General features: G+C 43.2%; 1 protein-coding gene and 1 non-coding gene across 4 annotated transcripts; both read left to right on the top strand.

Annotated features, from left to right (window-relative positions):
• Positions 1 to 13,689: 13,689 nt before the first annotated feature.
• On the top strand, positions 13,690 to 46,572 carry LOC147879927 (GDT1-like protein 4). Of its 3 annotated transcripts, none has more exons than XM_087371663.1 (9): positions 13,690 to 13,874; positions 14,148 to 14,219; positions 14,355 to 14,465; positions 14,782 to 14,880; positions 19,098 to 19,170; positions 19,287 to 19,372; positions 37,887 to 37,973; positions 42,675 to 42,734; positions 46,075 to 46,572. In XM_087371663.1, exons 1-9 carry the CDS (start codon positions 13,761 to 13,763, stop codon positions 46,261 to 46,263), a joined length of 891 nt encoding a protein of 296 aa, XP_087227789.1. In that variant the 5' UTR covers positions 13,690 to 13,760; the 3' UTR covers positions 46,264 to 46,572. The 3 variants fall into 3 exon arrangements, with proteins under 3 accessions (XP_087227789.1, XP_087227788.1, XP_087227787.1); XM_087371662.1 differs by having other exon boundaries at positions 14,352 to 14,465; XM_087371661.1 differs by having other exon boundaries at positions 13,691 to 13,874; positions 14,316 to 14,465.
• A 9,143-nt stretch (positions 46,573 to 55,715) lies between these two features.
• Positions 55,716 to 55,789, top strand: TRNAR-UCG (transfer RNA arginine (anticodon UCG)). Its single transcript has one exon. It is a non-coding gene; the product is annotated as a tRNA-Arg (tRNA).
• The last annotated feature ends 16,300 nt before the right edge of the window (positions 55,790 to 72,089 follow it).

Raw genomic sequence — 72,089 nt, 5'->3', positions numbered from 1 at the left:
GCTACTCCACTTTTAATAATGAAGCTCCTCCACTCTAAATGAAGTTGGTCTCTTGGAACACATCCAATTGAATATCATTTTTTGACATCTGAGGCCTACCTAGTAGACCTCATGGATGACACCCAACTGGCTACCATCCATAGGAAAAGGGTCACAGTGATCGTTGCAGACATGTAATTTATTGTATGTCTTAGGCTTTCCAATGCAAGTCTTTCTGGTGGTTTTTTGTTTAAGGCAATGAAGACTGCAATGCATGTGATCAATAGATCACCGAGTAAGAGTTTGGATGGCCATATTCCTGAAGAGGCATGGAGTGGCAAGAAGCCCTCTTACTCTCATTTGCATATATTTGGGTGTGAGGCATATGCACATGTGCCGAAAGAGCTTCGAAACAAGCTAGATCCTAAGTCTAGGAAATGCATCTTTCTGGGTTATGGTGAAAGTGGAGAGATGGGCTATCGTCTCTGGGATCCAGAAGCAAAGAAGATCATGCGCAGCCATGATGTAGTCTTCAATGAAAAGAAGATGCATAAGACACCCATGAGGGATGTGGAAATGAGGAGAATCACTTTCCAGGATGTGAATCCACCTGCATATGTTGATAGAGAGCAAGCTGTCCATGCACCAAATGTGGAAGAAATGGTACCACCAAGTACTCCCACAGGTATACAATCAAGGCTAGATGATGGATCATCTATTGGTGGAAATGATGAGCCAAATGTAACTTGTATGCAGGTGGGACAACAATCTGAAATGCCCTTGAGAAGATCATCTAGAGTGTCTAGACTGCCTGATAGGTTTGTTCCAGGGGTAGACTATGTGATGCTTACTGATTGTAGGGAGGCTTCTTGCTATAGAGAGGCTATGATGCACGAGGATCAATGCAAGTGGGAGTATGCTGTGTAATCAGAGATGAGTTCACTTATGAAGAATAAGACTTGGGACTTGGTTTCTTTGCCACATGGAAAGAAAGCATTGCCATGTAAATGGGTCTACAAGATGAAGGTCACAGGTGATGATGTGCCTAGGTACAAGGCCCGTTTGGTTGCTAAAGGGTTCAAGCAAGAGAAGGGTGTGGACTTTGATGAGATATTCTCTCTAGTTGTGAAGATGACCACACTTAGATGCATGCTTGGACTAGTGGCAGCAAAAGATATGGAGCTTATGTAGATGGATGTCAAGACAGCTTTCTTGCATATGGGGATTTTGCATGAGGAAATTTACATGGTGCAGCCGGAAGGCTTTGAAGAAAAGGGCACAGAGCATTTAGTTTACAAGCTGAAGAAGAGTCTCTATGGTCTTAAGCAAGCACCTAGAGAATGGTATCAGAAGTTTGATGCTTTCATTCGGTCCCAAGGTTTTAGAAGGAGTGAAATTGATCACTGCCTCTACAACTAAAGGGCTAAGGATAATAGTTTGATAATCCTGGCACTATATGTGGATGATATGCTATTGGCTAGCAAGAATAGTTATGAGCTAGATGCATTAAAGGCCAAGTTGCACGAGGCCTTTGATATGAAGGATTTGGGACTTGCAGGTCATATTCTTGGTATGCGCATCACGCGTGATCGGAGTAGGAAACTCCTTTGGCTTTCACAAAAGGAGTATGTTACAAAAGTATTCCAGCGTTTCAATATGGAGGGGGGGAAGGCAGTGAGTACTCCATTGCATCCATATGTGAAACTGAGTCATACAGATAGTCCCAAATTAGATGAGAAAAGGGCCATGATGGCCAAGGTTCCTCATGCATCAGCAGTTGGGAGTCTTATGTATGCTATGATAGCTACTAGACCAGACATTGCATTTGCAGTGGGAGTTGTTAGCCGGTATATGGCTAATCTGAGAAAGAGGCATTGGGAGGCAGTTAAGTGCATCATGAGGTACATGAAGGGTACCAAGGAGATGTGCATCTGCTTTGGTAGAGGAGACATGCGTGTACTTGGATACACAGATTCAGATTATGTAGGGCATGTGGATAGTAGGAGATCCACTTCTGGTTATGTGTTCACCTTTGTAGGTGGTGTAGTGTCGTAGATGTCTCACGCACAGAAGTGCGTTGCTTTGTCTACCACAGAGGCTGAGTATGTTGCAACCATAGAGGGTTGCAAGGAGGCTATATGGCTTGATTGGCTAGTGGGAGATTTGGGGATTCATACAGGTGTACCGACATTGCATAGTGATTCCATGAGTGCTATTTAGCTAGCACGGAATCCGGTCTTTAATGCAAAGACCAAACACATTGAGGTCAGGTACCATTTGATCAGGGAGGTACTTGAGGACAAGCGCATAGAGCTTGTCAAGGTTCATACAAATGATAACCCTGCAGATATGCTGACGAAGAGTTTGCCTAGTCAGCGGTTTGAGTATTGTCGTGTATTGATGGGCATTGGATAGTATTCTCACTGGTTGTTCTCCCTTAAAGGCACGTTATCCTTTAAGTGGGAGGTTATGAGGGTTAAAGGTCACTGTGCCTTTACCCCGGTTATGTACAATACTCAAACACATATAGAAATGAATGAAAAACAAGATTAGGGTGTTTTGCACCCACTAAAACTTGTGTGGCTCTCTGTTTCTCTCTCTCCCTCTTCCGTTCTTGCTTCCTTGAGAGCACTCTCGCATAGGCATTGGTGAACTTTAGGAAGCACATGGATTCAACTAAGAATTGCATGGGAATGGGCCCTTCTATGTCATAGTGAACTAATTGGTGTGGTTCATGGCCAACATCAAGAACGTATTCTAATTCTCCTTCACCAACTATTGTCTCTATCTCTCGCAAGTCCAGGTTCTAAGGGTGTTGGTCACATACAGCCGTGTCATTGCTCATTGTAGCATAGGTATTCACAATCATAGCATAGGTCCTCAGGTTGTATTTTGGTGAGAGGTGTAGGCTAAAGTGTGGAAAGCAGATCTCATGTGTGCATGAGAAAGAAAGCTTGATCACCACGAGAGTTCAAGGGTTTAGAAGAGGGATGCAAGGTCCAGAAGGGGGATAGGGTTGAGAGAGCTAACTGGGAGTTCCAGGGTTCAGAGAGAGTTGGAGGGTTTAGGAGGAGTCTAGGATTGAAAAGTGGAGAGCTTGTCTCCCTCGTGATTTCAAGGGGTAAGGGTTGAGGACGAGGAACAAGGGAGGAGGAAGGAGGAGGGGGAGGAGGAGGAGGAAGGGGATGGGAGCAAGGAGTACAAGGGTAGGGAGGGCAAGGGTAACGGCATGCTAGAACACAATAGTATAAGGGAGCATGGATGTAATGGAGATCAATCACATGAACAAAATAGTGAGCTTGAACATTTAACCCTAAAGAGTAGGAGCTTCATTCCATTGAGAGAGATTTAGACATGTTGGTCTTTACACAATTCATAGGTACCTCCACGGTGGGATCTCTTTTGTAGGGGACGCCTTGGACAAGAGTCACTCCACTTTTTAGGGAGCACTCTTGGGTCTCTATACAAATTGGGGAAGCCTCTTGAGTCCCCCCACAAAGTGGGGGGACTTCTTGAGTCTCTACACAAAGTGGGGGACCTCTTGAGTCTCTACACAAAGTGGGGGAACCTCTTGAGTCCCCCCACTTTGTGGAGCGACCTCTTGAGTCCCTCCAATTTTTGGGTGGACCTCAAAAAGTGCAAGCTTTTAGTATTTCTCTCTCTAGTTTTAGTTTCTCTCTCTAAATCTTGATTTTGCAAGTATAATTGGATCTTTTCTAAAGAGGATTTTGGCTATTCTCATCCTTTATTTTCATCAGACCCTCTTTTAGGCTCAAGATATTACAAGCAAAGCTTTGCTGCTACCACATAATGATCTTATATTTGTTGCTCTAGACTGCACTTCTGGCCCGTGTTACCACAGGGTTAATAAATCCCTCGAACTGATTTGATTACCCATCCTCGAGTTATAGTTGAGTCTCCAAACAATGTTGTGATGTGGTATTTCTTCAAAAATGAGTATGATAAAGATCGTGTTAGTGATAGATGGGATAGAACTTGTCGATCTTTTTCAATCCACGAATAATATAGATTGTTTGCTCAGTTTTTAAGAAGCTAATATCAACCATTTCTTCACACAAACACACATACTATCCTTGATATTACTCTTTGAAAGAGATTACTGGTTGTTTGAGCATCTATTTGTTGATTCGCATCGAAACTGAGCATGGGTAGGTCACCAATCGTGAGGGACACCGCATGGATTACTAAGCTTCATTGTATTTGGTGCTCTCCTGGATTGTTTTATCATAGCTACCTCGCATCTATGATGTGGGGGGTTAAAGGCTAACTCTGGGTATGTACAATACTCAAAAACATATATATATATGTGTGTGTGTGTGTGTGTGTGTGTGTGTGTGGATGACATAAAAGGTTCTAGAAGCACCCACCAAAACTTGTGTGGCTGTCTTTTGGCTCTTCCTCTCTCTCTCTCTCTCTCTCTCTCTCTCAACCTCTTCTGATCTGCTTCCATTCAGAGCACTCTCAAGTAATATCAAATCCTGGGCTGTCTATCTGATGCTCGTTGGTGGTCTAGTTGTGCCTGTGTGCATGCACGGAGCCCAAAGATTGCTATTGCAGATCTGTGGGAAGTTTTGTGGGTGACTTTACTTGCATCCTGGTGTGCAGAGACCTAGAAGGAACCTTTGGAAAAGTCATTTTGGTTTTTTTGAGTGGTTTTGGAGCAAAAGATGTTTTTTTACTATTCCCCTATTCCTTTCAGCGAGACTGAGAGTCCAAAATGACTTGCAAAGGCAACCACTTCTTGCTTTTGGTGTCCATTGCACTTTGGGAGTTCAAAAACCCCTTCATTCGTAAATTTGGGATCATTTCATTGGAATTTTTCCTCACTGTCTCTGCTTTAATGTTTTTTTGCCAGTGTGTTGAGGCTCAAGTTTGAAGCAACCATTCATAGATCTGTCAGTTTCCGGTGGACTCATGAGGTCCTAAAGTTTATGTATTGCGCATCATTCACACTCCGGTGGTGTTTACAAACTGATTGGTTTGCTAAAAACTTTTTTAATCTGTCTGTTAGACCTAGTGATTAGGACCACGGTTTCTAAAACCGTCTGTTCCACTGCATTCCAGAGGCCTAAAAACCCCGATCTGTCAGCTCTTGCATGATTCTATGGAGATTTGGGGAAGTTTTGTCTCTCTAAGACATCGAATTGTCCGTTTCTCTATCAAAAATCCATTCAAAGGTTCAAACCTTTGATTTTTTAATACATGGCATTTTTAAAATTGAAGCTTAGGTTTCTAAGGTTTCATTTATAGGTCAATTGCAAGGGTTGACTCCCTATTTTCGATTCTTCAAAAATATTTGTAGATTGTCTTATTGAGTTCGATTATGCAGTGATGCCCATGTTTTGAGGCATCTTAGGTCCTATTTTTAATAGCGGTCATTGCCATGGCATCGTGATTTTCGGGACATACCTTTTGGATATCACTCTAGTTACAACTTGAGCCACGTGCACTCATTTGTGGTATTGGGTTGCAGTGGACGCTTTACAAGCCATTTGGATACATTGCGATCCTTGTCAAATGCATTGATATGCCTATATTGCCTTGTGGGATGCTTTATTGATGGATGTTTAGCATATAGATGCTATTTTATGCTGAGTGGCAGCTTTGACACATTGCAGTTGATGCACTAATAGTGCTATACTCTCTTGGATGAGACATTATTGATGCTTATGCCCATGGACAATGTTTATGCTTGAGGCATTTGGCTCTTATTGGCATTGGGTTTGCCATTGTTTTGTGCAGGTTGACATTTTCTTTTGGACCAGATTTGCTCATATGGATGCATAGTATATGCACGAGTCAGATGCATGTTGATGAGCTTTGAGTTTTTTGGTGATATTACCCTCCATTATGACAGACATATTTGAGTGCACCTAGTATTTGGTGTGATTCTTTCTTGCAGGCACTAGCAATTTGCATCATGGCATCCTCTTCCATGTCTAAAAATGAGTTTTCCAGCATTTAAAAGTTTGATGGGGCAAACTTTTCTTTGTGGGAAGAACAAATAAGGGATGTGCTTATCCAAAAGAAGCAGATTAAACCCTTGGAAGGGACTGCAGCTAAGCCTACAACTATGTCTATGGATGATTGGAATGAGTTGGATGCATTAGTAAGTCTATTGTTAGACTTCATCTTGTAGAGTTAGTTTATTTCATAATAGTAAATGAGCAGACTATGAAATATTTTTGGAAGAAATTATGTGCCACTTATGAGAAGGAAACTACCTCTAATAAAGTTTACCTCATGAAGAGGTTGTTTGAGTTGCAGATGAAGGAAGGGGTCTCCATTGCTTCTCACTTGAATGAATTCAATATTATTTTCAGCTAGCTTTAAGCTCAAAAGCTGAATTTTGATGCGGAGACTAAGGCAATATTCCTCTTGTGTTCATTGCCATCCTCATGGGATACAAGTAGGATGTAGCCTTAAATGTGCAAAGGGAAAGATCATAGTTCAGGAGGAAGTCTCAAGAAAGCGGGAAGTTTTGTAGCAAATTTAAGGCATGGAACAATGAGTGTTACAATTATGGCAACAAGGGCCACATGAAAAAGGATTCCTACAAGCTGAAAAGAGAGAAAAAGGATAAGAAAAAGAATGCGAATTGGGGTGCAAATGAAAAAGGATTCCTACAAGCTGAAAAGAGAGCAAAAGGATAAGAAAAAGAATGCGAATTGGGGTGCAAATGAAGGAAGAGAGTTTAAGGGAGGACAAAGGAAAAGTGAAGATTGGGGAGATCAATGCAGTCGATGATAGTGACAATGACATTATCCTCGTGTCTAGTCTACCTGCAAAGTTGCTTACCACTTTAGATTATGCATATTCCCAGGATTGGATTTTGGATTCTAGTGCTTCATTCCATGTTACTCCCCATAGCGAATGGTTTTCCACTTATGATAGTGGAAAGACGGGTTGTGTGCATCTTGGAAATAACTATGCATGTGACATAGTGGGAGTAGGTGACATAAAGTTTTCTTTTGCAAATGGGTCTCCATTTGTTTTAAAAAAAGTGACATGTGCCTAAGCTCACCAAGGTTCTCATTTCAGCACAAGTTGGCTATATGATGCTGGTTTTAAGATTCTTTGATTTTGGAAGTTGGAAAATTCAAAAGAGCTCTATGCTTTTGGCTAGGGATGCCAAGTGTGGGACTTTGTATCCCTTACATGTATCAGGGGTGTTTGATCATGTTGTTCCAATAACTGAGCAGCCAAGTACTTCTTTATGGCATTGCTTGTTGGGCCATATGAGCTAAAATGGAATGAAACTCAAACCATTTGGATTATTTACTGCATTTGAGTTTTTATGACTTTTAATTTTGTGAGATTGTCTATATGGGAAGCTGACTAAATCAGCCCATATAAAAGAAGGGGAAAGAAAGAGCTTGAAAATCTTGATTTGGAGCATTCAGACATATGTAGTCTGATCCCTACATGGTCATTAGGCGGGGCTGAATACCATGTGACATTCATTGATGATGCAACTAGGAATGTGTGGGCTTATACTATAGCTCAGAAGAGTGACGTGTTCCAAGTATTTCAGAAATGGTTGGCTTTGGAACTGGGGGATCAAGAGGGAGCTCACATCCCCTCATACTCCAGAGTAAAATCTAGCTACAGAACAGATGAACCATACAAGTTAGGAAAGGTGGCAATGTATGCTTTCAAATGCAAGTCTTTTTTATGGTTTTTGGGTTGAGGCAATGAAGATTGCAATGCATGTGATCAATAGATCACCTAGTAAGAGTTTGGATGGTGGTATTCCTGAAGGGGCATGGAGTGGCAAGAAGCCCTCTTACTCTCATTATCATAAATTTGGGTGAGGCATATGCACATGTGCCAAAAGAGCTTCAGAAGAAGCTAGACCCTAAGTCTAGGAAATGCACCTTTCTGGGTTATGGTGAAAGTGGAGAGATGGGCTATTGTCTCTGAGATCCAGAAGCATAGAAGATCATACAAAACCATGATGTGGTCTTCAATGAGAAGAAAATGCATGACACCCATGAGGGATGTTGAAATGAGGAGAGTCACTTTCCAAGATGTGAATCCACCTTCATATCTAGATAGGCAGCAAGCTGTCCATGCACCAGATGCGCACGAAATGGTGCCACCAAGTACTCCCACAGGTACACAATTAAGGGCAAATGATGGATCATCTATTGGTGGAAATGATGAGCCAAATATGGCTGATATGCAAGCGGGATAGCAAGTTGAAATACCCTTGATAAGATCAGCTAGAGTGTCTAGACTGCTTGATGCCAAATAATTTATCATTCTCACTGGAAGGTTCTTGTGTGACTTCCATTGTGTTTGGCATGGTTGGTGTGACATGTGTAGTTGTCACGAAGCTTGATGCCAAATTTTGTACTAAGGAAAGTTCTTGTGTAGTTCCCAAAGTAGATTCTCTTCTTTTCATGGTAGGTTCTTGTGTTACTGTCTCTTTTTTGGAGACAGGTTCTTATGTAACTGCCGTTTGCCTTGAAGATGATGCAATGAATTGAAAGGCATTTTGGTAGACTGGTGGTCGAGTAGGTTCTTGTGTTACTATCTCTTTCTTTGAGAGACTGGTTCTTGTGTAATTGCCCGATAGGAGGTAGAGGATGATATTTGTGTGTGATCCTCTTGTAGTAGTGCTTTTCCCTTGTCCTTGTGAGTAGGTGCTTGTGGTTCTACCCTCTAATTTTTGCCTTGATTTTTCATAATCGATAGGCCATAAGTTGTTGTTTGCCTCTTATTTGTTATTAAGAATGAAGATTTTAGAGGCTTGGGCCTCCATTCCTTCATTTGCTCTTTATTGAGAACATTGTCATTGCTGCTGGAAGATGATGGAGGTGCTCTTGTTACACCTAGTCCCTTGGGTATCCAAATATAAGTGTTTCCAAGGTAATATCCCTGGACCTCTAGTAATCTTGTGGAAACCCAATAGTATTGTACCTTCCTTGCTGGATGGCATCATTTTGTTCTTTGATATTGGGGGTTGTTGTTTGCATGATGGGGTGGCTTTTGATGTCAAGGTATTCTAGAACCCAAATATATGATTCACCTTCAAAGTACCCTTGCGCTTGTAGTAGATCCTTTTAGACCCACACTTGCTTGGTTGCTCTTCTTCTTCATTTTATTTGTTGTTGAGGTGCATGCTGAGGTTAAGAAGTGGAAGTGGTTGTTGATGCTTGAATGCTGGGCCAGTTGGTAATTATTAGCACATCTTGTTGGTTGACTCATCACCAAATAACCCTTTGTGAGTGTCTTGCATCCAACTTTTACCAAGAATTGCGGTTGTGTCAAGTGCCTACAGGAACTACAAAAAACTTGCAAGGCACAATGTAATTGTCCAAGGAAATATTCAACCTTAAACAATCAATAACTTCAATAAGGTACCCTCTATGAATTGAATTTAAGAATCACATACTTGAGACGTACTTGGCTGAGATGTTTTAATGTTTCCCAAGAGATGAGGTTATTGCTTGCTCACCAATCTACCACGGCCTGTATTCGTCATGTTGCATCATCTGCTCATATTACTCTTGAGATGGAGTCATATCTATCTTGTTAGGATCAATAACATTATCAATTGTAGGTTCAACTTGATTAGGTAGTACCACTCTTATGGTGTAAAAAGGTGTCATGGTAGTAGGTTTATCATTGTCAAGGTGCATAAATTGAGTTTCCTTTATACTTGACAGATCTATTGTGGCCATTGTATGCATCCAATTTAGTGAGTCTTCTAGTTTTCGTAAAGGAGCACACCAAGGTTCATCAAGACTCTTCTCATTGTCCTCTTTCTCATATTTTTTAACCATCTTTACCGGCACAGACCTCTTGGTAGTTTGTTGATTGGCACTCTCGGAAGACCATGTGCTTGATTGGGAGATTCAACTTCTTAGGATCAGAGGGCTGGGGTGTCGCTATTTGCTCATTCATCCAATCACAAGGGTCTCTCCAAAGGGTTGGGTCACCTCGGAGTAGTGTCACAATGGGCATCTTCACCTCTATGGATAGAAATGAAGCCAATCTAGCAAAGTCTTGCAGCCCCGTGGTTGGCTCCAATTGATTCTAGCTCCTCAAAACCATAAAATGACCCACTATCATCATCCTCTTTTAAGTGTTGTAGGGCAGGGTCTTCTTCAAACGTCCATTACCTTAGGGTGGATCCCTGTGTTGATGGGCATGACAACCTTCTTCATCTACCCTTTCCGGTATTTGCAAGGTTTTTGATGCTCGAGTGGTTATTCCATGTCTTGGATGAAATGTATCAGCACTCTTGCTTGCCTTGATCCTCTACTCACATTCCTCTTGGCACTTGCATACCAGTTCCTGTGCCTTAATTAGATGTTTCTCCACCCATGGGTTGGGATATTCACCATGACCCTTAGGTGTTGTGGCTTGGACATGGGATGAGGACCTTATTGCTCCCTCATTTGCCTCATGCAAGTGCTTGTTGTTGCTACTGCCATTTGAAAAAGTACCACTAGAGGAAGATGATGTTGTGTGTCTTCATCTGACCCATCTTGGATGATGACCTTATTATGTCCCTTCCCAATCTTTGTTGCAACCTTGGTGCTTACTCGTGAGGCAGGGCGTGTTGCTTTTATGGGATGTGGGGGGTTTAAGGGTTACTTTTTTTGTGATTAGTGCATTAATGTAAGTCAACTTTGTTTAAGGGTTATTTTTTTGTGATTAGTGTATGAAGTGCTTATGTAAGTCAACATTGTTTAGGATGTAAATCTCATCCTTTTGCACCAATTAGAAGCATTTTTGCAATCCTTTGCCTTGAGGGATGTGTCTTGAATGATTTTCCAAAGGGGGATCTTTTTCACATGTGCCAACACGTGCTTGGCTTTTGCTTTAGGCCCTAACTACCTCGGCAACGATGCCAAAATGTTGTCTCTGTCTCTCTCAAGTTTAGGTTTTGAGGGTGTTGGTGGTCACCTATAGTCTTGCCGATGCTCGTTCTAGCATAGGTGTTCACAAGTGTAGCATAGGACCCCAAGTCATATTTTGTTGAGAGGTGTAGGCTAGAGCATAGAAAGTAGATCTCATGCACGTGTGGGTGAGAAAGAAGGCGGCTTGATCACGACGATGGATGGAGGCTCTTGCCTCTTTGGGAGTTCAAGGGTTTATAAGGGGATTGCAAGGTTTAGAAGGGGGATAGGGTTGAGAGAGCTAACTAGGAGTTCTAGGGTTTAGAAGTAGTCCAGGGTGGAGGAGTGGAGGGCTAGTCTCCATCGTGATTTGCCCTTGGTTCAATGTAGATATTAAAAAGGCACACATGACTTGGGTGACCCCTCCCTCTGCCTCCCATCTATCCTGCAAACCTTCCCTTGGGTTAGGATTGGTTCAGCCACTACCTCCTTGCATGTGGGCACTTCTTTAGGGGCTTTCTTTCTTTCTCTTTCCCTCCAACTTGATTCAAGCCACCCTCCTAGTTTCCCTTGAAGGTTGTTTATTCTCTTCCAAAGTTTGAAGGATGATGTTTCATTGGGTTTTCGAGTGATGCACTTAGACTACCAAGTTGATACATTTCTCTCTTTGAAGGGCCTTATGATTTCCTAAACTTCCCAAAGAGCGGCTTGGGTCATTTTGTTTGCCGGATTGCTTTACCACTCAAAAAGTGTTGTTTAATTGAGATGTTGTCATTCATTATCATGATGAACAAGAGTTAGGCCAACGTTGGAGGGTGAGTCCATTCTACTACTTGTTAGGTTTTGGTTCTTCTTCCATGACTTGCACCTTTGCTACCTTGAGCCTGGTAAGTGATTTATTATTATGTAATATATAGGGAAGATGCTTCAATGTGGCTCTAAGAAGATATGGTTTCCTATCCTATTTAGGTCTCCAGCTGAGCCTAAAAAGGGCCTCCTTAATAGGCTCTCAGGGCCACGCTATGTGATCCTCGTATGGAATGGTGCCTCTTAGTAACCCCTCATTAATCAAGTAGCCAACTGACCTTCTCTCCTCTCGAGGTCAGTTTCTCATGCCCTTGGAATATCAACTAGCATTTTTCCTCAAATATGGGGCTTTCTTTTCTTATTACTATGCTACATCGCCTCTTGGAGCCTTATCAAATTATGGGCTTCTCGAAGTTGAGGATTGCTTAGCTCGTTCTTGAAAAAAAGATAGACATGCATAGTTTGAAGGCTTTATATGTTGCCCTCCCTCTCCAAGAACCCATTGACAAACTCATATTCTACATTGTAGAGCTTGTATCCATGATTAAGAAGCTGTATGCGTCCACTACAAATTGCTAGTTTGTAATTTGTTTTACCACCTCACTTTGCTGCATTTCAAGAAAAGGATCCTTATCTCGTTTAATGCCTCTTCAATGTATTGTTATTGGCTTTGAAAAAAATCGCACTATAGGCATTCTGTTTTTTGAAACTCTATGGGTTGTTTGATTGTCTTATTACTTCTAGATGTGACTTCTTTATAGGTAACGGTAGGAACTTTTATTCTCTTTTAAACTAAACCCTTTGTCATAAAGAGCTAAGAATGGCTTTTCCCTTAATAATTTCATGTAAGTCTTGGTTGCTGGTGGATTTGGGTTCTAGGTATGTGCCTCATTCGATTTACTTATTAGAAATTTATTGCCAATCTGCCTCTTTCTTTTCGACAATAGAGTTCCTAAAACTCGTACATGTTTTTTCACTAACTTTTAATTTCAATAATCACAAAAGAAGTCCTTGAGCTTTTTTGACATAGCTCTTGTAAGTTAGTAGTAGTTTACTTAGAAGGATTCTTCATTTCCATTCCCAATAATGGATTTGGGCTTAAAGCTTACTAAGAATTTATATACAAATTCATCTCCATTAGCGTAAGATGTTTCAAGGATTGATAGGGATGATAACTGTGCCCAGGTAGTAAAGCCTGCGGTTACAATTACTGAAGCTCTAACTTATATTTTGTTTCGATTAATGCGGGTGATTTTGGATGCCTTTCTCAAACGCCTTGAATTTTGATGATAAGGTTGGAAAATTTGCTATCCTAGAGCCCACATGAGAATACTACAATTTTTATAAGCAGCATGGGTTATGTTTGTTGAGGGATTTCAAGCCCAACCCTTATGTACTAAGTGTTTGATACTCTTTTGAACTTCAAATTGATCGGATGGCCTTAGAGCCCTACTTAACATATGTAAGTTTCAAGTATTTATATGAGTTTTGAAGATGATCTAAGACATGGACTTTTGAGAATCATAGTCATAATTATGGTTGTATTATGGAAATGAATTTTTGAGATACCAACAATTATAATTGGGATCTTTCTTAGCTTAAACATTTGAGGTTTTTAATTTAACTCCTTGGTTGCAAATCATTTTCTAGTAATGCCATCAATTTATGCAAAGCAATTATGTATTTTTGGGGAAAATGGGATGCATTGACATTACATTATTATGCAATAATGGCACTCTTGGAATTATTTTGACATCCCCATGGCTCCAAAATGCTATGCCCAGCATTTTCCCAGCTTTGTGGATCTTGCCAATTCGAGCCCAGCATGCCGATTAGCCGAAACAACTTGCAACAAAGTTGTGAGATCCTCATTACTCAGAGGTGGAATCACAAAGCGTTTATGGGGAAGTGCTATTCGAAATGCTCGCTTAGCATCGCCGTGGTATAGTTCCTCAACCGATAAGGAAATAATAATAGCAATTGTGGGCAATTATACAAAACAAATGAAATGAAAAGGTTTTGTTATACAAAAAGAGCTCAGCTCTGTGTCTATTCCTTTCTCTTGCAAAACGCTGTGTCTGTGCGACCGGAGCAACCATCATGGCACCATCGCGTGCCCGGCAGGGCTACCTCTGTAGCTCAATTCAGGCCTTGCTCCTCCTCCTCCTCCTCCTCCTCCTCATCTTCGCCTCGCTTCTTCTCGCCTCCGCACAGGTTCTTCTTGCATCTTTGATTGCCTTCCCATTGATTAGATCTGGGCTTATTTAGTACAGGTTAGCTTGTGCATTTGCTTCGTGGGTCTTTTTGGGATTTTGATATCGCCTCGCCCTGATCTCGTTTGGGATCTGATATGCCTACTCTCGGATCGTGAAATTGGACGGGGTGTCTGCGCTAGAGTACGTGTCGTTGTGAGGATTGTGTCTAATTTGCAGGCTGAAAGACTGAGGCTCCAGCGACATGAAATGTTTGGATGGCTGAATGCCGCAGTTGACGGAAGAGGCCGAAGAAGGCGTTGAGCGTGTTACCGGTCACACAGACAACGCATCTCTGCGCACTAAGGTGTCTTGCATGCTCGTTCATTGTCTCTTTGTCATCTTTCTGCGCGTATTTAACGAAGGGTGGCGTAATATATTCTTGCGGATGGTTTATTAACAGCTCTTCCATGACACTAACACTCAAATTTATCGAAAGGAGGATGGGAGTGCCAGTAATGGCTGGGTGCTTAACCTGAACGGCGACGAGTCAAGTGGAGGAGGGCTATTTGACGCACTCTTCACAAGCTTGTCTATGATCATAGTCAGCGAGGTAATGGCTTTTACCATTTGTAAGATACTATTTGCCGAGCTTCTTGCCGACTGTCCTTCGCATGTGTTTGATGAGTTGCTCCCAAACCAAGAGCCCCTATCACACAGTGAGCTAAACTTTCAATAATTTCAAATCCTGTACGGTCGGCTTGGGGAGTAAGAGGAAACGAATTGTGAAAGGCCCAAGTCTGATGGACGTTCCCAGATTTCCAAATAGCATCTGTAAGCTGGATAGAAGTTCTAGTAAAGAATGCTTATGGTTTCATGAAAATTCAATCCATTTTCTTACATTTACAGTCACTTTTGCTCTGGTGCAGATCGGTGATGAAACGTTTATTATTGCAGCCCTTCTGGCAATGCGGCACCCTCGTTCAATAGTTCTTTCTGGTGCCCTGAGCGCTCTTGTCATCATGACCGTAAGTTTTTGAAGTGTATGGATGCATAGTTTTGAACAGTGTATCATGCTTACCTATAAATTGGGAGTGTGGATATATGTGCATAAACGTCTCATGAACAGATTTTTTATCTACAGCAGCCGGTAGCAGAGTTAAAAATGCACTGGCAGATGCAGTAGCTATAATTCAGGTTCTTGAAAGACCTGGCAAGCAGGAAGTAATTGATGAGGCTGTAAGTCTTGCAAGGCTTCCCCCCCTACCCCCCGGTTAGTCTCTACAGGCAAAGATCTAGTTCACACTAAAGTACAGACTGCTAAGAAGGAAGTTGTTATGGAGTCTGATACCAAAGTAAATAAAGCTGATATTCAGGAAGACATTAAAGAACATGCAGCTAGATGTGATAATATAAGAATAGGGGGACTTCCTGAAGGATGGTAGAAAGCAGCCATGCCTAACATTAATTGGACAGTTGACAAGGGTGATGATGTCGATGATGATGATGAAGCCAGACCAACTCAAATCTCAGTCTAAAGGTCATCTATCATTACACTCAACTCAACAAAATCTACGTGTCAAGCTTCCCCGACAATCTTACAAGTTGAAAGGGACTAAGATATGGATGGCTAAGGAGCTTACACGAGCTCAATTGAAAAATAAGGCAATGAAATTAGCTAAGGTCAAGGCTGCTAGGGAGGATGGAAAATGGGCAGTATATCGTGGAGGCATAGCAATCATTAAGGAGTTTAAATCTAAGCCAAAAGACTCTCAGTCTTAAACTTATGTATGGCTGATTATGTTTTTCCAAGCTATAACGTAGGTACTCTAACTAATTGGAGCTGCTCTTTGCACTCCCTAGGAGCTGCCATGTGCCCTCCCTAAGCAAGAGGTACTAGAGGTTTTTTGCTGTCCCATAGACCTGTTGGTCTTCTGTGGACGTTAATTCTCTCTCTCTCTCTCTCTCTCTCTCTCTCTCTCTCTCTCTATTATATGTGTGTGTGTGTCTGTGTGCGCACATGCTCGTGCACCTGCCCCACTCTTTACAAAAGTCACTTCCTTTTGCAAGGCTAAGCTAGGCAGCAAGGTAGGCCCAGTTATTGCAAGCCAGCACATCATTTCATGTTCTCTGTTGCTTATTTGTTATACATTTCAACCACGTTGCCTTCAAAGAAAGTATAACCACCACTTGACCTTACCATAGTTACCAAACAACATGTTGTCGAAAACAAGATGGTTAAAGCAGAAGTCCGAAATGTCATATAAACATTTTGAGATGTCCAAGCAATCAAGTTGCTAGGTTTTAAGTTTGAACTTCTCTATCTCAAATTTATTTCTTTTTTGCATGTGCTTTCCTTGGGCCTACTCGACATAAGGTCCAAGTCAAGCGCCTTTTTCCTATACTTGAAAGAAACTTGGGTTTTCAAAACTACTGCCCAATGTTTGAGACATTTTAAAATGTTTCAAAACCCTAATCTATTCCAAAGTTTTAGTTCCCAATTATGGGTCGGTCCAGACCTCCTCGTAGGTATGTGTCTTGGCGGTGGCATATCGGGCCTGAGAGGGTGTCATCACTGCAACTGCGACAAATTGGGCCTTGCTGGCTGAGTCTGTAACACGTCTGTCACAAGGACGTGAAAAGTGATGTAAAGTATCTTCGTAACTCAACCTACGCTTAACTCGGGGTTAACCATGGTTAAGTGTTGTAATGGTTTGGCCGTGAGGGACTGGCTAGAGGAAGTGCACACTTCCTAGAAGTTCCTAAGGGCAAAGTCTAGGTGCACCACTAGGTCCTAGGGGCAAGGCAAAGGCTTTAAAAGAGGGGTCTAAAAGTTGGGCCCAAGGACAACCAACGTTGTCCTTGGTATGGGGGTTAGGACTTTAATGAAGGGGCAAATGGCAAGGAGGAGGTGCCATTTGTCAAGCATGTGTATGCATGCCCTTCCCCCACCTTCCATCTCTCTCCCCTCACTCTCCCAGAGGTGTAGGACGTTTTCAGTTGTTCTTGTGCAGTTTTTGAGCTGTTTGAGCTGTTTTAAGCCTGTTTTCAGTCGTTTTAACACTGTTTTGATTGTTCCAAGGCTAGTACACACTTCTAGGAAGTGCTAGGACTCATTTTTGAACTTTTGGAAAATTTTCGTACGTTTCAATTGCCTCCAGCAGGTGCTTGGGGTTGTCTTTTGCTGTGTTGGACCTTTGTGCACATGTTTTTGGCTGCGTGGCGGCTTCTGGAGCTGTTCTGGACCAGTGCAGGCTGCAGGAGGAACCTTCCCTGTTGTTTTTGGCACCTTCTCTTAGGAGGACTCAAGCACAGATCCCGAGGCAATCATTTCGGGGCAGATCTGTGAACCATCTTTCCTCTACAGCTCTTTCTTGTTCACCCTCCGCTCTCTACCTTCATTTCTCTCTTCTCCTGATTGCTGGAAGACACGTGCACCCTGCGGGGAGCTTGGACAGAGAATAGGTGCGAGGAAGGAGCTCGCCCCTTTGCCACAGTTAGCAGGAGTTGGTTCCAGGTTCGGTTTTTCCTCGTTCTTTCTTGCTTTGCAGCTTTTTGCAGTGCATGCGTGTTGTGTGCAGTCCTTGCTGGACTCCAACAGGTTCTAGGAAGCACCCAAAGGCAAGGGTGATTCTGTGGAAGGCCTAAGGATAGTGTGGATGCATGTGATAGCCTTGAGGCTGCCTTGAGCTCAGTTTGCCAATGGTTTGGATGCTTGAATGCCTCTAAGTTGTGTCAGATCAGAAGTGAATGCCTGAGTATGCCTTGCCAGTGGGAATTCTAGTGGTGCACTGGGATTAGATGCCTTGAAGACAAGTTGAGGATTTGCAGAGAGGAACAATGCAAGGTTGAACCTTTGTTGTGAAGCATTTCCATTCAGAAGCATTAAATAAATACCGTAAGGGGCGCCAAGGCATTTGGGGCCAGTGGGTGCACTGTGTACTATTTTCATTGAGCAGGGGCAATCTAGCCTCCATCCAGTTATTTCTCCAGTTGTTTCTAAGTGGTATTGTTTAAAGTTAAGTGGTTGGAAATGATGCAATGTGGCTGTGAGTAATGAAAATGCAATGCAAGTTATAGTCTACTGCCCTTTAGGAAACTGAAGGCCGGTTTCACGTGTCTGTGCTCGATCGATCTCGGTGACCTATGGCATCACCTCTTGCTGCTCTCTGGTCTATCGCATCAATATATCTCTGTGTCGTCGCATCTCAATCAGATAGAGCCCAATACAAACTTGGTTAGGAAAATGGATCAGCCGTGTAAGTGGACCAAAGCCATGTCCCTCCCAAAACATGCAGTGATATCGCCCTCGGATCTCATAGTAGACCGGGCAGACACATAGAAAGTGCTCCTCTACCTCGACCTCCCCCATCGGACATAGTCTATAGATCCTCCGCTCTCTAAGTATATTGTAGCTCTCCCTCAATCCTCAGCTGATGTGATGAGACTCACAACTGTTCGATGGCGATCCTCAGTGCATGTGAGGCTCTCCTATCCTTGTGATACTGAGGTCTGATGATGAGACCATATTTCAAGACCCTCAGGAAGTGGTCGTGGTAGAACTGGATCTTGGTGGGGAACTCCTCTCCCTCCCAAGCCCTAGATGTATGAAGTTGGAGGAGGTCCAACCATATGATATGGTTGATCTCATCTCGTGGAATCATCTCGGTGCATCCATGTTGTGCTGAAAGGGGGGAAGTTTGTCCATCTGAATGTCGTGACTACCAAAACATGTGGATACTCGTGCGTACTACCATGCTGTATCAACACCGCTCTCAGCTAGTCGCTTAGAAGACTCCAACGTCATCCTCGGTAATCTCCACTGGGGTAAGGCCCAGACTTTGTGGAGGAATGTCACTGACTGAAAGATGGCATTAACCTAGAGAGGGATCGTGGCGAACTCTACGTGTATAATCTGATGGGGGGCTGAGGGCTTACTCCGAGTCATCCTAGATCCCATAGTCACCTATAGCCTTTCAAAACTTTTCCACTGTGTTGCTGAAATGTCACTCCCCTAGAAAGGTGCTGCATACGGGGAGAGAAGGAAGCAGAAGGGGTAGGTAGGGGGGGGGGGAGAGAGAGAGAGAGAGAGAGAGAGAGAGAGAGAGAGTTTCAGACTTCATTGTAAGCCGATTTCATTTTGTTTGGAGACCTTATGCACAACGATCATTGTATTTTAGCATAAAGAGCTGCGTGTGCTTAACCTTTAAGACCAGTGCAATAAAGCTTTACTGGGTTTGCACAGGTTCTTTCTACAGGTCTTGGAAGGATAGTACCTAACTTGATATCGAGAAAGCATACGAATAATGCAGCCACTGGTGGGTGTATTCTGTGTGTCACACTTCTTTTTGTGAATGGGACCTTATGCATGTGAACGTTGTGATGTGAAATGTCTCTTCACTCTTGTGTCACTAATGTACAAAGTTGATTGTAGTCTTGTACACTTTTTTTGGGTTACGACTACTATACATAGCATGGAGATCAGATTCAAAGCAAACACAGCAGAAGGAATTCGAAGAGGTATGTTTTATTTGAGATCATATTGGAAATCATTCTTTCCGTTTCTGGAGCTGATGTTGTGATATTGTTAAAAAATAAGAAATTGTTCTTAAGAAGAGGGTAAATAGTGGGAGAGAGAAATAAAGTTTATTAATGCTTTTGAAAGACTGAAGGGTCTATGAGACTTGAAAAAAAACCAGATACAATGAAAGCTAAGGGGTGGAACCACTAAAAACAGGCACCCACGCCCAAGGCTTATTGCGAGAGAATACCCAGATGCAAAGGACAAAAGGGAGGAGGTCGCGGATGAGGATAGACGAGATGGGCTCAGCCGTCAGTGGCTTTGGATCTGGTGAGGGCTGGCGCCTTCAAGGAAGAAAATCAGTGATGGAATGCTGCTGGAGCTTAGCCTGATCAGTCAGTTTGGGTCCCTCCCTAATCTCCACGAGGTAGCTCATTGTTTGACAAGCGCTACTATCACTCTAGTGGTCTGTGTCCTCCAGTCAAATAGAAGGGAGGAGATATCTGCGGTCGTCATGTGAGAGTCAACCCGAGGTCGGGTCTGCCATGTTGTGCTCTTTGGGTCTCTACTATGTCTCATCCCTACCCTTGGCTTGGGTCATCGGGATGAAGCACATGGAAGCCTGCATAGGATTGGGGGGTAAGAGAGCACACCATGTGGGCATGAGGCATGCCACATGGGGAGATCTTGATGGATTTGTTGGATTGTTGGGGAGTTGACCCCGCCTGTGAGCCTGGAAGACGTCACGGACTTAGAGCAGTAGAACGAGGGATTGAGAGAGTCTGCCTTGTCAAACAGGCTGTCAGTTGGGCAGCAACAGATAAGAAAAGGGTGACATGGCAGGCTGAAAGAGGTCCTGGATGGGGCAGTAAGGCACCCAGCAAATGGGCTAGCAGGGGCAGGGCCTCGCTGCAGGTCGGCGAGCAACTGGTTGATAAGAGGTCAGTTGTACCAGTGGATGGTCAGCCAGATCAGGCCCCTAGTTCGGCTATTTGGGGGGGGGGCATTCGCTATAAAAGGGCTCCATTGCCTGTTTGCTAGCAACTGAAGGTGCATAGACAGTGAGCATATTGAGCAGTAAGAGCTCATCTTGACCAGCTACTGAAGCCTACGAATGGGCACGCGGCAGTAGGGAAGAGTTGTACAGCATTAATTGCTTTATACAGTGTCCATAGGGGTGCATACTGGACTCGTATTTGCAGGAGCTAGTGGTACACTATTGGACAGATTTTGGACTTGATTGTGTTCTTTTCAAAATTGACAGTGTTCTCTATCTCTTGTGTGCACACGCGTCAAGCAAGATTAGTGGTATGTAGTATCTTGGCAATTATCCACTGAATGAGATGACTTGTGGTCAAGCGTAGTGATTGATGCAAGGCCATTGTTGTGTTCCCAGATGGTATCTGAGCTTGAGCTGTGAGCTAGAGATATTTGTTGAGATTTCCCACATGATATCTGTGCTAGGCTGTCAATCAGGGATAGCTGTGCCATAAGAGCTAACCCCCGAGTTGGGCTGGTGGGCTCGGACCAAACTGGAGTGGGGGTTAAGAAACTGAACCTGCTACTGCTGCGAGCCAAAAACTGAACTCAGAACTGCTTCTAAATGGGCTTACCTACTGCTACGAACTGAAGCTAGACCTGCGCACGATCTGTGCGCTAGTTTAGAGCTGCCGCGGTCTGACGATAGACCTGCCTGGGTGGGCTGCCTGGAGCTAGAACTGCTGTGACCTGGAGTTGCTAGGGATGCCCGCGATATGTGGGAGCTGCTGGACCTGCATACAGAGCGAAAGAAAGAAAGAAAGATGTATTAACGTCCATGGAAGACCTCACGGGCCTATGGACAAGGTACAAAGTACACCAAAAGGATGATCTCATACAAGCCACAGTGGGCTGGAGCAAAGTGTGCACTAAGACCCTTGCTGAGTGCTAAGACTGCTAAACTGATAACTCTACAGAGCTCAATAGCTCGGGCAAAATCAGATATATAACCCGCAGACTATCTGAGAGCTGTAGTATGCTGATATCTAAGATCTAAGACTCAGTGTCACCACAATGTAAATATCCTAAGTCAAAGTACAGTTGACCATTTATTTGATCATAATTAAAGAGTTTTCCATCTAGGTTAATTATGTTCAAAAGAATTCTGTTAATGGTCAAAGAATTGACTACGGTCAAAGATACTTGACTCTGATTAAGTAAGCCTGATTTCAGTCGGGGAGACTTGGTTGATTACCAAGAATGTTAACTGCAGTTAACCAGAGAACCACAGAGCTGACTTCAGTCAAAGAGGGTTGACTTTGATCAACGAGACTTGGCATGCGCCAAGAAGGGTAACTACAGTTAACCAAGATGTGCCAACTTCGGTTGGAGGGACTTGGTTATAATTAAGGCACCTCGACCATTGGTCAAAGCCCTCCAACTTCGGTTGGAGAGCTTTGCCAACTTCGGTTGGAGGGACTTGATTATCATTAAGGCACCTCGACCATTGGTCAAAGCCCCCTTAATTATGATCAAGAGCGTTGACTTCGGTCAACCAGAGAATATATAAATATAAATATATATATATATTTGTTATGTGTGCACATGTGTTCAGTGGGGACGCCCACTGTGACTAGGATTAGTCCACAGTCTATTATTTGCATGCAAAGCGCTAACAATTAATGGGTACCATGGTGGTGCGCGTTAATTAATTGTTGCAGGTACTAAGAAGAGTTGATCTCCCAAGCGCTAAGGAGCTTAGCAAGCGACCATAAGATGTTCGTGTGACCAAGGAACATCGAAGATCCTAGAGTTTGCCCTTTGTGGCATTTACTAAATTTTAGCTAGAAATTTTGACACTTGGCATGTTGCCAAATTATTGAGCCGTGAGCTCTTTGTAATAAGAATGCATGTTTTGAAATAAGAACAGCAGCTTTACGCTGAAATCATGTACTTTGAATTTTCTCAAGTAATAAAGCCCTTTGGGGGGGTCCAGCCCGACTGTTGTCCTGGGCCCTAGTGTGTTTGCAGAGAGAGAGAGTGTTGTTGGAGATGAGTGTTGAGATCAGCGCAGCTAAAGAATTTGGATGGAGTGTTTCACTCAGGCTCAGAAGCTAAAGCCCGGCACAATAGTGGCACGCCTGTGAACGGTGAAAATGTCTCGGATCTGCGTCTGTCGGGCTGTGTCATGTTGTGGTGGCGGAGGACGTGGTCTCCTCGATCTCTGAACCTAATGGGCTATGTTTAGAGTAACCCCTCGTCTCGAGCGGTCTCTCTTGAGGAAAGCTGTGATAGGGCGGACCTCAATAGAGGCCTCTGCATCTGTCTCTTAGTAATCCAGGCTGCCCACATGTTAGCTATCTCCTTCACCGCCATCCCGAAGTGTCCTGCAATTGACTCAAATGCATAGAGTCCATGACGCGACACTGTGGTTTGTCAGCCTCTCTGTCCTGTGGTCTGATTGTCTCCTGTTGCTCTCTAATTTGTTGTAGTAAGGTCTCCCTATTTCGGTGCATCTCAAGTAGATAGAGCCCAATGCAGACCTGATCGTGGAAGTGGATCAACATGAGAGTGGACCGAAGCCAGTCCCCTCCTGGTAGAGGTAATGGTATCGTCCGCAAGAGAGAGAGAGAGAGAGAGAGAGAGAGAGAGAGAGAGAGAGAGAGAGAGAGAGAGAGATATTAACGTCCGCAAGAGGCCTCGCTGGCCTATGGGACAAAGTACGGAATCAAGTAACTCATATAGACTACTGTGGGCCGGGGCAAAGGGCTCACTAAGGCCCTGTTGGAGTACTAAAATGCTATACTAGTACAAAATAGCAAAAAAGTAGCAAAATAGCTTGAGGGTGGCATGAAAATATCAAGTGCTCAGAGCTAGAGTCCCAAGTGCATGAACCGGCTCCACGTATCCAGGCTCCATGGTGGCTCTCTGATGAGATGCAAAGAGCTTATGTATTTGCATCTGTCGGGATGTCTCCCGTGGTGGTGGAGGGTGTGGTCTCCTCGATCTCTAGATCCGATGGGCTATGTCAAGGGTGACGCCTCGCCTCGGTTGATCTTCTCCCCTAAGGAGAGATGAAATAGGTCGAACCTCGATTGTGTGTGCTCTGGTTGCCTGTCATGCTGTGTACGGTCTCTCTGTCCCCCGCCTAGTAATGCTGCGTCGGCTCTCTCCACCTCCTCCTCCTCTATCCCAGAGTGCCCTGGAGTTGAGTCAAATGCATAGAAATCTGTGACCTGTCTTTGCGCTCGGTCTACCTCAGTACCCTGTGGTGCGGTGGTCCCATCCTGTATCTCCCTGTAGCGTCGCATCTCCATCAGGTAGAGCCCAATATAGACCTGGTCCTGGAAGTGGATCACTCGTGAGAGTGGGTCAAAGTCGTACATCTCCTGAAAAAGGCAGTGGGAGTGCCCTTGGATCTCATAGTAGGTTGGCTCCTCTGTCTCGACCGCCCCCATTGTGCACAACGTGCAAGTCTGCTGCTCTCTGGGTATGCGTGCAGCTCTCCTTGCCTCGACCCACAACTGATGGGACGAGACCCACAATTGTCCGATGGCAATCCTCAGTGCGTGTGAGACTCCTCTGTCCTCAAGATACCGAGGTCTGATGATGAGCCCATCCTCCGATACTCTTTGAAAGTGGTCATAGTAGAGCTGGGTCTTGGTGGGGAACTCCTGGCCCCCCCCCCAGTGTGAGATGTGTGGAGCTGGAGGAGATCTCACTGTATGATGCGGAGGGATCAACTTGGGCGGTGCATCCATGCTATACTGAAATGGGGGAAGCCGATCTATTTGAATGCCGTGACTGGGAAATCATGCGGTGATGCGTGCAAACCATGTTGTACCTACCCCACTCTCTTGCTAGTCGTATGGAGGACTCTAGTGCCAGCCTTGGAAGTCTCTCGCGAGGTAGGTCCCAAATTCTGTGGAGGAAAGTCAATGTCTGAAAATGGCATCAACTTGGAGAGGGGTCATGGCAAACTCTGCTTGTACTATTTGATGGGGGATTGAGGGCTTACTCCGAATCATTGTAGCCGTTCAAATCTCCTCCATTCTGTTGCTGAAATATCACACCCCCAAAAAGGTGCCGCATATATGGCAATCAGCCTCACTAGAGTGTCAAAAAGCCAATACTTCGTCGGTGAATCTTGGAAGTGCGCCTGGAAGCACTGTCGCTCTAGTCGGGCCAAAGCACCATGCCCTCGTGTGAGTCGTGCTCTGGCTATGTGGGTCATCGTGAAAAGTGGTCCTATGAAAACTGGACCCAAGTATTTGTAGGACTCCACAATCTTCTGATTCTGGTATGTAAAGCTGTGTCGGTGAAGCACCGTGTAAGAGTTGGTTAAGATCATGATCTTGGTCTTCCCAAGGTTAACCATCAGGTCTCTCTCTGTGCATAACACCTCTAGGACATCTAGATGTCTTTGTAGCTCCTTTGCCAAAGATGACAGGAGGACTATGTCATCTGCGTATAGTAGAATCTGTATCATCAAGTCTGCTAGTGGTGCTCCCTCGCCTCCTAGACGGTCTATGAAAAATGTAATCTCATCAATGTAGAGCTCGAAGAGAGTTGGTGAGAGAGGGCATCCTGCTTTACTCCAATCGTGCTCTCAACCTAATCTGATAGGCCTCCTGGGACACGAACTCTCCCTCTGACGGACTCGCATAGGCTCACCACTCCCCAAATTAGAACCTTGGAATCTGCATATCATGTAGTCTCCTGATCATGCGAGATCGCGGGACAATGATGATGAAGGCCTTTCGAAAGTCTACAAAACAAGTGGACTTTCTGGCATCTCGACCTCGCCTCCTCAATGATAGTCTTTAGGGTGAAGATGTGGTCTAGAGTGGAGTGCTGTCTCCGAAAACCTGCCTGCACTAGAGCACGCTGCCCATGTGCCTTTGTATGGCTGCTGATCTCCCTCTCCAGTATCGATCCATAGATCTTGGACAGCGTGTGGCCAATCATGAGAGTGCGATAGTTCCCAGTATCCATGGAGTCACCTCCTTGTGTATCAGTACTATGGTGGTGGTACTCCATGAGGGTGGGAAGCTGTGACATGGCGTGGTTGAACATCTGTGCTAGTACCGGAGCCAAAACCTCTTGTCCATGATCCAAATGCTCAGCCCGTAGCCCCTCATAGTGCAGCCCTCACATTTTGTGCAGTGAACAAGTGGCAAGTGGTGGGCCTGGGCATAGTGGACATATCAAGTGGTGCCTGCATCGTGACATCATAAAGAGAGCATGCATAAGTGTGCCAAACACCTGGGTCTGTAATGGGTATAGGTGGCTTCCCCTCTGATAGAAGCCCCCAACCAATGGTGGGATCCCCTCCTCGAAATGAATTGATCACCTCGTCCATTTTGTGGGTGAGGAAGGCCTGCTGCTTACGACGTGTCAGTCGCTGTGAGATCCGCCGTGCCTTGGGTGATGTCAAGTGGCCAAGGCTCCATACTCTCTTCATTTGGGGGCTTACAGATGGGGAGGTGACCTTTCCAACACTCAGTTGGAGATGAATTGTAGATCGGGTCGCGGGGAACGATTTGGTGGCAGCAATCTAAATCACTGATATAAGTGTGTCTAGAAGTATGAGCGAGATCTGCATCATTCCTAAAAGGGGTCACTAGCCCACGGGACAAGTTGCTCATGTATGCTGCACCAAGAGCATGATCAAAATATACCCATACCTGAGTGGGGGCAAGGGGATCATGTCTTATGTTTGGTAGTGTAGTTGAGATGCTAAATGACTGACAAGTATGAGTGGTCGGTGCCAAGTGGAGGGGGAGGTGGAGCTTGTTCACCTCGAGAACGTGTCATTGTATATCTCTCATCATCCAAAAGTTGTCTTGGATTATAAAGAGAGACCTCCCATGAACATGGTAGTCATTGGGCTTCTTATCAAATGGAGGAACATGATAAGTGATGTAGCATGTATAAGTTGGGTGGCTTACTCGATAAGCACTAGGCTACTTACAATCTGTTGGGGTAAAGGTACTATGGCCACCCAAGTACAGTTAGTACACTTAGTACTTTATTTGTTAAGTACACTAAGTACACCGTACTTAGTGTTGTAACCTTATCCTTTCATATAAAAGGTTGACTGTGTGCTAGGGGAGGTACACACATACGTTTTATCCCCACACTTCTTGTGTCTTATCCTGCTTGTGTGTGTCGGTGTGCTCTCACTCTCCCCTTCCACAACTGGTATCAGAGCCACTCTCCCTATCCTCGCCTATCCAGCAGCTGCCTATTCGTGTGTTTGCCCAAAACGTGGGTCTTACCAGCAGCCAAGGCAGCGCCACAGCCATCGTTAGGCAGTCAGCAGCACTGCCATCGCTAGGCAGCAGCGACAGCAGCGGCAGCGTGCAGACAGCGCCTTCAGCTGCTAGCGCTGCGCTAGTAGCCTTTGAGGCCGTTCGTCGCCAGGGCCAAGGCCACCGGCGACGCCAGCGCCAAGGCCACCGACGACGCCACCGTTGCCACCAGCAGCAAGCCAGGCGGCGCCAGCCAGGGCCAAGGCCACCAGCGACGCCATCGGTGCCACCAGCAGCAAGCCAGGCGGCGCCAGCCAGGGCCAAGGCCACCAGCACTGCCATCAGCGCCACATGCGCCCGCAGCTCTGCCATCATCGTCTCCTACCTGATCTTGCGAAGCAAACGCACATTTCCCGCCTCCCCCCAAGGGTCTTCGCCCTGATTTCGAGATAGGTCTTATCACTTGGCCAGTGATTGTACACAGTGTTGGCACTATGTATGCATTGGTCAGATCTGTGTAGACACATGCAGCATATGCTACTGGATGCAAGTCAATGGACGTGCAGTCACATGCCTTATGAACAATAGCAGATTGATGCCATTTACTGTGTTAATGCACGGAATGTGCTGTCAATTCAAGGGGCTTTTGATGCTATTGTGCGTGGGACAAATGCTGTAATTTGTTGCTGAAAGTACATCCACATTTGTTACAGATTTGGTCAATTTTGACCAAGTTTGACTTTAGTCAAATTTGGGGCTTTTGACATTGTTATGCATATCAGTGTTGGGGGAAACACCTAGATGCTTTATGTGATCATTGGAGCTTTGGGAAAGCGGTGTATGCACTAAAATCCTCAAAATTGGCTTCTAGTCAAGGGGCTTTTGCCTCATTCAAGTTCTAAACTGTGTAACACAGTTATAGAGGCAAGAGAAAGTCTAATTCTGACAGTTTTGGACAGTTATACAGTCAATTTCTGTTGCTGTACTAGAAAGTACAGTCGGGTACTGTCCGGAGTCAATTTTTGGACTGTAAACAGTCATTTTACTGAAGTTTAAAGTGCATAAAACAGTGCTGTTTTCACTGTTACAGCAGGGACATACATTGTGTCAAATCAAGGTACTGCTGTACTGTACTACAGAGCATCAATTAATGCATTAAGTATTGCTTTTCTGGATCTGCAGCCGGCAGGAAACAGACAGTATTTACTGTTAAGTGGGAGAAAATTGCAGGAATTAACTTTTGAGCACAACTACAAGTGCATCTGTGCACTTAGTTTGCGGGGAGTCAGGCACCCAAGTGTGGGTTATATTTCTTGCTGATTGTAATGGCTTCATCCCCGGAATCTTCTCTTCTCAATATTAAAAAGTTGCAGGGTGCTGCTAACTACCCAATGTGGAAAAAGATGGTCCTGAATGTGCTAATTCTGAAGCAGTGTCATGCTCCTATTATACACAAAGGTGTGAAGCCCACTGGCACATCTGATGATGCTTGGGCACTAGCTGATCTGTCAGCAAAGTCCATAATTGAATTGTCACTCCATGAGGTGTTGTTTGGAATGTGGATGGTGAAAAAACAGCCTGGGGTGTGTGGAAAAAGCTACAGGACACATAGGAGCAGCAGAGTGTAGCCACAAAGATATATTGGCTGCGCAAGTTCTTCAATCTGAAGATGAAGGAAGGGACCTCCATGGATGCACATCTCAATGAGTTTAATTCAATTGTCACTCAACTTGCAAATCAAAAATATGTGGTGGATGAGGAAACCAAGGGTATGGCACTCTTGATCTCTCTTCCTGAAAGTTGGGATACATTCACCACAGCTGTAACAAATGCAAACACTTTCATAAGTTTTTCAGCTTAGACTCTTACCAAAGTAGGAGTACAGTTGCCATATTTCTCCCACCAGGAGACAGGTTGCAACTGTGTCTCTCGGAGCCTAGCCGTAGGTCGACCAAAGGAGAGGCTGTGATTGCGGAACAATAGAAGTTCATCCTCCATTCTTTGTTGCATCTCCAAGTCACCACCCGTCCAATTTTGTAGATACTATTGCATTCCCTCCTCCAACTCGTCATTCTCATATTGCTCTTGACTGCGCCAGAGCGGATGCAATACATGTGCCACCGCATGGATTGGGCGGTGGAACCAATTCCACCACTTATTCCATATAGCACGGATGGACTCAACCCTAAATCATGCCACAAGAAATTAGAATGCATTATGCATGCAAAATTCATAGACTATAGGTAATAGTACATACATAATATATATCTGAAAATTCCAGGCTTCATGATAACAAATTGCCATTTAGTAACTGCAATAATTATACATATTACAAAAGTAAAAAGTCTTACTTATCAGGCGATAGGGAAGTGTTTCTGTTGAGGGCCTCTCCAATCTTGTCCATAAACTCGTACAAGAGCCCTAATGTGCTTCCCTCCATGTCCGTGATGCGAAGCACCGTGTAGATAGGATTAATCGATTTGATTAATGCCTCCGCCTGATTCCACCAAGACTCATCCATGATCATGCGAAAAAATTTGATAGACTCTGCTTGGCCTCTATCATCCCAATCTCCCCACTCCCGAGACACAACCGTGCGCAACAAGCCCTGGCGCACTCGCACAAGTCTCTCCACCACTATGAACATGTAAGCAAACCTTGTGGTTGGAGGTTTCAATAGCTCAAGGTCACTGTAAGCCCGATAGATGCTGAGGACTTTGGGTCTCTTCGTGACAAACTTCACGATACTGCGGGCTGTGGAGAAGATGGCATCAATCCAAGGTATCTTCCCTAGGTCCTCGATCAAAAGATCAAGGCAATGTGAGGCACAGGGTGTCCACACAATCTTAGGGAACTCATCTTCTAACATGGCACCCATTGACACACAATTGCTGCCATTATCTATCACCACCTGCACCACATGCTCAACACCTATCTCCATAATGGCTGCCTGTAAATGCTCCCAAATATACAACCGTGTAATCACTGTACCTGCAGTGGAAGCGTCTATGGCTCTCAAGAACATGGTTCCCTTGCAAGAAGACACTAAAATATTGTACACATTCCTCTTGTGTGCATTTGACCATCCATCGCATAAGAGTGTGCATCCATATTTTTACCAAGTCTCTTTCAAGGGCTTCATTTGGTCTTCCACACATTCCCTCTCTCTTCTTAGCTCTCTTGTCCGCAAGGCCTCATATGTAGGCCCTTCCCATTCATACCCAATGTGGCTTACGGCTCTCATGGCCTTCCTCCATCGTGTAGTCTTTGCCACATGAAAGGGTATTGCACACTGTATGAAGAGCTTTGTGAGCTCACTAGTGGCCTCCTTCACTGCTTGCTTTTGCAAGCGTGCTTGAATGCTAGATCTTTGCAGTGATTCTCTTTTCCCCGCACTAGCATCCACACTAATTGATCCATGTGGCAAGGGTGTTCTTGTAGCACTAGGACCCGCGCTCGATGTAGTTGATGCCCCTCTACTTCTCTTTGCAGAACCCAATGTGCTGGCATCATCCAATGGCTCAGTGTCAGCAGCCTCTTCTTCATCTTGCAGCCCTTGTCCTCCACTTTTTGCAGCCAAGGCTGCCATACGCACACGCTTCCATTCTGTTAGGCCACCTTTCACTAGAGTAGGCACGAACTCACAAGGTCCTACATCCTTGCTGGGAACACGTGCTAGATGGTCTTTCACCCGTGTGACAGACCCCGTTTTGCTTATGCCGCAATAGTTGCATCTCCACTTCTTGGAGCCACCGCCTCCTTTATAACTATCCAGGAGGGAGACATGGACCTAATAAGCATCTCTTGGCATTGGGGAGGATGGAGAGGTGAAAAGGAGGATGGAGAGGTCACAAGTGAGAAAGGATGGAGAGGTAGAAGGAGGATGGAGAGATAGAGGTAAAAGAGGATGGAGAGGTGGAAGGAGCCTGGAGGAGCAGAGGTAGAAGTGAAGGAGGATGGAGAGGAGGAGGATGGAGAGGTAGAAGGTAAGATTAAAGAGAGGATGGAGAGAAGAAGGATGGAGGGATGGAGTCTGGAGAGCAAGCTGCCAAGCTGCAGCTTGCAGGATGGAGAAGATGGAGCAAAGGATGAAGAGGATGGAGAGAGAAGGATGGAGGTCCAAGAGCAAAGGATGGAGGGATGGAGAGAGCTTAGAGAAGGTGGAGAGAGCAACAAGGATGCACAAGAGGAGTGGAACGGGCGGGAGGCGGCGAAAGATGAAGAGAGGCGGCGAAATCGCGTTTTTAGGGTTTAGGGCAAAGCAGGTTTCACGAAACGGCGTTTCTTGACGAAACACCGTTTTTGTTTCGTCGTTTCCGTTTCTACTGAAGCGGAAGCGAGTGGAGGAGAGTGAGACCAAGACCACAAGAGTGGTGGGTGTGAATCGAGAAGCAAGGGCACACCACAACCCTCAAGAATATATTAGGATAGACACTTGGGTGGAACCGGTTCGGAGTGAATCGTGTTCACACTATAACCTGTAACAGAAAAAGGTGTACATGAGGTGGCACAGGGCCTTAACCCCAACAACCTCCCACCTGAAGGCAATGTGCCTTAAAAAAAAATCAGAAATTACAGCAAGTACATATCGAATGTACAAGGCCAAAACATATCGAATGTACAAGGCCAAAACGTGATATATGGCCTATCCAACACCCATCAGTGCCCTGCAATGTGCAAACCGCTCTGCTGGCAAGATTTTGGTGAAAAGATCCACAGGGTTATCATCAGTATGGATTTTGACAAGTTCTAACAACTTGTCATGCAATACCTCACGAATAAAGTGGTACTTAACATCAATGTGCTTGGTCTTCTGATGAAAGACCGGATTCTTTGCCAACATAATAGCACTCTGGCTATCACAATGCAAAGAAGGAATATCCCCTGAAAAACCCAAGTCTCCCACCAGAGGTGAAAGCCATATGGCCTCCTTGCAAGCCTCAGTGGCTGCAATATACTCTGCCTCCGTGGTAGACAATGCTGTGCATCTTTGTAACCTGGATATCCATGAAATAGCACCACCTGTGAAAGTAAACACGTAGCCCGTGGTGGATTTACGATTGTCTGCATGCCCTGCATAATCTGAATCTGTGTATCCATGCACTTCTGCATCTTGCTTGCCAAAACATATGCACACATCTTGAGGCCCCTTAAGGTATCTCAATATACCCTTAATTGCCTCCCAATGCCTCTTACCGGGGTTAGCCATATATCTACTGACCACTCCTACTGCAAAAGCAATATCTGGTCTAGTAGCAACCATGGCATACATTAGACTGCCACATGCAGAAGCATAAGGAACCTTGGCCATATGAGCCCTTTCATCATTTGACTGAGGGCTGTCCTTTTGGCTGAGTTTTAAATATGGTGGCAAGGGTGTGCTCAAAGCCTTCCCCTTATCCATATTGAACCTTTCCAGCACTTTGCCAATGTACTCTTTTTGAGAAAGATAGAGTAAACCCTTTGACTAGTTTCTCACAATCCGCATACCAAGAATGTGATTTGCATCACCAAGATCCTTCATGTCGAAGGTTTTGTGCAGTTTTGCCTTCAAAGCATTCATATCAATAGATGACTTCCCAGCAATAAGCATATCATCCACATAAAGAATGAGTATAAGAAGACTACTATCTCTTGCCTTCTTAGTGTAGAGACAATGATCATGATTAGACCGTCTGAATCCTTGTGCTTTCATGAAAGCATCAAACTTGTGATACCACTCTCTGGGTGCCTGCTTGAGCCCATAAAGACTCTTCTGCAATTTGCATACAAGCCCTTCTTTTCCCTTGACTTGATATTGAACCCACTTAGAAAGTATGCACTCAACCAACTACATAAGGATCTACTCAACAAAGGAAAAATAATCAAATAACCCATGCATCATCCCTGACCATGAGACAATTGATGGATCTCAACCAATGTGCCCCAAGGAAGAAAAGAATTTAGAAAGCAAGAAGCATGGATAAATTAGCAAAGTCATCCTTTTTCCATCTATCTAAAATTGAGAGTTGACCATCTATGCATCACTCATAGTGTCCCATAACCAAGATTGAGTGTGTCACCTTCTTTTGGTAGGTGTAATGCTCCTATTTTGTCTACATATGAGCGAAATACAATACCGTATATATATATGTATGTATGTATGTACATGTACATGTATGTGTACATATACACACACACACACACACATACATACATACATATATATAAAGTCAATATTAGATAAAATGGAAAAATCCCAATTCCCATAAGAAACAATCGCTAGGGCAAATCACCGTTTTTGCTTGCTGCATATAAATATCCTCGTGAAGGTCTCCATGAAGAAAGGCCGTCTTCACGTCCATTTGGACAAGATCCATGTCCTGACAAGCCACCAAAGCTAAAAGAGTCCTCAATGTAGTCATCTTGACTACAGGAGAAAAGATTTCATCAAAATCAACTCCCTTTTCCTGCTTGAACCCCTTAGCAACTAATCTTGCTTTGTACTTGGGCTTAGCATCCCTTGGAGTGATCTTCAACCTATAAACCCACTTGCATGGTAGGACTTTCTGGCCTGCAGGCAACTGCACTAGATTCCATGTCTGATTCTTCTCAAGAGATTGCATCTCTGAAACCATGGCTTTCTGCCAATTCTTTGCATCCTCCCTCTTCATGGCTTCTTTAAAGCACGAGGGCTCACCACAATCTGTCACCATGATGTAATCATCAAGTGGATTCACCCCTGGAACAAACCTGTCAGGCATCCAGGACACCCTGGTGCTCCGCCTAACCCAACCATCTTGATTAGGTGGCTGATTTACTTGCTGTTTCTGCATATTTTGGGGCTGTACAGCCTGCTCTGGAAGCACATCTTGCTGAATCTCAGGCTGCATTTGTGGCTCTTCCTGTGGAGGATAATATGGAGCATTAAAAGCCGGAGGTGGCTGCTGATTTTGACCATTTTGGACAACATTTTGATTGGCATTTTGTGGTTGTGCTGGAGGTCCTTCCTCCTAAAAAATGACTCTTCTCACTCCAATGGTATTGATAGGCTGTTTTTGCATCCTATCTTCTCGAAAAATCACATCATTGCTCCTCACAATCTTGTGAGATTCAGGGTCCCACAACCTGTAACCCATCTCTCCATTGTCACCATACCCAAGAAAGATACACTTGCGTGACTTTGGGCCTAATTTGCTGCGTATTTCCCTTCTGACATGCATAAAGGCTTGGCAGCCAAACACCCTGAGATGTTTGTAAGAGGGTGGCTTTCCTGACCACACCTCCTCAGGTACCTTCAAATCCAAGTCCCTGTTGGGTGACCTATTGATGAGATGTACTGCTGTCTTAACAACTTCTGCCCAAAAACCATGGGTCAATCTTGCTTGTGAGAGCATGCTAAGAGTCCTCTCTTGAATGGTCCTATTTGCCTTTCAGCCACGCCATTTTGTGGAGGATTGTAGGGAGCGGGCAACTCCCTCTTTATCCCCTTCTGATCACAAAATGTAGTAAATTCCCTTGAGAGGTATTCCCCTCCATTATCAGACCTGAGGCATTTAAGCTTCTTTCCTGTCTGATTCTCAACAAGTGCCAACTAAGTCTTGAAGACTTTGAACACATCACTCTTATGCTTAATGGGATAGACCCATATCTTTCTGGATGCATCATCAATAAAAGTGACAAAATACTTGGCACCGCCCAAAGAAAGGTTGGGCATTTCACATACATCTGTATGTACCAAAGTAAGGACTTCTTGCTTAACATTTCCAGCCTTTTTATGGGCTGATTGCTAATGTTTGCCATAAATACAATGATCACATGCTGAAAAATCAGAAAAATTAAGTCTCGGCAAGTAACCCAAAGAAGACAATACTTTCATTCCTTTCTGGCTTATATGGCCCAACCGGCTATGCCACAATGAAGTGTGTGGCTGCTCGGTCACATGGATTACATTAGCATCAACACCCTCAACATACAATGGATACAAGGTGCCTGATTTGCAGCCTTTGGCCACAACCATGTTTCCCTTAAGCACCTTCCACATAGAATGACCAAATTGGGTGAGATACCCTGCATCATCAAGCTGCCCAGTGGATATCAATCTCTTCCTGAGCTGTGGCACATGTCTCACATTGTGCAATACAAATTCAGAACCATTTGGGAATTTTAGATGCACATCCCCAATGCCAACAACGTCACAGGCATAATCATTCCCAAGTTTCACGCATCCTTTCTTCCCTGCATCATACGAAGCAAACCACTGCTCATGAGGAGTAACATGATAGGATGCACCTGAGTCTAATAGACAATCTTGTGCATACGAGCCATCATTGGCCACAAGAAAAGAACTATCACCAGAGGAGGCAACAAGTATGACATCGTCATTATCTTCATCACTGCTAATCACTGCATTGAGCTCCTCAAGTTTAGCCTTGCCCTTGGTGTCTTTGGCATCTCTTTTCGCATCTTTGTCCTCTTCTTTTCTTTCCTTATCCTTGCCTTTGTTTTTCAGTTGAAAACAGTCCCTTTTAATATGCCCCTTCTTATGGCAGTAGTGGCATTCAAGGTCCTTCCTAGGACGGGACTGACTGCGAGATTTCCCTTTATTTTGGTTTTCCCCTCTATTTTGCTGCCTACCTCTGCCCACAGCCAATGCACTTGCATTCTTATTTTCACTGCTATTCTTACGCCTCACCTCTTCCTGCAGAAGAGCGCTTTCCACATTTTGGCATGACAATCCTGTGAAAGCAGGGGCTGAATTGCTTATGGCTGTAGCAAAAGTATCCCAACTGTTAGGGAGGGTACTCAAGAGAAAAATGGCCTTCACCTCATCATCAAAGTTCATTTTCTGATTTGTGAGTTGGCTGAATAATAGAGTGAAACTCATTGAGGTGAAGTGAGAGGGCTGTCCCCTCTTTCATGCAACCAGAACACGTTACTAGCTGCGGGCGAAAAGGGACTCAAGTTTTTTCCATATGCTGTAAGCGGTGGCTTCATTCTCTACATTGAAGTAGATCTTCTTAGAGATGGTCAAAAGAATGGTACTCTTGGCCTTCTCATTCATGGTTTCCCACTGAAGGTCACTAACTTCATCGGGCTTGATCCCTTTATACTTGATAGGCATATTTTGATCTTTCTGGACCAACACATTATATATTTGCTTCTTCCAATAAGAGAAATTTGCATTCCCCTCCAACTTCTCGATGTTCCAATAGTTGCCTTCGTTGCTTGAAGACATAATGATAAGCCCAAATAGAAGCAAATAAATACACCTAAGGCACAGAGAGCCTCAAAGTCACGTGCTGTGACTTAATGCAATGTTGTCCACTCTCCAAAACAGTAAAAAAAAAACTCTAAAAAATCCCCAAATCTCTTCCAAAATTGGCCTGCACTTGTACAAAACTGTCACAAAGGTACCCGAGCCTTGACAAGTGACCAAATGTCACTGTAGAATGAATGATCAAGTGACACAAATATCCCAGATTGTTTAGCAGGTGTTTGGGCAAACTCTCCCACCTCAAATAGGCATATGAACACTGTCACAAGGCTAAACTCAGAACTGAACTGAGTTTTCACACTCTCCAAGAGTGTACAAATGTGCTGTCCCCATTAAGAAGCATTTACCCAAAACTGACCTGATTGCAAAATCTCCTCTTTTGTCAATGCATTTGACACATAGACATGTGAATCCCCTTCCAAAACTGTCTACAACAGCCAATGACACCAATTTGAGCAAAAGCCCCTTGTTTTGGCGTCTATTGAAGAGAAATTTCGTCAAATAGGCATCCACAAGTGCGTACAAGCACTCTAGCGTCAAAAGCCCCAAATTTCTTGCATGCAATTTCTGCAAATTCCGAGAATGCACCATGATGTGCACCAAATCCTCAAATTTCTGCCCAATGTGACCAAATGTCACACAATCCAACTGCCCACTTGACAAATGTCAAGTGTACCTGCAAAACCACGTCTTAAATACCTCGAAGAAGGATATTCCCACGCACGAGATTAACAAGGTCACGACCAACGAAGGGCGTAGAACAGCAGCGGAACGCGACTGAATTTGACGTTGTACGGGCCTTGATGCTGTACCACACGTTGTACGGACGAAGCCACACGTTGTACGGGATGTACGGGCCGGTACGCTGTACGGAAGCAGAAGACACGCGTCGTACGGAACGTACGATTGGAGTTGTACGGGCTAGTACGCTGTACGGAAGCACAAGACACGCGTTGTACAGAACGTACGATTGGAGTTGTATGGGCCAGTATGCTGTACGGAAGCAGAAGGGGAACTTCTCGGCTGAGGGTGAGGACGTAGGATAGAGTTGATGAGCCAAAGCTTTGATACCAGTTGAAGCGAAAGCGAGTGGAGGAGAGTGAGACCAAGACCACAAGAGTGGTGGGTGTGAATCGAGAAGCAAGGGCACACCACAACCCTCAAGAATATATTAGGATAGACACTTGGGTGGAACCGGTTCGGAGTGAACCGTGTTCACACTATAACCTGTAACAGAAAAAGGTGTACATGAGGTGGCACAGGGCCTTAACCCCAACATCTGCCCATGAAACGGGCGTTTCGTGCAACCTGCTTTGCCCTAAACCCTAAAAACGCGATTTCGCCGCCTCTCTTCATCTTTCGTGAGCCATATATATATATATATATATATATATATATATATATATATAGAGAGAGAGAGAGAGAGAGAGAGAGAGAGAGAGACGTCTTTAGGAGGCCTATGAGACAAAAGTATAATCAGCAAATAGCTTGTACAAGCCGCTGTGGGCTGAAGCAAAGGGCTCGCTAAGGCCCTTGCTGTCAAAATCTAAACAGACTCAATTAGGTAGTGCTAAAGCTCCAAACACATATTTGGGGGCCATGGTAGCTCTCCGATGAGATGTGAAGATGCCGCATGTTTGCGTCGTCTCGTGCTGTGGTAGGGGGCGTGGTCTCTGATCTATATCCGACGGGCCATATCGAGGGTGACACCTTGGGTTGGGCGGTCTCCTCTAAGAGAGAATCCCACTAACTTAGGCACTTTTCCTCCTACATGACAAAACCTTCCTTATTGTTATGGTACATTCTTGTGTGTTATTTTTCACTGTTTGCTGTTGGTTTGCAACTATTAAGTGTGGAAATTTGTTCTTCATTTTGAAAAATGGGTTTAATCATACAAGATATAGGATATGTCAATTAGACAACAATTTTTCCATTCTTGCCTTATTTCTAGGAGGAGTTGTAAAGTTAAAGTTTCTTTGAAGGTGGTGAAAGCTCTGTTTCTTGAATTGTGGTCTGGCTGATCAGGTGGAAGAAAAACTTGAAGGAGGTTCTCAAGGGAAGACCCTTTGGCGCCGTGTGCTATCACGATTTTGTACCCCCATTTTTTTGGAGGTATGCTTCAGATTACAAAAGGTGCATGTGAACGTTCTCTATGTGAATCTACAATGTATTTATATGTGATGCTGTAGACATTCAAGTTGTCATTTGTGGTACTCCTTAATGCCTTGTGAAGCCGGATGTAAGGATGAAATATACCAATGTATGTTCTAGGTCTGAGAATACACACATTCTTGATTTTGATATTGATATCAACACTCCTGCATTTATGAGTTTTCTGGTTGCTTGCTACACGGATGCTTGCATTGGATTGTAGGTTCTTCAAGAGGATACTAATCAATGCACAACCACTTATGACTCAATAGTCACACTGTTGCTGACCAGCGACCTTGGGGTTAAAATGTTATACATAATGCAGTTGGATATGTTTCGATTTGGGAGTGAACGAGGTTGACTGCAGTATGGAAGATGTATGCTTTAGTGGATATTGGCTCGAGATGCAAAGGGGAGCAAATGCAAAGAATTCATGTAGAATGAGGAATGCTCGATTTCTAAAAATGTTCTGCACTAATTTGTATTTCCTTCCATTTTTTTATATGATCACGTTAATCATGACCCCACAAGCAAAAGGAAATCGTCTCTTGAACTCATGGTACGCAGCAATGACAAATACAATCCCTCATTTGTTTGGACCAAGATCTGTGTGCACCAGCCAGAAGAAGTGGGTAAGCTTCTGTGGCTTGATATTGATCCAAAATTGTGACTAAAGTTTGGCAAGGACCTTGTGCTGTACCTACTGCTCAACCTAGTGCCTCTGATCTATGGAGGGAGATCCAGCTGCATGTTGACCAATGCGGGTAGTGTAAGCAAAGAAGGGCACCTACATGGTCCTCACAGACCTATCTGTTTGGGTAGGACCACTTGAGGAAGTCATGGAGAGGCCACCTGAGATAAAAGACACCTTGGATGTCTTGCTTCCACTCCCTACCTCCTTGGTGCTCGTCACAATTTCTTTTTTTGGATCGGTCGGGTTTCTCATAGGCACGGAGGAGGTTTAGGAGGTCCTAGATTGGGGGGCTTCCTTTGGCTTCCAGTGGATTGCACAAGGGCAGACATCGAGATACCTAGGCTGCCACGTGGGTATTGACATCTCCGTAGAGCAGCATACAACCCTGGTTTTGGAGAGCATTTGGTGCAAGCTTCTGTATTGGAGCTCAACCAAACCCGCCTTAGCAGGTAGACCGCTGGTTGTCAACCAGGTCCTCCTTGCCAAGTCCTGGTATATAGCTTGCTGTAGGTGCTTTCACAGGGAATGCATGGGGCAGCTCAGACACTTGGTTCGCAACTTACTTTGGGCAAGTTTGGATGGCACGCGGAACACCAGGGCCAGAGTAGCTTGGCATACAATGATTCTACCACAGGCACGAAGAGGGCTGGGCATCATTGATCCAGAGATGCAGAGCAGGGCCCTTTTGGGCAAGTGAGTGGTCCGTGGTCTCACCCCGGGTATAGAGCCTTGGCTTCTCTAGAGGGGTATCCTTAGGAACACCCCCCGTATAGGCGGATAGTGGCAGCAGTCCCACTGGTGGAGCGTCTCGGAGGCTCCTCTCATGGAGAAAGGCTCCCCTCTGATGTGGAGTCTTCACAGGGTATGGCAGAGGTTGTCGGGGGACTTATTCGAGCCAGCTCCTCGTGCAGGGAAGAGTTTGAGAGACAGCCGCTCATCTGGCACCTAGGATCAGAGATGCAGAGGGTCACATGCTTGGGTAGCGCACACACATTGGATGGGCAGAGTGGGGACAGTGGCCCAGCAGAGGATTGGGCGTAGGCACTTGAATGACAACAAATATTGATGCAATGATCCCGAATTTATGGTGGGAGGGGCTACTCAGTCCTGGGACCCCCCACTGTTGGTCCGGCCAGTTCTCGTGGACAGGCATTCCCATTGGAGTGCGCTTCTTTCAGGAGTCCCTTGGGTCCCATCATTGCAAATTCTATAGAGTAGGGCTAGGTGGCTGCCTCCAAGCCGAGACAGATAGGGACTGATGAGGAGCTCTTGGATGGTTTGGAGTGGCAACGGATCATGGTATTAGGCCGGGTGGGCAAGGAGTGGCACATTAATGTGGTTTGAGTCTTATCAAGGTGGGAGGGCGCAATCCAGCGTCTTTGGATTTGGGAGAGGCGACCCCTCCGTGATCTTTAGTGGTTCTATCTTGTGTTTGTAGGGCTCTCAGATAGAGTGGAGGAGTTACCCTTCTTCTCCTACATGACCTGCATTAGACGCCGTATCTAGTTGGAGGCAGCTACTTGGTCACCTTTGAGGACACGAACTGGTTAGAGCAAGATGTTTCCCGGGAGGTCATTTCTTGCTTTTGGCCACGTCTGTGGGCTAGCCTTAGGCCACGGAAGATCTCCTGGCCCATGGGGGCTTGCCCATTGGCCCTTCGCTAGAGTAGATGCGCATGGATGGCTGATGTCACTGCTGTATAGAGGGATGCTTGAAACGATCCGACACTGCCTTTGGGGTTGTACAGCGGCGCAGAGGATATGGGCAGCAGCCGTCAGGATTGTAGCGAGTATTTAGAGGATGTAACGGGACTTCAAGTGCGGGATGATAGCTTGGCTCACAGAGGGGAGTCACAAATTCTCTATTGATCTAGTTTCTCCCACGTACAGGATTCAAGGCTAGGACGTCTCTCGGATTGAGATCAAGGATGCAGTTCCTCCTTTGCGTGCTCGCGCGATTATTTTGGCCAGCATTACTGCTTGGCACATTTGGTCGCCAAGTGTAGTCAGGTGATGGGAGGCCAGCAGGTCCCTCCGACAGCTATACTCGTCGCCATGTGGCAGGATATTATCTTTACCTTGAGTGTCATCTGGGAGCGCAGTACCCCAGGTTCACGAGTGACCATTGAGAGGCAGGAGTGTTTCTGCAAGGCTTGGGCTGCAAGCATCTTCTACACTCTTTCCACGAGAGGTATTCACACACACACACACACACACACGCACATGCACAGAGAGAGAGAGAGAGAGAGAGAGAGAGAGAGAGAGAGAGAGAGCCACCGTGGCTGCTAGCCCCTGTTCCGGAGGGACCCTAGCAGTGTGCTGGGCCCTTTCGGAAACAAGCTTGGTTGACAGCTGGTTTCCTTTCTTGTATTCACCATCAGTAGTTCCTGTGGAGGCTGACCTGTATGGTATGTTTCCCAAGCATTAATAGAATGTTCCTGGATTTATCTAGGTATATGTTTTCCAAGCATTAATAGTAGGTTCTTTTTTCTTGGAAAAAAGAAGGGGAGAAAGGACTCCCTTATAGCTTTGAACGCTCCTATAGGCTATAACTGCCACCTCACAGACTGGCCTGTAATTGCCATTCACAGACTGGTCTATAACTGCCATTTTCACAGACTGGTCCGCACAGACTGGATCTGAGACTATAAAAGGCTGCTACAGATCTCTATTGCTCTTCTGGGCCCGACCAATTCTGGGTCTTACACATACGTATTGCTGCCACTGTCTGCTGCAGACCGATGTTCTTGGGCTGACAGATGCCCGTGCCATTTCCTCTACTCTCTCCCTCCTTTTCCCTTTCTTGTTCCCCCCTTTCTTACGTCAGTATCAGATCCCATTTCTTGACCTTCACCTTCAGCTGGCTTTCAATCTCAGCTAGCATCTTCGTTTAATTGCTTTGCGGGCAGTAAATCAATGCAAGCAAAACACAGTAACATATCTTTCCACGCCCCTTTGGTGAACTAAGCCTTTGTATAACGAGAACCACATAGACCAGAGATTTGCAGCAGTGCCTCCAATTTGGGCATTGACCAGTGATTTGCAAATAGTGCATCGACCAGTGATTTGCAATTAATGAATTGACCAGGTAGCGGCATCTGCTTTGACTCATTACCTTCATATTGAAGTCCACCTCTTACCTTGTTTTTTGTTAGATGTTTTTGGAAAGTGTGTGTTGAGACAGATTTAGGTTGTCAAAATGAGAAAGAGCCTTGAAGAAGAGAATCTACTCACAACTCAATAAGGGTTGCTGTTATGCTTGAATTCTTGATAAACGTAAGCTGCTTGAAGAGAGCAGAGTACGCTGGGGAGTTATGAAAACATGATTATCCAATTAGGACCGAGGAAGCTTGAAGTTTGCCTCTCTGCTCTTTTTCATTCGACTAAGGGCAACGTAACTCAATAGATTTGAAAGCAGTAGCTTTCAAAGAGGCAACCAGATATGTCCTGCAAGTGGCATATTCTTTGTAGATACAGGGCTATATATGTGATGGATGCTAGAGGCTGTTATGTTTGATAAGGCGAGGATGAATTGACCAGATTAGGAAGATAAGTGCCAAGAGTTGAACTGCTTAGAGGTGACGATTCATTGAGAAAACATATAGGCTTTGCAATGGGTATAACTATGCACGCTTGCTTTTTATGTCACAGATAAAATGGTGTCTTCTATGCTAAAATGTATTCAAACGCAGAGCTCAATAATTATTTAGCCTTAACCATAGATTCTACTTGTGTTTCTCGTCAAAGTCTAGAAAGCAGCATCAAATCGTGTTAAGCAGCTTGTGGGGCTTCTCACAAGAAAATGTCTATCCCCAATGTGCGAGGCCTTGAATAAGAGTTAATTGTGTTTCTTGGATAGGCTCTGTTAACTTATGACGGCTGTTGTCTTATAGAGTTAGGGTCTCTTAAGTTTGCCAGCATGACTGAAATGGTTAGTAACTATATTATCTGCCATCGACTGGCTGACAGGCATTTATTTTGACGTTCCTAGCTGAGTGGGGAGACAGAAGTCAGATTGCAACCATTGCGGTACGTGTTCGTTTTGATTTATGAGAGTGAGAAGTTTGAAGATTGTGCTTTTTGACAGCATGTACTCAGCTCGTCCAGGTCCCTTGAAGGCAGCACAATTGTTGGATGAATGGTATCATGGGCAACCTCAAACTCCAACGAGGAAGAAATTTTGATGTAGGATAACGATTTTGTGTCCTCAAAAGGGGATAAGCAGTAGGTTCATGTACTCAGTACATTTTTGAGGGGTTGTACTTGCAATGTGAGTCCGGGCTGCTCAGTTTTTCCTTTTGTATATTTTTGCCAGATTATTGTTCCTAATCATGTATGCCTATAGCCATTGTTGAAGAATTAACCTGATAAAGCTATCAGATAATGTGTATGCCACTTATAAAGTTAAAAAGAGGGACTATATCAATGCCCTTTAAGGGTGAAAGTTTTGTTCATTTAAGAACAAGAATTCTAGAACTACCTCATGCAGCACCAACAGCACATGAGGATGGAGAGAGTGACAAATTTGTGCAAGTAGGGGAGGAAGGTATAGTAGTGGACATGTACCACATCGTTGTTGTGGTTTGCTTGAACAAGTTTTGTCAGAGGCTGAGCCACTCTTGTCATCAAAGTTTAAGTCCTTGCTAGTGATGACGTCGCATGCTTCAGTATTCCGAATCCTGTAGGGCTTGTGATCATCACTATAGCCAACAAATATACCTTCCTGTTGGCACCAAGAATACGAGCATAAGCTGTGCAACCAAATATCAGTAGGTGATCTATTCTAGGCTTTACACCTGTAAAGGTCTTTTCAGGAGTTTTATCTAGTACAACTTTTGTAGCACTCTGATTATGAAAGTACATAGATATATTTGCTTCTTCAGCCCACAATGAGTTTACTATATTACAGGCTTTCAGCATAGTCCTATTTTTCTTACTTAAGAGTACAGTTCATGTGCTCAGCAACACCTTTTTGTTCGAGAGGATGAGAAGTAGAGTATTGTCTTTCAATGCTCTTCTTTTTACAGAATTCAATAAGTTCTGCTGACTTAATTCTCCCCCTTTATCTGATCTGAGAGCTTTTAAATGCTTGCTAGTTTGGTTGTCAACCATGGCAATGAATTCGTTGAAGTACTTAAGGGTCTTAGACTTCTTTTTCAGGAAGTATACCCATGTCTTCCTAGAATAGTCATCTATGGATGTCAGGAAGTAAACCTTACCTCCTATTGATTTGACATTCAGAGGACCCTATGGATCAGAAAGTGTCAGCTCAAGGATATCTTTCTTCTTGAGCCCTTCTTTAGAAAAATTTCACAGCTGTGCGTATACATGCTTTGCAATCATCTTCTCGTGAGGAAGATGAGGCACACCATTCACAAAACCTTTGTTGTTCATGAGGACTAGGCTTTGCATGTTCAAATGGCCAAACCACAATATTTCTTTCTTTCTTAGTTGAGAGATGTAGGCCGGTTAAGTATAGATGATGTCAGTGCATAAAGAGCTTCTTTCTTAATTCTCTTAGCTATGATTTGAAATCATCAGCCTATCTTGAATGAGACATTCCCCTTCATCAAACTCCACCTTCTTGTTTTGTTTAGCAATGGCAATAGCAAATGCAGCATTTGTATTGGTATATTATCAGTACCCTTTGTTTGATGAAGTCTGGAGTCTCATAGTGTACATGGTCATTGCCACTTTTCTCAAGTGAGAGAGCCACTCTTTGTGCAGAGTGAAGTAACTGGAGGCTCCGGAGTCAATGATTCATGCTTCTCAGCTTGGCCAGACTTATTTGGTTTGAGATAGCTAAGGCTTTCTCAAAATTACTAGTTTGGCGCATGGCTATTTTAGTGGTATCTTTACCACTAGGCTTAGGCCTGCCCTTTTCTTCCGACACTCGGAAGCAAGGGTAGGCTTCCCATAGTAAAAGCAATGTCCTTTCTTCGGTGTGTCATTCTGTTCATGATGATCTTTTTTATCATGTTGACACGGAGAAGTAAAATTTTGCTTTGGTTTGGGTCTGAATTGGGGTTTTTGATTCTGTCTTTTATTTTAAGTCACAAATGATGTATCATCCAGATTACCCAACTTCTTGCTCGGCCTTTGGTTTCCTCAGTGATGAGATAACCATGTAGCTGAGTTAAGGTGGGAGGATGTCGACTGTAAGAGCGAGTGCTGACAATTTTGTCCCACGAGTCTGGAAGACCATTGAGAAGAAGATCGTGGATCACACATTCACATTTTAACCAAGCCTACTAAACTGTCTTTTAGTGGTCTGAAACACTTGTATGGAGCTGGACCTGGAGGAGCTGGGGCTGCTGGAACAAAGAACAAAGATTGAGGGTGCCTTTGAATTGTTCAAAAGCTCTTTTGGAGCTGATGGCGCATGTGCATTGATGAGTGTGTGTTGGCCCATAGTGTTTGCGGGAGGGGGTGTTTGAGATTTAGGGGTCACCTTCTGATTTCTAAACTCCCATTTAAGAAGGACGTGGGGAGGATGACCAGCAGCATGCCAAGGGAGGCGAGGGAAGCCACGTGTGCAATGGAAGGTGCTGCCACGGGACTAATCTGAGAGAGAGCGGTGTGTGTCTGAGTGTGGATGGTTGCCACATGGGCAGCACATATGACCAGATAAATGGGCTGGTCTATGCTTTAGGTTAGCAGCCATGTGGGCAGCTTTGAGGCCAGCCAGGTGTGCTGATGAGCCAGACTGAGGGCTCATAGGTCCTGCAAGAGGTCTCAGAACAGGCAGGCAGTGAGGGATTTTATAGGCACTTGAGCTGGTCAGCCGAAACAGGGAAAGGGCCAGTTGGTTGGTGGCTGGCAGAGGCTGCTGGTAGCAGCAGTGTCGGCCTGCTGGTGGGCCCATTAGGGATGCAGGTAAGCCTGTTCACAGGCTGAGTCGGCCAGTTCAAGAGGGGGTGACGACAGCCAGCCCTCACCTATATAAAAGGGGGCACTTGACCTCCATTCAGGCATGCTATCATGCCCATATATCAACTTGGTGATGTACAATATCAGCTAGATGCTGTGCCTTCTTGAAGCTCCCTCCAGGTCTGTAAGTTATAGGTTTAAGCAAAGAGGCAAATGATTTTCCACCAAGGGTTTTGAATTTAGATGCCAGAGGCAAAGCTCTGGTGATAAATTTCAAATCCAACTTGTCGATTCGATGCTACTAAATGCTAAATGCTTAACGTTTGAAATATCATCTTTAAAAGTCCCAGTTGGGTGGTAAATGCTGATGTTTTAAAAATTGATCGCTAATAAATGCTGAATTTTTGTTCCAGCTCTCTTTTAGTTTGAAATTCTGGTCGAAGTCTGTAAGGTCACAATCTTCTATCGTTCTTTAAGGGGTGATGTTACTGATTTGCAGCTTGCAACACATAAAAATGCTATTGGGGTTACTGTTGGGGCAATTATTGGCCACACTCTATGTACTTCTCTTGCGGTGGTTGGTGGGCGCCTGTTGGCGTTGAAAATCTCTCAGCGAACAGTCGCTACAGCTGGAGGACTTCTATTTCTGGGATTTGCTTTGACTTCGTTTTTTTATCCTCCATTGTAACCCAACTTATATTTCAGGTTGTTCAGTTTCTTGATGGCTTCCATCTTTCATAGATTAAGAAGAGTGGAGAGCTCACTGTATAGTCATGCGTCGAAACACAGATCGGGCACCGTTGAAGTGAAAGATGAAAACAGTTGAACTGTTGCACATAAAACGTGCTTGCTTCTTCATTTGTGCCTTGCCACACCAAAATTCTCTTTCTTTGAAGGTGAAAGCGGCATCATCTATTGTATTGATGCTGATGTTGGTTTGTCAAATTTCAGTCTCTCAAGAATTCTGATTAATGCAAAAAAGAATCATTTACTGATATTTTGAGGACCTTTTTGTGGCACATGGTATGTTGGTTAATCAATGGCAGTGCTTGTCCAATCTGTAAGAAATTTATTCAAGTATGCTTGATAGTATCTTTTTCCCGTGAGAAAAGACTTGCTTTTAAAATGCTTCAGAAAAACAACTGTACAAATGAGCAATCCGTGTGGGAGGGGAAAAAAACACTGAAGGTCAAGCAGCCTAGTTTGAAAGAACCCAACTCATGGCCTAGGAAGTCTTTGAAATAGGGCCAACAACCAAGGTGGGGGACTACACATCCAACAAATACCTCACTTTGCGAATACATAGAAGGCACTTGTAGGCCAAGCCTTGCAAATAATGCACCCACCTCTTAGCGATTGTTTGAGATCCCATCGTACCTTGCTCCTATATGGTGCTTAGTGTGTAATAATATCTTTCGAAACAACGGGTGGTTGTCGGGGGGACTAGGCTGTGGGCGACCCAAATGTCTCAAGCAAGGGTGTTGGACATTGTTTGCTAAATAAAGCTCTTTGAGGAAGACATGGGATGCTCACGAGGAATTGCATCCTGCAACTTGTTTCGGAAGACCTTTTTCCCTTGTATCCTATAAATTGGCAAGGTTGTGTCAATTGAGAAAGCATGATCCCTCTCCGTCAGTCATGCTACCATATCCCAAGTGAAGTTTTGTTTGCATCCTCAGCGTCCTAGCCACGATCTAGAGGGCCCCTTGTCAAATCTTGTGTGTAGTGGGGCTCCCCATAGACAGTGCAATATTGTCTCAAGGTCATTGTTCGTGTACTAGTGAGACCTCTCATCAACATGCATCTACTCGAGCCATGGGTTGGATCGGCCCCTCGTGGTCCATTTTGAAGTATGTGATTTCTTATGGTCCGAGGTTGGTCCACAAAACAATCAAATTCTCGAGATGATTTGTTATAGTACTTGTTGCTCGAACCAACACTGTGCTCTCTGGAGATCCAGGGGGTTGCCTATAACTGAAGATGATGATGTGTACGAAAAGAAGAGCACCTCAAGACCCCTCTTCGAGTGCATGACTTTGAAAGGCCAAAACCACTCACTTTGGTTCGAGAATGCCTCTAACAGTGGACGGACCTCTGACCACCACATGTCTCGTTACAAAGTGATTGGTGTTGATCAATGGTCTAGGACAACCAACTATGATTTGTTGCCATTCAAGCAAATCTAGGGTCCCATCTATCTTGGTGTCTTCATTTATCTCTGGTTTGAAGAAGACCCTCGGTTCGCATGGAGCGGGAGGAGCAAAGGGCTCGGTGCAAGTATTGAATCCTCAGGGACACTTGTCTTGGAAAACTTCCCATACTAATGCTAGGCAGTTTGGACACGAAGTCCATCTCTAGCATCCTCGTGCATGTCTCCCTCAAGTAAGAGAGGGCTCTCGCTTTTGCCTCCATCAGATAGAGGTTGCCAAACTCTATGTAAACTCTTCATCAGTGGTGAGCCCTTCTCGATGAGGGGACCCTCTAAGAAAACCTTATTAGGTTGTTGCCTCTTTGAACTAGGAGCTTCCACAGCTACAATTTTGGGGCCCAGAAGGGCATTTGCCATGTGACCTTGGATCTAGTGTTCTTCAAGCCATCGGATCTTGCCCACAAGAAGTTGTGCACCCAAGTTTAAGCTATCCCATGCAATGCTTGTGAAGATGCTAGCATGAGATTATGTATTAGGCCATCATCAAGAGAAATAGGTTTGCCATAAGGGCTCGCCTTGCTAGGAGAGTTGGATCAAGCTCTAATACAATAGCTTGTGTTGGGCACTCTTTAGCATTGGATATCAACGTCCACTTGGTAGCATAAGTATCTCACTATGGATCCATTAGAAGCCAAGGGAGGCACCCCAATGCAGGATCTCCTGAATGTTCTCTCTCACTGTAAGGTAGTTGACTAAGTCCACTTGATCGTTGCCCAAGATGCTTTACACTACATCTCGAGGGCTCCTCGAACCCCCTCTAGACTCTTTGTCGTCTGCAAACTGAGAGTCTAATAGCACCTCCTCTTGTTGAATCGGGAGGCGCATCCCTGTGAGACCAACCATTTGAGAGTGTAGAAAGTACCCCAAGGCCTTGTCACATTGAGAAGGAGAGAAAAGGCCTCACTCATATGGCCCCCAATAAGCATTTGTTTGGCACTCCTTGTATACACCTTGAATTCAACGCTTTTAGAGGCCCTCCTCCAAATGGTGCCCTCCAAAAAGGCCACACCACGATGTCGTAAGCCCTCTCAAAATCCAAGAGAAGGACTGCAATTGGTTGAGACTCCTCCCATGCCCCAAGCCTTGCCCCCCAAAAGGTGAAGATGCTAAGCCTTGTCTGAGTATCATGGATGATGTAAGCAAGAGGGGCACAATTGCAGGCTCAAGGTCTTAGCTAAGATCTTGAAAGTGGTGTCTAGAAGGTGATCATGCACCATTGTCAGATATCTAGTTGTATTAGTCTTCCCCTTTTAGATGTCAAAAATCTCGTGGAAGGCCTATAGCAAGGGTAGCAAGGGAGTATGAATGCACTCTGCTGAAGTACAGAGTCAGATTGTCTTAGCGTGGGCAATTTTGCATCGCGGGGGCCTCGAGGGCTCCTCGTATGTGAATGGGGCATCCATCTGTCTACTCATGCCTTGGGAGACCACACGAGAGGGATATGTGCCCACATTGAAACATGGGCTACAAGAACCTATGGAGTCTCTTTTTTTGAAAAACAACTAGCGATAGAACAATGTGGTTAACTCATGAATCTCCATAGGGTTGGAATAATCTTGATCACTCTAAGTCACATAAATGTTGGAGTTGGATCCGCAGGTCGGTGGGATGAAAGAACTTCCTTGTCATCCTATCCCCTTGCTGAACAAACGTGCCTTCGAGAAGTGAGTGGTAAGAAAGTTCTACCCGACGGATCTTTGTGGCCTGAAGGTCAAGGCGTGCATGGTCATATCTATTTGCAAGCCTTTGAGAGGTTGGGTCCTACTGTGTGAGTTGCTTTATAGAAGCCAAGTCACGTCTCAATGCTCTCTCCCTCTCATGAAGGGAATGCCACCTTTGAAGTGCCTATGACTTTAAGTCCTTGTTGCTCCTTTGAATCACTATTGCTACCCAACCATCTTGTGGGGGAAACTTTGGCTAGATCTATACTATGGTTTGCTATACCGCTCCTGTAACAAAGCATCCAGGATTTGCACCCCCTTTCAAGGGAGTTCATGATGCACTACTCCAAGTGTAGTACGATTGGGGAGTGCTTTGACATAGTCATCCTGGCCCTAGAATACCCATCGCTCCACTTCTGTGCATTGCCCACTTGCCAACCTCTCTAGCAGACCATCAATGCCGACATTGATTGAAGGAGTACAAAGGCTACCTGGGAGTGTAGAGAACTCGACCTCACACCATGGCTTGTGACCATTGATCATGAAGATGTACTGCTCCCGTGTGCTATGCTCTATTTGCAGCTATGATGCATCACATTAGGACATTTTTCTAAATGTGTGAGGAAAATAGGTTCAAAACTTTTAAAGTGGAGCTTCAAGACATATCACTCTAGGAGGGATTTGTTTAGGTCTTTGAGTGGTGCTCTAGGTAGTAAAAAGTCCACTGTGCTAATAATGATACCTATCCACTTAGAAGTATGGATGAAATAAGTCTGACTCTTGCTAAGGGTATAGATTTATGCATTTTAGAAGTGTTATTAGTGCCATGCATAAAGAAAAATCTCTATTAGTAGTTAGAGGCATGAAGAGAATAGTAATGGATGGTGGCAGATATGCGGACTCCCCTCTTGAATAAAAGTGATGCTCGCTATGACATATCAAAGCAAAACTTGTTTGTACAATCATGGTTTCTAAAAACTTTTTGCAATCTCTGCACCTCTTCTTTTTGGTAATGTTTCGTAGTAGGTTTCTCTTTTGTATCCATTACCAAAATTGTTTCTATTTCACTATGTATCCATTACCGAAATTGTTTCCATTTCATAATGAAACAGGTTATGTCGAGTCTTCACACAGTCATGTTTTCCCTGCAGCTCTAGATGGTTACATATAGTACATTTAAGTCATTATGGCTCTTTTGCCTCTTGACTCACTTCATTGCTCGCTTGAGCAATACTGTCTCTCTCACTAACCTTTTAAGTTTTACATCTTCAAAAGCTCTTGTATCCCAAATAATTTGAAAAAACTAGCCCACTTCCCCCCTTCCCTTCCCTCCCTTATTTCCATTCTCTTCCTTGGCATTACTATCATTAATCCTTCACTTTTTTGGTCCTTTGTTTTGCTCTTGTAACCTGAGTGTGTACGAGAGCGAGTTTTTTTTGGCAACCAACCATGTTTCGTTCCAACACATTACCATCCCTCATCTCTATGACATCTCTTTCTTCGTTCTCTCTCTCTCTCTCACACACACACACACACACACACACACACACACACACACACACACACACACACACACACACACACACACACACACACACACACAAAATATTATTTTTGTCTCTTTTCTCTCTTCATCCTCCTTGTCCTCATTGCAACCCTCTATCTCTATCTATATCTAACTCTTCACATCTCTCTCTATCCCCTCTCTCATGCACGCACTGCTCTGTGCGTGTGTGTGTGTGTGTGTGTAATTTGTCTCTTCGTCCTACGTAGAGACCCTCTATCTTTGTCTATGGATAACTCTGTCACATCTCTCTCTACCCCTCTCACATGCACGCATTGCGCTCCTCTCTCTCTCTCTCTCTCTCTCCCCTTTTTTACCATCATAACTAGTCTTTTTTTCCCACCATTTTAGATAAATTATTAGCCCAAAAGAGCTTCTAGAGAAGAGCTAACATGCATAGAATCCCACTAGAGACATAATTTCATGAATCTAACAAGAGAAATGAGCTCATTTGATGTGTTCCGATCATTTTGATACCTAACATTACTAAATTTGGATATTTCTAGCAAAATTTGTGAATTTTTTTAAACCTTGAACTGGCATCCAGAGGAGGGTGCTGAAAGCCCTCCTCTGGATTCCAATTTGAGCATAACTTGTCTTTTTTTCCCACCATTTTGGATAAATTTTTAGCCCAAAAGGGCTTCTAGAGAAGAGCTAGCATGCACATAATCCCACTAGAGATAGAATTTCATGAAACTAATAGGAGAGATGAGCTCATTTGATGTGTTCCGATCGTTTTGATATGAAACATGACTGAATTTGGATATTTCTAGCAAAAGTTGTGAATTAAAAAAAACCCCAAACTGGCATCCAGAGGAGGGCGCCGGCGCCCTCCTCTGGATGCTAATTTGGGCTTCAAAAAATTTCTTTGATTAATTTTTTTAGTCCCCCCCTCTCTCTCTCTCACACACACACACACGAGAGAGAGAGAGAGAGAGAGAGAGAGAGAGAGAGAGAGAGAGAGAGAGAGAGAGGGACTAAAAAAGAAAATCAATGAATTTTTTTAAAGCCCTAATTGGCATCCAGAGGAGGGTGCAAAATTGGAGAAAGTGGATGCGAAAGGTAAGAGAGCATAGTATGTGTGTGTGTGTGTGTGTGTGTGTGTGTATGTACCCACCTTTACGCTAGTAGGATACACCACACTAGGTGAGACAGTAGGTCATCACCTAGTGTAACGACCTACCGTCTATCCGAAAGAGAGAGAAGTATCTGTAAATCCAAATTAAGGGTTCACAGAGAGAGAGAGAGAGAGAGAGAGAGAGAGAGAGAGAGAGAGAGAAATGAGGGAGAAGTATGAGTGAGGGTTACAAGGGGAAGGGCAAGAAGCGAGTTTTTTGAGCGAGTTTTTTTTGGCAACCAGCATGTTTTGTTCCACCTATTCCACTTATGACATCTCTCTTTCCCTCTCTCACACACACACACACACACACACACACACACCCCCCTGCCCACAATATTCTTTTTGTCTCTTTTCTCTCTTCGTCCTCCAGGTCCCTATATTACAAAGAACAATGTACTTGGCAATATAGATTTGTTCTGAATAATTTAAGACATTAGTTGGCACACACTTTGAGAGACATTATGACTAGATAAGGGCCATCAAGCTTGACATTTAATATATTAACATGGTTCCGGGAAAGGGAATAGGATATTGAAGTAAGCCTATTTTAACAAGGGCTAACCCAAAAAAATTGCCCACATTGGACCATGAGTGGCCAAGAGGAAGGGAGCAAGTACCATAGTCCACTATTGGGAGTTATGAGGACTCATAAAGAGAAGAAGGTTGGTTGGAAAGAGTGGGAGAGAATTAATGAGAAGCCCCAACAAGGAATTTGAGAGGGCATGAAGACTCAAAGGTGGGCACGATGGCCCATCACATAGTCCAAGACTGGTACACGGCTCGCAAGATGGAAGAGAACCTGCATTGCCCAATATAGGTGCCCTATGAGATGAAAAATCACTTTCTGTAATAGTCCGATTGTGGGGGGGAGGACAAAAATTAAGCTAAGGCACACAAAAATTCCTAGAGAGTTCTCGATTTCTCTGTCACACCGTCTCTGCCCCCTTTATATGTCTCTCTCTCTCTCTCTCTCTCTCTCTCTCTCTCTCTATTTGTGTGTCTCTCATTGCCTCTCCCGCTACGTCCCCCCCCTCTCTCTCTGTCTCGCTAAAAAGCATGCTTAATCAAGCTTAATGAACATTAATCGAGCATAAGAAATATGAAACTAATTTTTCTTACATCCCTTTGCCACTGTTGCCGTTGAAGATGCAATAGCCACTTGGGGCCCTCACATCAATTTTTTACACAAAAATAGCGATCCATTGTGACAAACTCCATGCAAAAATTCTTGTACGTGTACCTATAGTGATTTTTTGAAGTTGGAGAGGTGAATAGCATCTTCAACTCTATATGTTGAACTCTCACGTAGAAGCTCATGAAGGGCTAGAGCAGGAACTATCCACACAAATGAGTGTAGAGTTGAGCCTTACACCTCGCATGATTGAGCTTTACCAGGTGAGTGACTTGGACGTTAGTCATGCACAATAGTCTCTATAGCGAAGGCTTCCCCCTCCCTTGGGACATATTGGCACCAATCCGTGTGGCTTGATTTTGAAATATTTTTGGCCTACCATGGGTAGGCCTTAGTGAAGGTGGTTGTTTTGAGATGGGAAAAATAAAATCATTGTTATTATTTATGCTCTCTTACATGTTCATTTGTGGTTGGTGCACTTGTAGAGTATTGATGATTTGGGGTCCCCTTGTGTGACTTTTGGGCCATTCTCATTTACTCCTCTTTGCACACTCTTACTCTCCTTCTTCCTTTTCACCCTGAGGCCTCCAATTTTATTCACCCACACATAGGCTGGCCTAATGAATGATAGATATATCATTCACCTTGTTTTTTTAAGTTTCTTGCACTATCCAAGGTTGCTGAACTTCAATTTGATGACCTTTACAATGATAACATAGGTTTTGTTTCTGTGACTTGGCCTAAGTGCAAGAACTTTCATTACCCCCAGATTTTGTCATATGGGTCCTTGGGTTCACTAGCATCCATTTTCCCTCATACTCAGCTTTCTCAAACAAATTTTCTATGGATTGTAAGGACATTTCTCATTACCAGACCTTGGTCCAACTAGTTGCTAATGCAATCTATAATATCACGAGCTATGACTACCTGAGCTTAGATTTGCGACTTCAAGGAATATCAATATGATTCCATGTCTCTTATTATTTGAAAAATTTGAGATACCTTTTTACATTTGTAAAAAAACATCAAAGATTTCCTTTAACGTGTATATTATTGGAATCACTTGCAAATTCAACCTTCTTGGAGAATAACTTCAGTCCATTGCTGTCTGTCCATATGGATTGGAAAACCTTATATTACAAGTTCCAAAAATTTTCAAACTTAGTCGTTATTGTTATCCCATTCTCGCAATGTGTAACAATGATAGTCACAACGTGTAATAGTGATAGTCATATGTAAAAAATCGTCTTTCATTCCTAAAAAATCCCCTTTCCTATTCATACATTCATAAGTAGTTGTTAAGAACATCAATGGTTAAAACAAAATAGATAGAATTGCATTATAGAGGGGATCAAGTAAGCCACACGGGGATACACAAAACTTTCTTGAACACAAAAGGTTTAAATCACACATGCACGTTGGAGATCAACCAAGCATGACTGCTTATCATCTCCTCCCTTGTTGGTGATATTGCCCAACTCAAGGTTCTATTCCACCATGAAGACTTTTTTTTCCTAGGAACACAATTTGCAGTTTCAAGAGTTAGCTTTTGCATCTCCCAAACATTTTAGCTTTGGAAGGGCATGGCATTGGACAAAAGTTTGTAGTGCGTAATTGTAGGTGATATCATGTGTCAGTTTTGCAAGGGGTGACAACAAAGAGGTATTTAGCAACCTGTGATAGAACATATTTTATATTGGTAGAAACGATATATTGATATCTAACCTCTTGATATACCATACATTGTATTGGAGGAGACAACATAGTGATAGACCATCCAAGTTACGAAATTTGTGTTGTATCATAGTGAGGATGCATCCCCACCCCACCAAACACAAAACTCAGCCACCCGCTACCGATGGTTCCGAAAGAAAAGACACTCTATGTGGAGTGTTCAAAACGAGGAACCACACACCGAATTAGAGACACCAAACTGCTTGGAGGAAGGAGCAAAGCACCACTCGGGTAGAACATAGAGACCAGGGAACCAAACTCAAGTAGCTAGCTAGGAGATCTCCACTAACTAAGGTGGCTCATAGGCAAAAGCTCGATTCAACTGAACAAAAAGACGCAACCAAGGAAGTCAAATCGAAAAGATGCAACCAAGGAGATGACCGTTGCTCCAATCCATTTGATGCTTAAGAAAAGCCAACAATGAATTAGGCTACTAACTTGGAGAAAGGCAATTAATCAAGCCCTTTGATCTTAAGTATTAATTGCTACAACTTTGAGCAAAACCTCCTTCCACCAACCAAGAAGCCCACGTCGAAGAAACTCACTAAAGCAAGAGTAGCAGGAAAAAAGATGCCAACTACAAAAAAAAAGCACGTAGCTTTTACTGAGCAGCTTCTCTAATATACTTTTGGATAAAAGCTTCACGTTTGGCTTTAATTTGGCTACAATGAGTTTACTTTTTGGTATATAAAAATTAATGATGTCTTCAAATTTCAATGGGATCGCGTAGCGCAGTGGATTAGCGCGTTGGACTTCGGATCCAAAGGTCGTGGGTTCGAATCCCATCGTGATCGGTAAGTAGTACCCTTTTGTTCGTCCTAGGTGTCTCAATGTAAAAGCGCAACTCCTACTCCACTTTAAGAGAACTACACATAAACGTCTCGACAGGCAGCATAGCGAGATCAATATGCCCACCTTCATCCTTGGGCTTTTGTGTTTGTTCTTTCTTTTGTCCAGCTCGCTCTGCATCTGGGCGACCCATAGAGCAGCCTCCTCCTGCTTCTTGCAGAACGAACTGTGTAGCAGCCTCCTCCTGCGTAGCAGTAACCTCTTCGCTCGGAGGCACTCTTGACTGGCTTTGTGCTGGCGCAACGACATGAGGAAAAAATGAGTTTACGCTTCTCAAGAAAACTTTTGAAACTTCACCGTAATTTCCCTTCCTTATCAAGTGCTTCCATTCTATATCTTGCAGGTAAATCTCTAAGCACTGTCCAACCGGTCTCTCGCTGGATGAAGACCCAAATTTTTACTCCAAAGTCTCTGGCCTTTGGAACAGCGCACGAACTGAGTCACATATGTGAATGGTATATTAGACATCCTGCAACGAATCAAAAGGGGAGAGCTCAATCACCCTTTCGCTTCATTGAGAGTCTCCACCACAACTCTTTGTACTACCTCCTCACATTTCAGCTCACCTGTGATCTTTCTCGCATCTCCCAACACTTTTTCTTCCTTCCATGATCCATCCTTCCTTCAGATCATATGCATCCCTCCTTTGCATTTCATTCACTCAACCCCACCTTGTCTCCATCACATTGCCTCTTGGAAATTGCAATGTACACGCTCTTCAGCCAGAGAGTCTACCACCAATAGATCCTCCTCCAACATATTTCTGGGTATTTTCGTTGCAGGAATTGCGACTAATTGAAAAACATTATTCCGAGCACTTTTATTAAACATGTATTTTTGCTATTTCCTTTGACCTTCCTCATCAAAATAAAAACAACAATATTCTTTGGAAAAAGACATATTATGCAATGTGCAAAATACATTGTGCAATTTGCAAAATACATGATGCAAGATCCCAAGGAATGCACATACATTATGCGATTTGCAAAATACACGATACAAGATCCCAAGGAACGGCACATTCCTTGGTCTTAAATGAGAAAAAAGAACAAAGTAGTTATGAAAGATCTAATGAATGTGCAATAAACTCACAATCACAAACCAAATCTAATAAAAGTGGAATGCAATCCAAAGGATAGCATTGTAAGGTTCTAACACACATCTATCCAAAAGGGAAAAACTAAGATAAAAAAAATCTCTACCACCTGGGCCCTTCGAGTACAATACTTCTTCATAAAATGATGTAGAAAGTGTTTTCTCTAAAATGCCATCCATGGAAGAGGAATCACATCTTGTCCATACACTAGAGAATTCCCCAAGAAAAAATACAATGATAGAACAATTTGAAGAACTCTCTCAATAGTCCTCAAATGCTAATTCTGGGACTAGCACCTCTACACCACCATTTGTCAAAATCCAAATATCCGTCCAATAATAAAGGTCAATAAGGACCACAATGAAAACGCCTCAGTCAAATTATACCCAATAAAATGTCAACATTATCAGTGAGAAAGGAAATGGTCATTCATCTCAATAATAAGTGTTCCACTCCATAAAATCCATCCCAGTGGCACATGCATCCTGGGAGATGCATAAAATGGAAAACTCTCCAATTATCTATGATAAAAAATGATGGAATTGCATGTTTAACAAATGCATGTGCTCAAGTTCAACTCTCCATACTATTCTAGCTTGCCAACACTCTATCTACTCAAGTAGAATGCTAGAAATGTTTCCGCAAATCCAAAAGACCAACAAGAAAGAAGTTTCTTCATAGAATAAGTTGTGAATGATGACCTTGGTGTTTGAAAGAAGAAGGATAAAATAAAATATAATGGCATTAGTAAAATTCTGTTTGGGAATTAAACCATCTCCAAAGTTGTACATGTAAGCCCTAAGCCTCATCATCAATAGCCTCATTCCTTTCTCTCTTACAATCAATTTGGGGGAGGTGTTAATCTTGTCGTGACAAGGATCAAAAGCACAACCAAGAGTAGCCAATATGAGATCATTTTGTGTGTGGAGTAGCAACACATATTTGCTTGTAATGACTTGAGAATGTATGGATATAATAGGATAGGGATAGCCAAATTTGGACATAGTTGCAAAATCACAATCTAGAAAGAGAAATATTAAAAGTAAAGAGAGAAATACTAAAAGTTCCCTACACTTTGTGGAGTCCACTACAAAAATGGCAAAGACTATTGAGGTCCCTTACAAAAAGTATACAGACTATTCAAGTACCCTACAGAACCCTACAAATTGTGTATAGGCTATTGAGGTCCCCTACACTTTGTGCAGCGAGTATCCCATACACCTTGTGTAGAGACTAAAACTCAAGAATATGCATAAATATCTCTCAATGTATAGCTCACTTTTGTAGTCATTTGCTTGATCTCCTTGTGTCCATGCTCCATCAACACTATCAACGTGTGATAGCATGCTCTACTGTTGGAGCATCTCATCCTCCCTCCTCTTGCTCCCTTAATGTCCTTCCCTTCCCTCCTTTGGATGCTTGTCCTTCACCTCCTCCCTCCTCCTCATCCTTTTTCTGACCCTTAACACCATGAATCGATGGAGACACCACTTGTCAACCTTGCAAGTCCTTCTGAACCTTGAACGCATCCAAAACCCTACAACTCTCTGAGTCTCTCTCCCAACCTTAAACCTTGCAAGGCTTAGAATAGTCCTTCTGAGCCTTGAATGCATACAAAACCCTGCAACGCTCTCCCAATCTTTAACCTTTTGTTAGGTTTTTAAACCCTATCCTCCTTGTGAACCCTTCAATACTTTCCTAACCCATGAATTCGTATGTAGGTGAGTACCTCCATCAAGCCTTGTGATGAACACTTCTTTTCCACCTAACCTCATGCAAGAACCACTTTCCATGTTTTAGCCTACACCTCTCACCAGAATACAATTAGAGGTTCTATGCTTGTCCCTCTACCATGACAACCAATAAACCATGATTGTAGGTAACTAAGTCTTTGAAACTTGGAAATGAGAGAAAAAGGGACAACATTTTGGCACTGGTTCTAGGGAGGTTAGTGCTAAAAGAGAAAGCAGATCACCTATTTGCTTGAAAGAAAAATAAGGCCCTTATGAAAGCCATCAATGATGATAAATCACTCAGGACAACGGAGTTAAAAAAGCTTCCAATTACTACTACTATTACAAAAAATTACTTAATTACATGCTCCGAAATGGTGACCATAAAGTGATATTAATCATAGAAATTAGCTGTCTAAATCCCTATACCAGGCTATAAGATCATTTCCCCTACCTAATCTTTAATCCTTCACCATTCACTTTCCTACATCCTTGTCTCTCATATCACCTCTCCTCCACTACAACTCTTGCATCCGCTACCATTTTGTCATCATCTTTCCCACCATCCCTCCCCACCACTTCTTCCACCTCCATGTCTACTTCTACCATTCCTTAACACTACATCTTCCAACTCCACTCCGGTTTTCCTCCACCTCTTCTCCACCATCCCTCCCCACCCTTTCTTCCACCTCCATGTCTACTTCTTCTACCATTCCTCACCACCATGTCTTCCAACTCCACTCCGATTTTCCTCCACCTCTTCTCCACCATCCCTCCACCATTTTTCAATCTCCAACTCCACCTTTCCTCGACCCCTTCCCTCCACCATTGCTCCACCATCTTTCAACCTCCGACTCCTCCCCTTCCCATTTTTCCATCCACCACCACTTTTTTTCCACCATCCTTCTATACACCACCTCCACCTCCACCTCCACTAACCACTCAAGGTATCTCCTTTCCCCTTTCTCTATTTCATTTCCATCTCTCCTCCCATTTTTTGTCTTCCCCCCATTTACCATTGCCTACCCCTTCTCCTTTTCCCCTTCCTCCCCCCCATTTTTTATCTTGTTCCCCCATTTTTTTCATACTCCTCCCATTTTTCTTTTCTTCTAGTTTCCATCGCCCACCCCTTCTCCTTTTCCCCTTCCTCCCCCCCCCTTTTTTTGCCTTCTCCCTTGCTTTTTTGCCTTTCTCCCTTATGTTTTGTTGCATCTCCCTTCTCCTCCCTCCCTCCCTTCCCCTCTGTCTATTTTTTATCTTTTCCTACCACTTTCTATTTCATACCCCTTGTCCTTTCCCGCTTTCTCCCCCCCATTTTCTGTTTATTCCCCCTATTTTTTGTTTTCCCTCCCCACATTTCATTGCATCTTCCCTTCTCTTTTTCACAATCGTCTCTTTCTTTTTGTCTACCCCTCCCATTTTTTCATGTTTTCCCATTTGTTCAAGCCTCTCCCTTCTCCTCTCTCTCTTATCCTTCTCCTTTCCCGCCTTTTGTTCCCTATTTCCCCACTTCCTCTCATTTCCCACTTCCTCTCTTCCCCACTTTTTTTCTATCACTCCCCCCTTTTGTTCTGTCTTCCTTTTCCCCACATTCTATTCTCTCTTGTTACAAAATAAAAAAGAGTGCTCAACAAGAGAAAATGCTCACAAAGTGAGAGTGGAGAGAAGAGAAGGACCACAATAGGAGTCACCACATTAGGATTGTATTGGCTATCACCTTCATGGAATGGAAGGCTAGAAGTGATCCACATCAAACAAGAGGGTGTGACCACCCATTAGATAGGAGCCAAGTCCTTGTCACCTAATTGAAACCCCATCCAATATCCACATCCACCAATCACGTGGAAGTAAATTTAATCCACTCTTCTCATAAAAAAACCTCAACTCTCCCTCTCAATACAAAATGGGTAGAGTATTGTAGGTGATACCAACTATGGGAGAATCCTTTATCTCTTACAAGCTTATCACAAGGTTTTGGATATAATCAAAGACATGCTGTTAACTTGATACAACTCATTACATAAAAAAAGTAGTGGTTGATTATTCTAGATGACTCGGGAGAATCGCTTGATCTCCTCAAACTCTATATGGATTGTGCATTGATCATCCTCACACAGTGATCAAGTGATGTAACCATAGATAAAAATGAGCTTCCATGAACATGCATGGGGTTTCTCTACATATGGTATCTTTGATAATCAAGATGACATCAACACGTGCTTCAAATGACAATGACAACATTCCTCTAGAATAATGGGGAAAGAAAAGGAGGAAGGGTCTTACCACTTTCCTTTCATGAAGGTCAAGGGTAGTGTCTTCTCTTTTACACAATAGAGTAAAAAAATGTGTCACTATGAAATTGACCTATCCAAAGAATCCCATAAACGTTTTTTTGTGGAGACATCACCAAATTATGGACACTTTTATTATTAAGATGCAAACAAACATAAGTCTGAGCATGCTTATCCTTTGAATCAAGTGCATGCTCTAAGTCATAATTTATCCCAAAGACATATAGCAATAATCTCTTGATTGACAAGATGACTTTTAATGAGGGTTTGTCATATTACAAAGTGCTTGCCCATGAAAATATCTTGGGCCATTAATGCCCAAGAAATAATGAAGAAAAAGTATGCACAAAAGAAATCATCCCCTACCTCAAACCATGAAAATGCCCCATTATAAGTCCAAAATAAGGCTAGTCAAGGTTGTGATTGACCAAAAAAGGGACTTTTGAGCAAAAACATATTCTAAGGTTTAAATGTGACTTTCCATGTGCGATTTATATAGAACTTTAGTGAGATAAGTTTTCTGTGAGCAAGGATGTCGTGTTGAAGATGCAGGGTGGATTTATAGTCTCACAGCTATTTTCTTCTCTCCTTTGCTCATTCTGGTTGTAGCTAATACCCAAGCTACTACAAACAATTCAAAATTATTGTTGAGAATAACTAGTAGGAAGCAAAAAGGAATCTTGGTTGGATGGTTGACTAGTGCAAGAGAAAAAGAACAAGCAACATAAAAAGAAAGCGTGCTGATAGCTGGCAAAAGGAGATACTCAGGAACATTGCTTCTTAGGGAAGAAAAAAACATTTTGTAGGGAATTAGAGGCTTCCAATCACAAACCAATGAGTAGATATAGACCAACAAAATGGTGATTAACAAAGCACATTAAGCAAAATCTCTTGTAAGAAACTTGTGGCAACAACACAATAAACAAATCTATTGTAGGAACTCATGGCAGTAGCACATCATATAGTGTTGGAAAGCCTTAAACTAGAGTCTAAGAGAAAAAATCACTTAACAGGCCTTTAAGATTCTACATAAGCTATTGTGCTTCACAAATAAGTGATTTCCCTCATAAATAGCTTAGCACATCTTTTAACTTTTGATAGCCAGACTATTGAAGAATCTAAAAGACGAGACCCATGAAGAAGTCTAAAACTGGATATGCAAATCAACAAGACTAAGGCATGCAGAGTGAATATACAGTTGCGATAATTCAACACTTGAAATAAAACTTTAGGTCTAATAGTTAGAGATGAAATACTAAGTGTGGAAAGGTAAGCAAAATCAACTTGCATCACATAGACTATTTCTGCCTTAACAATTGGGGTAGGAGGGCACAACCAACAAAACATCCCCCCGTAAAACCCTTCAACTAAGAGAAATAGCTCCCATAGAACCAAACTCCATTTCATGTCATTGCTGCTTGATGAAGAGAATATACTCATTGGAATAGCTGGCAACAACTCTCATGAGATTTCTAAGGCTAAGGGGGAGTCAATAGGTTAGGATTGTATTGGTTATCACCTTGATGAAATGAAATGCTAGAAATGGTCCACACCAAACACGAGGGGTGACCAATAGGAGCCAATTCCTCATCACCTAATCCAAACCCATCCAATATCCACATCCACATCCACATCCACATCTACCAATCAAGTAGAAGTAGATTCATGCCACTTCTATCATCCTAATGTTCAAACCACCCTAGCAAACTTGACCCTGTGCCCAATGTCCCCCCTACAACCCCCAACCCTAAACCCCCCAGCTCTTCCCCAAACCTGCCACCATGGAAAACTTGCCCTTGTGCCCATTCCTCATCCCCCCTACAACCCCAAATGCTAAACCCTACCAGCCACAATGTCCCACTTATTCTCCCATCACCCCACATCCTTGCTCCCTTGCCATTTTCTATCCTCATCCCCTTGCGTTGCTAAAAATCCTTGCCCTCTTATGTCTATCTATTCCATCTTCCCCCCATCACCACACGTCCTCTTCCTACCACTCTTAAAAAACAACCCAATTGAACCAAGTATTTCACACATTGAATCTTCATCAGTAGAGACCACTCATTGGGAGCTTGATCTAATCGGCTATCACTTTGCTAGACATATCTTACTCAATTGCTTCTCCTAGTCTCATTGCATACAATTTGCCAAATAAGAGACACTTGCTATGGTACATGGAATAATGGATTGCATTATGTCATATCACTTGGATCCATAGCCTTTTTGGCTTAGAAGACTCTTATAAAAAAATAGAGATTCTTTCGAGAGGACCTAGAATTCTCTAGTCTAAGAATATGAGTAGCATTCAACTAGCAAAGAATTTGATGTTTCCAACCAAAACAAAACACATTGAAGTGCATTACGACTTCATTTGAGAAAAAGTAGTCAATGAGGAAATAGATCTTGTGTGCTATCCAACACAAGCATGATTCACAAATATATTCACAAAGCCACTTTCCCTTGATCTTCATTAAAGCTAGAAACCAAGAGGAGGAATTGAAGTTCAATGTATAGGATCTAATTTGTACTTCAATTATATAGTCATTGTGATTCCTCATGCACATGCTACTTTGATATGCTTTAAAATTTTCCTTTTTAAAAATTTTAGCTTCTATCATGTGCAACAAAATACATCTTGTACATGCACCTTCTACTTATATATTGCAATTTAAGAGGGGGTGTTGAGAATAGTGTAAATGGAACCATTTTAGAGAGGACATAGGGGCAATACCTAACCCTAACCCTAAGGGACAAATGTGTATATATTCACCATTGTGGTCATACTACAAGTAGTATATAGTTACTTATATTATGCATTGTACTCTGCCATGCTTTCTCAATAGCAAAGACATCTTGCTAGTATTTTACCTAAGAGAGGATCTCTTGGTGACTTTTTTATATCTAGCCTGAGGCTTCCATTCTGGCATTAGTGCTATATATATGATCTTTGAATTGGATGGGGTAGGAAAATCATTGTGATGGAAACCTTGTAAATCATGCTATGTTTTCGTTTAGAGGATATGACTACGGTGCCATCGCTCTAGTTTATCTTCATATTAGGCATAATAGAAAAAGCATCATGATTATAGTCATATTATGTGTTGCTCAAAGGACCACACCATGGCACTACTTCTCTTCTTGTTCTTTAAAGTATCTCATGAATAAAGATGTTTCACCTGACACATGATTAATAATAGGAGTGGCATTTCTTGATTGAAAAGAATGTTTTGCATTCGTCATTCAACTACACAATCATGCATGAATCATACGTTACATCTAAGCTGTGATTCATGAATGGATAATCACATGAAGGGTTTTATAATTCACAAAAAAAGGTAGATGCATTATTTGTGAGTCTTTGTATATGGTCTAAGGCTTCCATGGTGGCATCATTGCTCTCTAGAGCTTATGTTTGGATTGGGTGGGATAAGAAAGTGTCATGATCAAGTCTTTATAGTAGACGGAGAAATGAAATTTCTCCATGAATTTTCTTCCTCACTAGGTTAGGGGAAGAGGAAGTCCTTGGTTTGTTTCCATTGTGGCATTGCTACTCCAATCGGTCTTCACGTTGTGTTGGATAGAAAAAGTGGCATGATGGAAATTTTGTGGCATTGTTGCTCTTTCTAGTCTTTACTCCAATCGATCTTCACATTGTGTTGGATAGAAAAAGTGGCATGATGGAAATTTTGTGGCATTGTTGCTCTTTCTAGTCTTTACACCAAAACTGGTGGGAAATTCATAATGTCTATTCCTTTATCTATATGGTTGGTGGGATAGGAAGTAGCTGAGAGTTGAAACATTAATCATATTAAAAATTAATAGGGTGATTGATAAATGTATGAATTTCATCTCAATTCACAAAAAAAGGAAGATGCATGAGTTGTGAGTCTTTGTATTTGGTCTAAGGATAAAGCCCCATGTCCTAGGTGTGGCAACTATTCTATTTTTGTTCCTTCTTGCCTCTCAACCGACATAGCTAGGAGTCCACTTTACAGAACACATTACTCCTCTAGGATCCTAGTAGCGCAGAGCATGGTAGCCAAGCTCATTGTGCTAGCCCATAGTTGGAGAGCTTGCTTTATGAGCATCTTAGTCTAAACCTCAGCCTTGTCAAAACTTGATGTTCGCGGATGTTTATTTGATGTTGAGGAACAGTATAAGTCAGTAATAACAGGTCCGTCTGCCTACGTTGTCATGGGAATGATGCAGAGTTTAAGCCTTGTGGTATTGTGAGATCTCCTCGAGTATCATCCATGCTATGTGACTACACAGAAGTTTGCTTAACAATCATAGGCTTTGCTGCAGTCTATTGCTACAAAGTACATAGCACATTAGCTGGACATGGGATGGTTTCCAAGCTTGGGATCTCAACCGTGTTGATATAGATTGTCATTGAATAGAGGATTATAGTTTGTTTCCATTCTATTCCAGGCTCATAACCTTTGTATGGATCGTGTGCCATATTCCAAAGGATTGCACTATCAGAGCTAAAAGACCTCTGGGGCTCTCCACAGGCGCGTTACTTTCAAAACCAATACTCTTATAGATTTTTTCAGAGAAGGCTTGCTGACTGTGGGCTACGCTTACTAAGAGCTTGCTGGGAGAGCAAAAAACAATGAGCCTCTCCAGACTTTCTACTATGTAGCTGTGCCAAAAGTTGGCCGCTTTGAAGACTATGGGTGCACTAAAACCGGTAGAATTGAAGCCAATAGTTACCCCACTAAGCACATAATTTTGATAGTCTGACGATAGGATTTGTTCATAGAAACCTAGAGAGAATCATGGAGCACACAAAAACACTACCAGCATAGCAGAATTTACACTCATGCTAATGGCGGACTTGAGCGGGGAGTGAATGGCCTTACTGCCTGTAGCATCGTGTTCCTCTACCTCTTTTACGTAGCTCTGAAGTTGAACTGGTGTAGGGATATGTACATAATGCACAACTATGTGTCCAATGTGCTTTCTAAAACTCTAGGTACACCTTCTAAAACTACTGGGTACACCTTCTAAATCTATTGGTTAGAGACCTCAAAGTGTTTGTTTCAAGAATTTATACGATATTTTATATTTGTTAATAGTCAACACACCTTTTAAAAGGTTGTCATATGACTATATCTCGCATATAAGATTTTTTCTCATAACATGGAAGAATACTACAATTTGGGTGAATGGATCATGAGATATTGGAGGGACATGTTTTAAGTGTGGATAAGTTGCTATAGTTTAAGTGTGGATAAGTTGCTATAGAATAAGGTGCTATGGCTCTTTAGTTGCCATGGATTTTTATGTTTCTTAAGTACACAAGTTTTTCAAAGGATGCCATGAAAATTTATGTTTCCCATGAAGCTTGCTGGGTGATAATTTTGGGAGATAGGATAGGATTGGATATGAGCATGGTCAAGACCTTGGAGAGATTTTCAAGTTCTATACAACGTTGTTTTGAACCTTCATTCTATCATTGTTTCTTAAGCATACTTATCTTAATATGCTAGGAGAAACCCATTTGAAGCGTATGTCTCAACCACCAACTAGTTGATGCATTAGACAAAGCTCTACCCCTTTATCTCAATGTTTGAAAGTTCAGTTCACTATTTAGACTTAAAACCAGGCCACAAGGATCCGTCACACTCTTTATAGTGATTAGCTTTGATTAAGTTTCTATAAATGATGACCATGAACTTGATTAAAGAACGTGGAGTTGTTGAAAATGCTATGAGTTGTGTAGCTTTGGCTACTTATGCTTGAATTGGGCATCGTACACTTGCACTAAGGCATCCTTGTACTTGGGATTCCTATACTTTCTACTACCATGGGCCTGTTATAATTAAGAGAATTGGACTTGGAATTGGACCATGGGATTTTACTTTGACTCGGGATTTTATGTGATTCCATTGAACATTTTTTACCTTATGAGATTTCCATTGGGATTTTATCAATGGAAGTCAAGAGTATTGTATGATTTTAAGTGTGAAATGATGAATTTATGGTTTACTTAAGATTCCCATTTATTACTTGGATTTCACTAACATTTTATATGCATTTTGTCATATATTTAATTGCCCACCTTTGATTACTATTGAATAGGAAAATGCCAAGATTTGATTATGCTAATCTAGAATGAGTGACATGGATAACGATTGTGTGCCGGCATTGAAGCTTGCAGTCCCAAAATTCATAGTGTGCATGCCCTAACATGCTATGTTTGTGGATGGATGCAAGTGAGTCGGCATACCTCTCCATCAGGTTTGCATTAGAAAATCTAAGGCAAGAAGACACGGTGTTGGCAACTTCGAGAATTATTGATTAAAGAATAAAAATGTATGCACGAGGGTGGTGGGATATTTGAAATTAACAAGTGACCCTTAATTTCCAGGCATAAGGAATTTTCAAAAGGCAAATGGCCCTTCATTTCGTGGGTGACTCTTCATTTATAGGGTTGAAACCTCTATAAATAACACCTAGTCTCCCTAATATTTCACGGCATGGAGGAGAAGTGGATTGACCACCAAACTTACCTCGTGGATTGCATGACCTCTGGCTTTGAGTGCTTGGTACATTCTCTTTAAAGGTATGAGCATTAGTATACCTTTAAAATCTACCTTTATGTGTAGGCATGTACTTGCCTTCCATGCACAATGTTGAGGCGTGGGTCTCTAAGCTACATGAGGGACCAACACTGACCGCATGCACTCACATGATTTTCTAAGTGCCACTGTAATAAACAATGCACATAGGTGTGCCATCAATAGAGCTTGCGCAGGGCGATGCATTGATGGTCTTGAAATCCATGGGCCCTTAGATACAATGGAGGCTGAATGGACTGGCCGAGCACACAGGCGAGTATCCTAGACTCCTTGAATGCCATTATTGGACTGTGCGACGGGTAGTGTGGGGAAGCTCAGCATTTACTATGAATTAGACTACTCATTGTGAAGTCCAAGACATAGAGCACGGGAGTCCGAATCCCTTGATCCCTCAAGTCTTGTGGCCTACAGTGAGTATGGATTCCATGGAGTTTGTGCTACGTTGGCTGAGGACTGAGATCATATACAACAGGAAAAGGATAAGGGGCTTTAATAGCATATGGTGGTCCTATAGCCTAGAGCCAAAAGAATAACATGATGTTATATGTGGGGGCTCGAGCAGTCCTTTGGAATACCTTTGGCCCTTTTAATTGGACCTTCAAAGTTTTTAAAATTAGAATTTAGGATCTTTGGACTCCATGACCTTTTATTTTTTATTTTTGACCTTATGATTCTAAGTGGACCTTAGGATCTTTAGTCCTTTGTCCACTAGGTTCTTTTTCAACCCCTTTGTGCCTTAAGTACATTATGGCCTCTAAAGGTTTTTTTTCAAAAGTCTTAGCTAATCCTTTATTAAATTTTTGGAAGAAAAAGAATAATTTCTTACCAATTGTTTTTAATTATATTATGGGGTGCCCTTTTCTATAGTTATTATCCCTTAATTAATTAAAAATAAAGAGAAAGTTTCCCTTTTTCCTTAAAAAAGTGCTGGTGGGTGTAGTAATTTAATGACTTTAAAACAAAGGAAATGGAAATACTTCCTCCCCTTTAACGATGTCATTGAAGTTGCTCACCTTGGTGATTGGCATCACTTTGACTTGGCATTCTATAATTGGCCATTCATGTATTTATGTACATGTATGGACGTAATTTGTGTGTGCTTGGATTAAGGAATTTTCCAGTCCATTTAATTTTTTTCCATGAATTAATATTTTACTTTTCTTTGGACATCGATAACAAGTCTAGCTATGCTATGACACATGTCTTCCTCTCTCTCTCTCTCTCTCTCTCTCTCTCTCTCTCTCTCTCTCTCTCTCTCTCTCTCTCTCCTCCCCTTGGGGATCCCTGTGATCCTAGGGTGTTCATGTTAGGTGCACAGGACTCATATGATGTGGTCCCCCACATTGGGATGGAAGAGGAGTCTCTTAGGCTTGATTATAATTTCTAGCTTTATGGCCTATAATAAATCCTTGGGGTCTAAGCATATATAAATTACATCCAACCCATTTCAGTTTCCCTTATCATGGTTAGGGGTGTGAGATTCATCTCAACCATTGCATAACTCATAGGCTCCCAATCAATAAAAACTCTAAGGAATCCCCAGTCCTAAAGTAACACATAAATAATCGTGGCTACCTTTAAGTAAGTGAACTCCCTATGATACAAAGATAAAGTGTAGCTCTATAAGTCTTGAGGTGTATAGGGATTTTCATGCTTTCCACGATAAAGTTTACAAAAGCCTGAGCCCTACCAACATGGAGGTTATAGTGGCCTTTGTCAGGGCATATGCAAAGTAGTTCAGCTCAGTTGCAATTGAGCAAGGGCAAATCCATGGTGTTTACATGGGTAATATTTGTAGAGCAGCATATTGAAGAGCTAGAGAGGATTGGCTATTTTGATAGCCACATCATGAACTGGAGGCTTAACAAGGAAGGGATGATTACGCTGCATAAGACAAAGGGGGAGACCACATATGATGAATCTTTACCACTTGATGAAATTCTTGCCACAGGTGAGAAGGGCTTGCTTGAAGAAACCCCATGTCTACTAGAAAATCTATAAGGCAAGGAAAAAGATACAAGGAAATGAGGGTTTTTATGCTTGCTGGCAGCCCAGATGTAGAGGTAAAGATAGAGACCCTAGTTGATCACTTGGGTAATTGAATTAACAACTATTAGAGAGGAATTTGAGAAGGTAAAGGCATCACCTACTGATGCAAATGTTAGGAAGAGGAGTTGGGAGTCTGTGAGAGTGGACTTGTGAAATAGCTTAGAATAGAAATGGATGCAATTGAGATGGAACTGAGATGTATACAGCTGGCTCAACTCTATAGATTTAAAGCAGAGAATGAGCTTGAAGTGATAGTTGGTCATATTGCCAAGGCTCACCACCTGCAAAGGTGAACACATAACCAGAAGTGGATCTCCTACTATCCACATGCCCTGCATAGTCTGAATCTGTGTACCCAAGTACACGCATGTCTCCTTTACCAAAGCAAATGCACATCTCCTTGGTACCCTCATGTACCTCATGATGCACTTAACCGCCTCCCAATGCCTCTTTCCTGGATTAGCCATATATCGGCTAACAACTCCCACTGCAAATGCAATGTCTGGTCTAGTAGCTATCATAGCATACATAAGACTCCCAACTACTGATGCATAAGGAACCTTGGCCATCATGGCCCTCTCCTCATCTGATTTGGGACTATTTGTATGACTCAGTTTCACATATGGAGGCAATGGAGTACTCACTGCCTTCCCCCCCTCCATATTGAAACGCTGCAATACTTTTGTAACATACTCTTTTTGTGAAAGCCAAAGGAGTTTCCTACTCCAATCACGCGTGATGCGCATACCAAGAATATGACCTGCAAATCCCAAATCCTTCATATCAAAGGCCTCATGCAACTTGGCCTTTAATGCATCGAGCTCATAAGTATTCTTGCTAGCCAATAGCATATCATCCACATATAGTGCCAGGATTATTAGGCTACTATCCTTAGCTCTTTTAGTGTAGAGGCAGTGATCAATTTCACTCCTTCTAAAACCCTGGGACTGAATGAAAGCATCAAACTTCTGATACCATTCTCTAGGCGCTTGCTTAAGACCATAGAGACTCTTCTTCAGCTTGCAAACTAAATGCTCTTTGCCCTTTTCTTCAAAGCTTTCCGGTTGCACCATGTAAATTTCCTCATGCAAATCCCCATGCAAGAAAGCTGTCTTGACATCCATCTGCATGAGTTCCATATCCTCTACTGCCACTAGTCCAAGCATGCATCTAAGTGTGGTCATCTTCACAACCGGAGAGAATATATCATCAAAGTCCACACCCTTCTCTTGCTTGAACCCTTTAGCAACCAAACGGGCCTTGTACCTAGGCACATCATCACTTGTGACCTTCATTTTGTAGACCCATTTACATGGCAATGCTTTCTTTCCATGTGGCAAAGAAACTAAGTCCCAAGTCTTATTCTTCATAAGTGAACTCATCTCTGATTGCATAGCATACTCCCACTTGCGTTGATCCTCACACATCATAGCCTCTCTATAGCAAGAAGGCTCCCCGCAATCAGTAAGCATCACATAGTCTACCCCTAGAACAAACCTATCAGGCGGTCTAGATACTCTAGATGATCTTCTCAAGGGCATTTCAGCTTGCTGTCCCACTTGCATATCAGCCACATTTGGCTCATCATTTCCACCAATAGATGATCCATCATCTACCCTTGATTGTATACCTGTGGGAGTACTTGGTGGCACCATTTCTTGCACATTTGGTGCATGGACAGCTTGCTGTCTATCAACATATGCAGGTGGATTCACATCCTAGAAAGTGATTCTCCTCATTTCCACATCCCTCATGGGTGCCTTATGCATCTTCTTCTCATTGAAGACCACATCATGGCTGCGTATGATCTTCTTTGCTTCTGGATCCCAGAGACGATAGCCCATCTCTCCACTTTCACCATAACCTAGAAAGATGCATTTCCTAGACTTAGGATCTAGCTTCTTTCGAAGCTCTTTTGGCACATGTGCATATGCCTCACACCCAAATATACGCAAATGAGAGTAAGAGGGCTTCTTTCCACTCCATACCTCTTCAGGAATACCACCATCCAAACTCTTACTAGGTGATCTATTGATCACATGCACTGCAGTCTTCATTGCCTCAGCCCAAAAACCACCAGAAAGACTTGCATTGGAAAGCATGCATTGCAACCTTTCTTGAATGGTACAGTTCATCTTTTCTGCAACTGGATTTTGCTCTGGAGTACGAGGGGATGTAAGCTCCCTCTTAATCCCACGAGTATCATAGAAATGCTGAAAGTCATGAGAGAGATACTCTCCACCATTGTCAGTCCGTAGACATTTAAGCGTTCTACCTGACTGATTCTCAACCAAGGCCAGCCATTTCTGAAATACCTGAAACACATCACTCTTCCGAGCTATAGCATAAGCCCACACTTTCCTAGTCGCATCATCAATGAATGTCACATAGTATTCAGCCCCGCCTAATGACCGTGTAGGCATGGGACCACATACGTTTGAATGCACCAAATCAAGCATTTCAAACTCTTTCTTTCCCCTTCTTTTATG

The sequence above is a fragment of the Dipteris shenzhenensis genome, chromosome 33, assembly GCF_047967505.1.
Source record: "Dipteris shenzhenensis isolate YYH24624 ecotype China chromosome 33, Dip_SZ_1.0, whole genome shotgun sequence".
NCBI lineage: Eukaryota > Viridiplantae > Streptophyta > Polypodiopsida > Gleicheniales > Dipteridaceae > Dipteris > Dipteris shenzhenensis.
This window is presented reverse-complemented; position numbering and strand designations above follow the sequence as displayed.

Excerpts from the sequence above, each read along its gene's own strand:
- LOC147879927 (XM_087371661.1), top strand. The coding sequence starts at position 13,761 with ATGGCACCATCGCGTGCCCGGCAGGGCTACCTCTGTAGCTCAATTCAG. Across the intron at positions 14,881-19,097 it reads GCGCTCTTGTCATCATGACC|GTTCTTTCTACAGGTCTTGG; the intron begins GTAAGTTTTTGA and ends GGGTTTGCACAG. Across the intron at positions 19,171-19,286 it reads TACGAATAATGCAGCCACTG|TCTTGTACACTTTTTTTGGG; the intron begins GTGGGTGTATTC and ends AGTTGATTGTAG.